Source organism: Schistocerca serialis, chromosome 1 (genome assembly GCF_023864345.2).
Source record: "Schistocerca serialis cubense isolate TAMUIC-IGC-003099 chromosome 1, iqSchSeri2.2, whole genome shotgun sequence".
NCBI classification, from domain to species: Eukaryota; Metazoa; Arthropoda; class Insecta; order Orthoptera; family Acrididae; genus Schistocerca; species Schistocerca serialis.
In genome coordinates, this window is record NC_064638.1 from 597,449,250 (window position 1) to 597,510,197 (window position 60,948).

General features: G+C 42.6%; 1 protein-coding gene across 1 annotated transcript; it reads left to right on the forward strand.

The window, feature by feature from the left end:
- Positions 1-21,776: 21,776 nt before the first annotated feature.
- LOC126417890 (odorant receptor 43a-like) lies at positions 21,777-46,305 on the forward strand. Its single transcript, XM_050085155.1, has 5 exons — positions 21,777-22,264; positions 26,742-26,841; positions 34,743-34,856; positions 37,351-37,506; positions 46,199-46,305. Exons 1-5 carry the CDS (start codon positions 21,777-21,779, stop codon positions 46,259-46,261), a joined length of 921 nt encoding a protein of 306 aa, XP_049941112.1. The 3' UTR covers positions 46,262-46,305.
- Positions 46,306-60,948: the final 14,643 nt, after the last annotated feature.

Here is a 60,948-nt window from a genome sequence, read left to right on the forward strand (position 1 = left end):
ACATATTGCACCTTCCTCACTCTACGCTCAACACACAAGACGAGTATCCGCATTTGAACTTTAACAGACTCTGGCAATAACGAGTCACACTGCCCAGTTACCATTAGTGAATGACCCTCGTAGTGTGCGACGCCTTAGGTAAATGGACCTTACAAATCTTTTAAATGCATCTTACAAAACATAATAGCTCTGTATGGTCTGGTTTATATGTATTCTCGAGATCTATTAAGCCCATCTCAGAGCGATGATAATGACTGTTTCCCATTGTATTACTTATTCGTTTTACTGTTGTACATTGTAACGGAAAGAACTACCTCGTATTATTTTGAGTGTTTAAGGAAATAATCGTGATTTGCAAATCTGTGTCTGCTACATCAATAACAATGGAAACTTTGCATTTTAACTCATCCGTCGAAACTAATAGTTTACCAAGGCGGCAGTTGTAAGTTGCCAGTAGGTATCTCCCTGCCGTAGCTAATCCTCTTGCTCTCTTGTTCATTACCCATATGTGTCGAGTTTCAACAAGTGTAATTAGATTAGAATAGATTATATTAGTACTTATTCCATAGATCATGAATACGACACTTCGTAATGATGTGAAACGTGTCAGGTTAATAAAAGGTGTCTATACAAGATATTACATTAGACAAAATATTACATGACACTCAATATTTTTTTTTTTTTTTTTTTTTTTTTTTGTGGAGGTTGGGAAATTACCCACTTACTATATCCAAAAATTCATCTAATGAGTAGAAGGAGTTGCCATTAAGAAATTCTTTTAATTTCCTTTTAAATGCTATATGGCTATCTGTCAGACTTTTGATGCTATTAGGTAAGTGACAAAGACTTTTGTGGCAGCATAATTTACCCCCTTCTGAGCCAAAGTTAGATTTAACCTTGAGTAGTGAAGATCATCCTTCCTCCTAGTGTTGTAGCTATGCATACTGCTATTACTTTTGAATTCGTTCGGATTGTTAATAACAAATTTCATAAGTGAATATATATATTGTGAGGCTACAGTGCAGATTTCTAGCTCTTTAAATAAGTGTCTGCAGGATGATCTTGGATGAGCTCCAGCAATTATTCTGATTACACGCTTTTGTGCAATGAACACTCTTTTACTCAATGATGAGTTACCCCAGAATATGATGCCATACGAAAGCAGAGAATGAAAATAGGCGTGGTAAGCTAATTTACTCAGATGTATATCGCCAAAATTTGCAATGACCCTAATAGTATAAGTAGCTGAACTCGAACGTTTCAGCCGATCCTCAGTGTGTTTTTTTCCAGTTCAACCACTCATCAATGCATACACCTAGAAATTTTGAATATTCTACCTTAGCTACCGATTTCTGACCGATTTCTATATTTATTAATAGGGTCATTCCATTTACTGTGTGGAACTGTATATACTGTGTTTTGTCAAAGTTTAATGAGAGCCCATTTGCAGAGAACCGCTTAATGATTTTTTGAAAAACATCGTTTACAATCTCGCCAGTTAATTCTTGTCTGTCGGGTGTGATAGCTCTACTTGTATCATCGGCAAAAAGTACCAGCTTTGCATCTTGGTGAATATACACTCCTGGAAATGGAAAAAAGAACACATTGACACCGCTGTGTCAGACCCACCATACTTGCTCCGGACACTGCGAGAGGGCTGTACAAGCAATGATCACACGCACGGCACAGCGGACACACCAGGAACCGCGGTGTTGGCCGTCGAATGGCGCTAGCTGCGCAGCATTTGTGCACCGCCGCCGTCAGTGTCAGCCAGTTTGCCGTGGCATACGGAGCTCCATCGCACTCTTTAACACTGGTAGCATGCCGCGACAGCGTGGACGTGAACCGTATGTGCAGTTGACGGACTTTGAGCGAGGGCGTATAGTGGGCATGCGGGAGACCGGGTGGACGTACCACCGAATTGCTCAACACGTGGGGCGTGAGGTCTCCACAGTACATCGATGTTGTCGCCAGTGGTCGGCGGAAGGTGCACTTGCCCGTCGACCTGGGACCGGACCGCAGCGACGCACGGATGCACGCCAAGACCGTAGGATCCTACGCAGTGCCGTAGGGGACCGCACCGCCACTTCCCAGCAAAATAGGGACACTGTTGCTACTGGGGTATCGGCGAGGACCATTCGCAACCGTCTCCATGAAGCTGGGCTACGGTCCCGCACACCGTTAGGCCGTCTTCCGCTCACGCCCCAACATCGTGCAGCCCGCCTCCAGTGGTGTCGCGACAGGCGTGAATGGAGGGACGAATGGAGACGTGTCGTCTTCAGCGATGAGAGTCGCTTCTGCCTTGGTGCCAATGATGGTCGTATGCGTGTTTGGCGCCGTGCAGGTGAGCGCCACAATCAGGACTGCATACGACCGAGGCACACAGGGCCAACACCCGGCATCATGGTGTGTGGAGCGATCTCCTACACTGGCCGTACACCACTGGTGATCGTCGAGGGGACACTGAATAGTGCACGGTACATCCAAACCGTCATCGAACCCATCGTTCTACCATTCCTAGACCGGCAAGGGAACTTGCTGTTCCAACAGGACAATGCACGTCCGCATGTATACCGTGCCACCCAACGTGCTCTAGAAGGTGTAAGTCAACTACCCTGGCCAGCAAGATCTCCGGATCTGTCCCCCATTGAGCATGTTTGGGACTGGATGAAGCGTCGTCTCACGCGGTCTGCACGTCCAGCACGAACGCTGGTCCAACTGAGGCGCCAGGTGGAAATGGCATGGCAAGCCGTTCCACAGGACTACATCCAGCATCTCTACGATCGTCTCCATGGGAGAATAGCAGCCTGCATTGCTGCGAAAGGTGGATATACACTGTACTAGTGCCGACATTGTGCATGCTCTGTTGCCTGTGTCTATGTGCCTGTGGTTCTGTCAGTGTGATCATGTGATGTATCTGACCCCAGGAATGTGTCAATAAAGTTTCCCCTTCCTGGGGCAATGAATTCACGGTGTTCTTATTTCAATTTCCAGGAGTGTAGAATGGCAAGCCATTAATATATATCAAGAACAGCAGAGGACCCAAGACCCAACCTTGCGGCACCCCATTCTTGATTGTTCCCCAGTTTGAGAAACCACCTGTTTTTTGCATATTATGTGAACTGTTTATTTCAACTTTCTGCACTCTTCCAGTTAGGTATGATTTAAACCATTTGAGCACTGTCCCATTCATACCACAGTACTTGAGCTTATCTAGAAGAATTTTATCGACAGTGCGGCACTGCACGCCATAAAAATCAAAGCATTCAAGGACAACACCAGCAGTTTCAGGAAACTGGTTGTTTATGTAGGGGGAACTTCGTAGATAGGTCACTGTGCGTTCATTCAATGCATAGAGTGCACTGACCAGAGTTTTGCACCTAGTCCATATAAGTCAACTCGTCATGTTTGTGTTTTAGAGAAAAAGCATTCAAATGCTAACGTCCAAAGACTGATCATACAGATGGAAGATAAAAATTTCCTAATCTTAGACATGGTGCGATTCATGCGATTCAGCAATTTTATAGAGGTGAAGAGGTTAAAAAATGGGCCAATCAGTTGCAAATCAAAGGCGTATTTAGCCCTGGACGTAGGTTCCGATATTTCTGAAAAAAAATCTTCTTACCACCATGTGATGTCACAAGGCCCACTCCTTCTAAAGGAGATGTTTTTACAAGTATCGAATTCTAGGTCAAGGACTAAATAAACCTTCAGATTGCGACTGGTTGGTTGATTTTTACTACCTCCTAAGAATTTCCTTTGTTTTAAATGACGAAACTACATTCCGTTTGAGTGACACAGAGAACAAGATAAGAATTTTGGGAACACATCAGCTAGCTACTACAGCCAGGGACAAGAGAAACTGTCCAAAGTCTCATAAGATTGGACAGTATTTTTTAGAAAAACTGGTTACAGAAGCATCACACACCTACATACACCAAAGACCAGGATATTTATACAGTTGGGATATCATACCAGAAATTACATTTTTTCAAGAGGACGCAGCATTTCTTAAAAATGTGTGTCCTCTCCAATGGTTCAGTCTGAGACATGGCAGTAGTATGGCTACCCACTGTCCAAATTCATCACACTCCTCCTCCTTAATTGACTTAATTAAAGTAATGAAAGAAAGAACTGAGTTGCTATGAACACGTTTAGCTGTAGAGAATTTTATTAGGCGAAATGTTGTGAACACCGCCATGTGATCCGAGCAGCAAATGACGAGATATTCTAATTTTAATTCAGTTGATTGATGTCATTTCGTGTGTGCCAGAAGCGAATGGGATCCGCCATTGTCGCGGACTGGGGCAGTCGTGGCCCAGAAAACACAAGTCACTGAGACGCAAGTGAAGCCAAGGCGTCGGGAAAGTCTCTGAGACTAGCAGATGGATACAAACTGTATCCTAAGCAGAAATACTGCGTAGTTTGCAGCAGTGAACATCTCATCATCCCAAATAGGTGGAACAGTCTAAAGTGGAAAGTAAGACATGATAAAGTTATGAACTGTAATAGTTAGGAGAGACGAAAAATTCTGGTAGATATCACTTTGCGAGGGTATCTCATGGAGATACCGACAGAAGGTAGTCTGATATTAAAAATAGTAGTAATTCTGGAATTTGAGGGGGTTACGTCATTATCACGGTGGTTGGTAAGCAGGGGGGAGGACGCGCCATTGTTCAGGAAAACGATCATGAATAGCTCAGTAGGTAGTTCATTGAAGAAGAATGGACATCTCTGAACAGGGCAATCACAGATGCTGAGAGAAAAACATAGGTATAAAGAACATAATTGCGAAGACACCATGAGTAAGAGAACAAATACTTCAGCTGATCGATGAAGGATGGAGCTAAAAAAATGTCCAATAAAATTCTAGAATACAGGAACATGAGTTGTTGAGCAACGAAATAAGCAGGAAGTACAGAGGAGGTAAGGCGAAATGGGTCCATGAAAAATGCGAATAAATCGAAAAACAAATGAGTGTCTGAAGGCCTGACTCAGCATATAGAAACATCAGCATATAGAAAGATCAAATGAAACGCAAGCGTAACATTAAGAGTGCAATGGGAATTTCATTGTTAATGCAGTGGAGAAAGCAGAAAGGTGGAAACAGAACACTGAAGGCCTTTGTGAGAGATAAGAAGTGGCTGGAGAAGTGATAGAAGAAGGAATATGAGACTGCATAGAAGAGGTAGCGGATCCAGTATTAGAATCAGAATTTACATAATGGTTTAGAAGACTGAATATTGAATAAGGCAGAAGGGGTAGACAACATTCCATAGGAATTTCTAAAATCATTGGGGGAAGTCGAAACAAAGCGACTTTCAGGTTGGTGAGTAGAATGTATGAGTCAGGCGATACACCATCTGACGTTCGGAAAGACGTTACCAACAATTCCGAAGACTGCAAGACCCGACAAGAGCGAGAATTACCGCACAAACAGCTTAAGTTTCTGACAAGAATAATAGATAGAAGAATGAAAAAGAAAACTGACGCTCTGTCAAACGACCATCAGTTTGGCTTTAGGTCAGGCAAGGGCACCAGAGAGGCAATCCTGACGTTCATAGAATATGTAGACCTGTAAAAAGCGTTCGACTACGTCCATGTTCTAATTTCTGAGAAAAATGAGCGTAAGCTATAGGGGAAGATGGGTCGTACGCAGCATGACCAAGAGTCAAGAGGGAACAATAGTACTGAAAACATAGAACGAAATTACTTATTCTAGGCATGCTGCCACAGGATGGTAGGTCAACAACTGTTTAGTACTGAGGAAATTCGATTATTCTTTTATTTCGTCTGATTAATAGCAAGGTATGTGGTTTGAGCCTGGGTGTATCAGCCCGAAACCGGTGACCACTACAGTTGCATTTTATATCAATGCAACGGAGACTGTTGAAATAAAAGAACTATGCTATTTCCTTGGGAAAAGGATGCCATGATTAGAAAGGGTATAATCCTGCGATGTAGTCTTTCACCGCCACAGTTCAATCTGTACGTCGAAAAAGCAATGAGGGAAATGAAGGAAAGGTGAAAGAGCGAAATTAAAATTCAAGGTGAATGGATATCAGTGATAAGATTCTCTGATGACATTGTTATCCTTGGTGAATGGGAAGAATTTCAGGATTTCCTGAATCGGATGGACAGTCTAATGAGTACAGAATATGGACTGAGAGTTAATCTAAGATAGACGAAACTGATGAGAAGCAGCAGAAATGGGAAATGTGACAAAATTAACACCAGGATTGGTGATCACAAGGTAGATGAAGTTAACGGACTCTCCTATCTATGTAGCAAAATAACCCATGAAGGAGGAGGGAGGAGGACATAAAAAGGAAACTGGCCTACACAAGTCAACTAGTATCAAACATAGGCCTTAATTTGAGGAAGGAATTGATGACAATGTACGTTGGAGCAACATATTGTATTCAGTGGAACCTGGACTCTGAGCAAACTGGAAGAAAACATAATCGAAGCATCTGAAATGTGGTGCTACAGAAGAAGGTTAAAAATTAGGTGGACTAATAAGGTAAATAAGGAGGAGGTTCGCCGGAGAATCGATGAAGAAAGGAATGTAAGGAAATCACTGACAAAAGAAGCGATAATATGGTAGAAAATCTGTTCTGACATCACGGAATATCCTGCACGGTAACAGAGGAAGTCGTAGAGGGTAAAACTATAGAGGAAGACAGAGACTGGAATACATCCAGCAAATAATTGAGGACGTAGATTGCAAGTGCTACTCCGAGACGTAGAGGTTGGCACAGGAGAGGAACTCGTGGCGGGCCACATCAAACCAGTCAGGAAACTGACGACTCAAAAAAAAAATAAATAAATAAATCCGCATTACTGGCAACAATTTGGCTGATTTTACTGTTCCTATGTTTGCTGCCGCAGTGTTGTGGCTTTAACTTCACTTATGACAGTTTGGCTTCGCCGGGGAGAGAATAACGTTATTTCGTGTTCGTTGAAAAAGTGCCAAATATTCCTCTGACGTTTCGGTAGTGTCGAGGCGGGAGTAAAAAGTTACGTTCGTGAGAGCGCCGTGAAATCTGATTGAAGCATTTGTAACTTTGTACAAGTGTTCTACACCTGTGAAATTGGAAGACACTGGACCTCGACAATTTGTTAAGCTTTTGGCAGATTTCTCTGTGATTCAATTGCGGGTGTAACCTCTTCCCCCTAGCACATTTGTTCTCAGAACTGTTATAGTGGAGTGCAATGTGCTGGTAGCTGTCCTGTAGGTAAGTTTGACAGTTGGGGAAAATGCGGTTGGAGAAGACGCAGTACCAAAAGGGTAGATCTGTTACTCATCGGATCAACCCACCCCTTCTGGATTATCGCTTTCCGATACAGGTAGTTTGCTGGAGGTATGTTGTGAGTTACTTTTTGTATCGCCGTTACTTTCTCTCGTAGCAATCCGATGTGTTTTCCCCCGTTCGGCAGAAACAAAGCAATTCGAATTTATGTAAAATACGAGAGGGATGAGGTTACAGGTTATAATGGCTCCCTGATCACCTATTAAACCATTGGGCTCCAAAGGTTACCTGATCTCGAAGTACAGGAATTTTTTAAAAATTTTCTGTTAGTTTGTGCAAGGTTTCGTCAGTATACCTCCCTCTCAAACAACGTAGACGAAACTGAGACACCGCATAGGAAGAGCAGTGAATGCAGAAACTCCAGAGATGTTTGTAATGTATGGGATGAGTTTACTATCAACTGGATTTTTGTGGTGCATCGGTAGAAGTGCTCATTGAAAAGTTCTTAAAGGTAAATAAAAGATTCGTTGCTAAATCTAAATGTAAAGGGCATTACAAGGTTGTATGCGCATGCATGCACAAGATAAACCTTTGTCAAAAGGAATGGTTCTGCTGAAAATGAAATATCTGTTGACCTAATGCATAAGTTAAAATTCACCGATTTTTATAATGTTTATTGTCTTATGAAATCATATGTATCTTTATCTAACACTGTGTGCTTGAGTTGAGTGTTGTTATATACAATACCTTACAAAATCACGAAAAAACTTGTACATACCCTGTTGTAGTAATACCCTGTTACATACAATGATGTTAATTAATTAATTTATTTATTTATTGTTCCGTGGGACTAAATTAAGGAGAAGTCTCCATGATCGTGGAACGAGTCAATACATGAAATTATAACACGATAGTAGAAACAGATAAAATGAAATATAACAAACATATTCAGGCGAAAATTCGTAAGTTTAACTAAAGAAAATCAACAATGTAACACTGGAATTTGCTTAATTTTTCAGCTCTTCCAGGAGCTCCTCGACAGAATGGAAGGAGTGAGCCATGAGGAAATTCTTCAGTTTACACTTAAAGAGTTTGGGCTACTGCTAAGATTTTTGAGTTCTTGTTGTAGCTTATTGAAAATCGATGCAGCAGAATACTGCACTCCTTTCTGCACAAGAGTCAAGGAAGTGCATTCCACATGCAGATTTGATTTCTGCCTAGTATTACCTGAGTGAAAGCTGCTAACTCTTGGGAATAAGCTAATATTGCTAACAACAAACGACATTAAAGAAAATATATACTCTGAGGGCAATGTCAGAATTCCCAGACTATTGAATAGGATTCGACAATAGGTTCTCTAACTTACACCACATGTAGCTGAAACAGCCCGTTTTTGAGCCAAAAATACCCTTTTTGAATCAGAAGAATTACCCCAAAAAATAATACCATACGACATAAGCGTATGAAAATATGCAAAGTAGACTACTTTTGAACTGTCGTGTTGAACTGTCACTTATTTCAGACACTGTTCTAATGGTAAATAAAGCAGCATTTAGTTTCTGAACAAGATCTTGAACATTGGCTTTCCCCAACAGCTTACTATCTATCCGAACGCCTAGAAACTTGAACTGTTCCGTCTCGCTTATAATATGCCCATTCTGTCTGATCAAAATATCGGTTCTTGTTGAATTGTGAGTTAGAAACTGTAAAATCTGAGTCTTACTGTGATTTAGCATCAAATTATTTTCCACAACCCACGAACTTATTTCATGAATTACATTATATGATACTGTTTCAATATTACACACAAGATCCTTCACTATCAAGCTGGTGTCATCAGCAAGCAGAAATATTTTTGAATCACTTGTAATACTAGAAAGCATGTCATTTATATAAATAAGAAACAGGAGTGGCCCCATCACCGATGTTATCGTAAGTACTTTGCTCATCCACAGGGAGTGTGCTGCATTCTCCAACGAGACACCATACACAACCTGGTCGACTTACTGGTGGACATGAGACGTCGCTACGTCGAAAGAGACAACGGCCCAGGCCGACGAGCCGCTTGTCACCTGCATGTCCTCATGGTACAACGCGTGCTGCTGGTACGTCGTACAGTAGCTCTGTTTCCGACCATAACAATGGTCTCTGACGGCAGACTCGAGTATTTCCTCCCCAGTTTACCGAGGTGCGGTGAGTCATTGAAGAGTCATACACAGGTTTAACTCCAGGGAAATTTAGATACTTCCTTCAAAGCTGAGTATATTATCTATAGTATGGGGACGCCCATACGTAATGCAGTACTGAACACTAGAGGCCATGAAAGGTGGACCCATCAGAATAAAAGAAAGCCTAGAGTTCGAGTCGTCAGTAGAGAAGCTGTAGCAGCAGAATGCGTCAGTCAGGAGAGATGACTAGTCATTGTATGTCACTAGTCACTGTATGTGACCCGAGTAACAAATCTATCAGGCATATTTCAACCCCTCTACAGCTGCCCAATTTCACTGTTGGCGATGTGATCGTATAGTGCAAACGAGAAGGCACAACCAGAGCTAAACCAGTACCAAGCAAACGACATGAACTGACGGACAGGGCCTGTCGAGCATTACTGATGGTGTGACTTTACGGATGGTGGTTGTAAAACGTAATTTCTAGTAACAAACCCACCATTCGTCTGACCATAGTGTACGTCAGACACTCTGTAACTAAATTCTCTTCAAGAAAGTTGCATATTTAAGCAGATGACAGCGATGTAGTGAAACAAACCAAACCAAATGTAAAAAGCTGGGCTAATCCCGAATACTGGTGGAACATTAAAAAAATTTGAAAACAGCTGACGATGCGCTCCAACTGGGCTGGCATACATATGGTTTTCATTGCCAAAAACAATTCATGGATGGGTTAGTACGCCATCAAATAAGGAACACACAAATCTGTTAAAAAAAACCATGATGTTGAGGGCCCTTGTCCTCCTATTAGGCTGGTGTACATTAGCAACAGTACAAACACAAGGATAAAAATTCCGTGCAACATTATTCACGTAACTTGCAGTGGAGCCCATAAATCTTAGTAATATCATTTGTCCGTAAATTCGGCTATCTAGCGACCCCAGTCTGATGTCAATAAATGATACCGCCGGCACGCGGGACTCTATATACAAAACGCCAGTATAGTTCTGTACTGTTTTGCCACCGAAACACACAATATCCTCAAAGACAATAAAACTGACACTAACAATCGGGACCAGAAAGTCATCTGCGATTACTTAACCCAATACTGAGAAAGTACACGACAAGATAACAGGCATTGTTCTACTTCCAGCATCAGTGTGAGAGATGATGTAACAGCGTGACATAAGCCTTGATCATCTGGGCTGACGACAACTAAATTTCTGAGTAAAGTCACAATCAAAAATACGATTTTAAAACACCAATTCCAGTCACTTCCTACGCGTTTGTTTATAGTTCGACTCTGCAGACATCAGAGGCCTATCAAACAGATTATTGCATCACTGAGGCGTACACAGACATCAGCTACAGATCCGTCCTCAATCGACGCCCGTTGATATCTGCGTCGAAAACGGGACACTGAAACGTGCTCATAAATTTTGGCTGCCTATGACGTCAGACTTGTCACAGTTCTCAAATTGTGATTTTCCACGTGTGTTCCTCCCCTATAAACTCACTCCGATATCTCCTTATATTAATGTTGTGGCACTTTGTCCGCTTTAGAAGTTACAAGGAGAGGTCCCCAGCGGTCTGATCGACGTTTTGAAACCATCTATACTGTGATTTAGGATAAGATCCCGGATATCACACACTGCAGACATTCACCCTGATGTGCTCCCCTTTGCTAAAAAAATTCGGAAATTAGTTTGTCACTTAATAGTGTTAAAAGAAGCCGCAGTAAATGACATATTTGTGTGGTGTACTCCATAAGCAAGTCGCCTCAGACGTAGGAGTTTGTGGGTTCGAAACTTGATAGGTGCAGTCGTGTTTTTACCTTATCTCTTTCTCTCTTTATTTCAATATTTATCTTATCTTTATCCCATGACTTTGACCATCATTTTTATCAGTTAACTGACTTAAAATAATTTTTTATTTCCATTCCTTTATCACATAATTTTAACAGTAATATCAATTAGATTTCCTCTCATTTTTCTTCCTTCATTCTTTTTCCGCTTAAATCTTTGATCGTGTATTTTTTATTAATTTTATGCATTAATTTCGTTTTAACTTCTTTTGTGTCATTACGCTCACTTTCGACCACATTATTGCGTTCATTAGTTTTATTTCTTCAGCTATTTGTCAAAAACTGACATTTTTAGCCCATGCCTGTGCACAAAATATAGCATACATCTTACATAGAAGATAACAGCTACCACACCCTTTTTACAATTCAATTTATTTATTTAAATAGCGCTGATATCTGTTTCGAACTGACAGATTCATCTTCAGACGGATACTTCACGTTTTACATTACTTTTCGCGTTTCGTTTTCCGAACTGGTGATATTTTCTTATAGTGGTGGTCCCCCTACAACCAAAACGAGATGTGATACTATGTCCTTTTAACTGTAATTGTGCCTCACAACTATTTTAAGTGATGTATTACAGGTAAGATGTTCCAGTGCAGACTGCTTATGATCTTGGAGCGGCTAAAACTGATAAGATGCACTTTTTTATGTGAATGTATGCACATAATGTAAACCACCACTCACACACTAAAAAGTTTGATCACTTGGAGGTATGTATACAAAGATGGCGATATTAAAATCGTAATAACGCTAACGACTTCGACTGTCAGAGATATTTCGTCAACATATGCAAAAGAAACTCAACGAATCTCAACATAAAATGTAACAGGAAATGTCTGTCAGTACAGTAACAACAAACTATATAAAAGTGAAGATTAATTCTAAAACCAGTACCGCCAAAATAGTTAAAGCAAAACTTGAAATCATGTGGCTCAAGACAGAGATAAAAATGCAGTGTAAAAAGAAAGAACTTCTCGACAGGCAACTGTAAAGTTTACACTTGCAACTCGGAAACTCCCTCTCCAGACTTCAGTTCTCTAATATCCTACAATACATTAAGGACATCACTGTAAAAGAACTACAGAACACACTGTGTGGGCATAAGAAAAAACTTGATGCTTAGAAAACGAAAAAAGAGAACCTCCCCCCTCCCCCCCCCCCCCACCCAAAGACTCATATGATACCCAACATCAGTTTCATGAAAGAAATATTAACTCAACTAACATCAGTTTTACAAATAATGAATTTGCACTCATAAACAAAGGTCTAAAGCGTAGCATGGAGCCCAGACTTAATGGCAATAACTTCAAGAGTCTTATTGTGTCTATTAAGTTTGCATGTGATGCTGCAAAATTAAATTAGAGGGAAACCAATGCTTTAGCCTTCATAGCCAATAAAATAATAACAAGACACCTCTAAAACGACTGTTCACACAGAAACAGTGACCTAAACGTTCTAAATTGTATGAATTCCAAACTTCCTAAGATTAAAGCTTTAATAATCAAAGCTGATAAAATTAACTGTGCAGTGATAATGTATGAAAATTATTATGTTGCCCAATCATTTAATTCATAAATAGTAATAACATAACTGAATCAAATTTTGACCCTACTTCTAAATTTAGGCCAAAATTACTAAAACACTTGTTGTTGTTGTGGTCTCCAGTCCAGAGACTGCTGCTCTCCATGCTACTCTATATTGTGCAAGGTTCTTCATCACCCAGTACCTACTGCAACCTACATCCTTCTGAATCTGTTGAGTGTATTCATCTCTTGGTCTCCCTCTACGATTTTTACCCTCCACGCTGCCCTCCAACACTAAATTAGCTCCGCGAATAGCAAAACTCGTTTACTACTTTAAGCGTCTCATTTCCTAATCTAATTCCCCCAACATCACTCGATTATATCCGACTACATTCCATTATCCTCGTTTTGCGTTTGTTGATGTTCATAGATACTGCCTACAGTAAAATTAAAGAGACCTTTGGAGAGAAGAGAACCACTTGTATGAATATCAAGAGCTCAGATGGCAACCAAGTTCTAAGCAAAGAAGGGAAGGCAGAAAGGTGGAAGGAGTATATAGAGGGTTTATACAAGGGCGATGTACTTGAGGACAATATTATGGAAATGGAAGAGGATGTAGATGAAGACGAAATGGGAGATAAGATACTGCGTGAAGAGTTTGACAGAGCACTGAAAGACCTGAGTCGAAACAAGGCCCCGGGAGTAGACAACATTCCATTAGAACTACTGATGGCCTTGGGAGAGCCAGTCATGACAAAACTCTACCATCTGGTGAGCAAGATGTATGAGACAGGCGAAATACCCTCAGACTTCAAGAAGAATATAATAATTCCAATCCCAAAGAAAGCAGGTGTTGACAGATGTGAACATTACCGAACTATCAGTTTAATAAGTCACAGTTGCAAAATACTAACGCGAATTCTTTGCAGACGGATGGAAAAACTGGTAGAAGCGGACCTCGGGGAAGATCAGTTTGGATTCCGTAGAAATGTTGGAACACGTGAGGCAATACTAACCTTACGACTTATCTTAGAAGAAAGATTAAGAAAAGGCAAACCTACGTTTCTACCATTTGTAGACTTAGAGAAAGCTTTTGACAATGTTAACTGGAATACTCTCTTTCAAATACTGAAGGTGGCAGGGGTAAAATACAGGGAGAGAAAGGCTATTTACAATTTGTACAGAAACCAGATGGCAGTTATAACAGTCGAGAGGCATGAAAGGGAAGCAGTGGTTGGGAAAGGAGTGAGACAGGGTTGTAGCCTCTCCCCGATGTTATTCAATCTGTATATTGAGCAAGCAGTAAAGGAAACAAAAGAAAAATTCAGAGTAGGTATTAAAATTCATGGAGAAGTAGTAAAAACTTTGAGGTTTGCCGATGACATTGTAATTCTATCAGAGACAGCAAAGGACTTGGAAGAACAGTTGAACGGAATGGACAGTGTCTTGAAAGGAGGATATAAGATGAACATCAACAAAGCAAAACAAGGATAATGGAATGTAGTCAAATTAAATCTGGTGATGCTGAGGGAATTAGATTAGGAAATGAGACACTTAAAGTAGTAAAGGAGTTTTGCTATTTAGGGAGTAAAATAACTGATGATGGTCGAAGTATAGAGGATTTAAAATTTAGACTGGCAATGGCAAGGAAATCGTTCCTGAAGAAGAGAAATTTGTTAACATCGAGTATAGATTTTAGTGTCAGGAAGTCGTTTCTGAAAGTATTTGTATGGAGTGTAGCCTGTATGGAAGTGAAACATGGACGAGAACTAGTTTGGACAAGAAGAGAATAGAAGCTTTCGAAATGTGGTGCTACAGAAGAATGCTGAAGATAAGGTGGGTAGATCACGTAACTAATGAAGAGGTACTGAATAGGATTGGGGGGAAGAGAAGTTTGTGGCACAACTTGACTAGAAGAAGGGAACGGTAAATTGCCTTTCGCTCCCAGTATTTTACCCCTGACACCTTCAGAATTTGAAAGAGAGTATTCGCGACAACATTGTCAAAAACTTCCTCTAAGCCTACGAATACTAGACACGTAGGTTTTGAGGCATCAAGCGATCACAAATTTAGCATTGGAGGGCAGCGTGGAGGGTAAAAATCGTGGAGGGAGACCAAGAGATGAATACACTAAGCAGATTCAGAAGGATGTAGGTTGCAGTAGGTACTGGGAGATGAAGAAGCTTGCACATGATAGAGTAGCATGGAGAGCTGCATCAAACCAGTCTCAGGACTGAAGACCACAACAACAACAACAACGATGTTCATCTTACATCTTCCTTTCAAGACACTGTCCATTCCGTTCAGCTGCTCTTCCAGGTCCTTTGCTGTCTCTGACAGAATTACAATGTCACCAGAAAACCTCAAAGTTTTTATTTCTTCTCCATGGATTTTAATTCCAGCTCCGAATTTTTCTTTTGTTTCCTTTACTGCTTGCTCAATGTGCAGATTGAATAACATGGGGGATAGGCTACAACCCTGTCTCACTCCCTTCCCAACCACTGCTTCCCTTACATGCCCCTGGACTCTTACAACTGCCATCTGCTTTCTGTACAATTTGTAAATTGCCTTTCGCTCCCATTATTTTGCCCCTGACACCTTCAGAATTTGAAAGAGAGTATTCACGACAACATTATCAAAAACTTTCTCTAAGCCTACGAATAGTAGACACGTAGGTTTGCCTTTCCTTAATCTATTTTCTAAGATAAGTCGTAGGGTCAGTACTGCCTCATGTGTTCCAACATTTCTACAGAATCCAAACTGATCTTCCCCGAGGTCGGCTTCTACCAGCTTCTTCCATTCGTCTGTAAAGAATTCGTGTGAGTATTTTGCAGCCGTGACTTATTAAACGGATAGTTCGATAATTTTCACATCTGTCAACACCTGCTTTCTTTGGGATTGGAATTATTATATTCTGCTTCAAGTTTGATGGTATTTCGCCTGTCTCATACATCTTGCTCATTAGATGGTGGAGTTTTGTTAGGCCTGGCTCTCCCAAGGCTGTCAGTAGTTCTAATGGAGTGTTGTCTACTCCTGGGGCCTTGTTTCAACTTAGGTCTTTCAGTGCTCTGTCAAACTCTTCACGCAGTTTCATATCACCTATTTCATCTTCAACTACATTCTCTTCCATTTCTATAATATTGTCCTCAAGTGCATCGCCCTTGCATAGACCCTCTATATACTCCTTCCACCTTTCTGCTTTCCCTTCTTTGCTTAGAACTGAGTTTCCATCTGAGCTCTTTATATTCATACAAGTGGTTCTCTGTTCTCCAAAGGACTCTTTAATTTTCCTGTAGGCAGTATTTATCTTACCCCTAGTGGTATGCGCCTCTACATCCTTACATCCCCTGCTTAGCCATTTTGCACTTCCCGTCGATCTCATTTTGGAGACTTTTGTATTCCTTTTAGCCTGCTTCATTTACTGCATTTTTATATTTTCTCCTTTCATCAATTAAATTCAATATCGCTTCTGTTACCCAAGGATTTCAATTAGCCCTCGTCTTTTTACCTACTTGATACTCTGCTACCTTCACTATTTCGGCTCTCAAAGCTACCCTTTCTTTTTCTACCGTATTTCTTTCCCACATTCTTGTCAGTCATTCCCTAATGGTCCCCCTGAAGCTCTCTACAACCTCTGGTTCTTTCAGTTTATCCAGGTCCCATCACCTTAAATTTCCACCTTTTTGCAGTTTCTTCAAATTTAGTCTATAGTTCATAACCAATAGATTGTGGTCAGAGTCCACATCTGACCCTGGAAATGTCTTACAATTTTAAACCTGGTTCCAGAATCTCTGTCTTACCATTATATAATCTATCTGATACTTTCTAGTATCTCCAGGCTTCTTCCATGTTTACAATCTTCTTTCATTATTCTTGAACCAAGTGTTAGCTATTATTAATTTATGCTCTGTGCAAAATTCTACCAGGCGGCTTCCTCTTTCATTTCTTAGCCCCAATCCATATTCACCTGCCACGTTTCCTTCTTTCCATTTTCCTACTATCGAATTCCAGTCACCCATAACTATTAAGTTTTCATCTCCCTTCACTATCTGAATAATTTCTTTTATCTCATCATACATTTCGTCAATCTCTTCGTCATCTGCGGAGCTAGTTGGCATCTAAACTTGTACTACTGTGGTAGACGTGTGCTTCGTATCTATCTTGGCCACAATAATGCGTTCACTATGCTGTTTGTGGTAGCTTCCCCGCATTTCTATTTTCCTATTCATTATTGAACCTACTCCTGCATTACCCCTATTTGATTTTGTATTTATAACATTGTATTCACCTGGCCAGAAGTCTTGATCGTCCTGCCACCGAACGTCACTAATTCCCTCTATATCTAACTTTAACCTATCCATTTCCCTTTTTAAATTTTCTAACCTACCTGCCCGATTAAGGGATCTCACATTCCACGCTCCGATCCGTAGAACGCCAGTTTTCTTTCTCCTGATAACAACGTTCTCTTGAGTAGTCCCCGCCCGGAGATCCGATTGGGGGACTATTTTACCTCCGGAATATTTCACCCAAGAGGATGCCATCATCATTTAACCATACAGTAAAGCTACATGCCCTCGGGAAAAATTACGGCTTTAGTTTCGCCTTGCTTTCAGCCGTTCGCAGTACCGGCACAGCAAGGTCGTTTTGGTTAGTGTTACAAGGCCAGATCAGTGAATAATCCAGGCTGTTGCCCCTGCAATTACTGAAAAGGCTGCTGCCCCCCTTCAGGAACCACACTTTTGTCTGGCATCTCAACATATACCCCTCCGTCGTGGTTGCACGTACCGTACGGCTATCTGTATCGCTGAGGCACGCAAGCCTCCCCACCAACGGCAAGGTCCATGGTTCATGGGGGGACCAAAACACTTGAGAATTGTAATTTTCTCCTAACTAATTGGGAAGTGCGTGACTGCATTTCCATGAACCCCACTGTTGGCAATGGGTAGCAGCGTAGCCGAGGTGTTGTCAGATATTTACATAAATCACTTAGAGCAGATATATCTTGAGGGTAACAACAACGTCATCAGCGAAATCGCCAAAAGAAATGTTTATTTTGCGATTCTTAACCCCACTGGCACACACAGCTAATGTACATAACCTATCAGCTGATGTATAAGTAACTGTATATTGCACCTGATGATGGCAGCATGTTGCCGAAATGCATTGTGCTAATAAAGTAAAAGTAAAGAGTAACTGAAACAGTATAAATTATTCAACATAATCTTATAATACAGTCGCAGACCTCAGATAACTTCCATACAACAAGGATAAATTTAAATGAAATTACATGTTTCATGCGCGTAACGTGTATCCACAGGACATGTGGCCTGTAATTGAAGAAGTGTCATGATGATCTCTCCATTGGCAAAAGATTCCGGAATAATCCCCCATTCGGATCTCCGGGAGGGGACTGCCAAGGGGGAGGTTACCATGAGAAAAAGATTGAATAATCAACGAAAGGATAACGTTCTACGAGTCGGGGCGTATAATGTCAGAAGCTTCAACGTGGTAGGGAAACTAGAAAATCTGAAAAGGGAAATGCAAAGGCTCAATCTAGATATAGTAGGGGTCAGTGAAGTGAAGTGGAAGGAAGACAAGGATTTCTGGTCAGATGAGTATCGGGTAATATCAACAGCAGCAGAAAATGGTATAACAAGTGTAGGATTCGTTTTGAATAGGAAGGTAGGGCAGAGGGTGTGTTACTGTGAACAGTTCAGTGACCGGGTTGTTCTAATCAGAATCGACAGCAGACCAACACCGACAACGATAGTTCAGGTATACATGCCGACGTCGCAAGCTTTAGATGAACAGATAGAGAAAGTGTATGAGGATATTGAAAGGGTAATGCAGTAGGTAAAGGGGGACGAAAATCTAATAGTCATGGATGACTGGAATGCAGTTGTAGGGGAAGGAGTAGAAGAAAAGGTTACAGTAGAATATGGGCTTGGGACAAGGAATGAAAGAGGATAAGGAGTAATTGAGTTCTGTAACAAGTTTCAGCTATTAATAGCGAATACCCTGTTCAAGAATCACAAGAGGAGGAGGTATATTGGAAAAGGCCGGGAGGTACGAGAAGATTTCAATTAGATTACATAATGGTCAGACAGAGATTCCGAAATCAGATACTGGATTGTAAGGCGTACCCAGGAGCAGATATAAACTCAGATCACAATATAGTAGTGATGAAGAGTAGGCTGATGTTCAAGACATTAGTCAGGAATAATCAATACGCAAAGAAGTGGGATACGGAAGTACTAAGGAATGACGAGATACGTTTGAAGTTCTCTAACGCTATAGATACAGCAATAAGGAATAGCGCAGTAGGCAGTACAGTTGAAGAGGAATGGACATCTCTAAATAGGGCCACCACAGAAGTTGGGAAGGAAAACATAGGTACAAAGAAGGTAGCTGCGAAGAAACCATGGGTAACAGTAGAAATACTTCAGTTGATTGATGAAAGGAGGAAGTACAAACATGTTCCGGGAAAATCAGGAATACAGAAATGCAAGTCGCTGAGGAATGAAATAAATAGGAAGTGCAGGGAAGCTAAGAAGAAATGGCTGCAGGAAAAATGTGGAGACATCGAAAAAGATATGATTGTCGGAAGGACAGACTCAGCATACAGGAAAGTCAAAACAACCTTTGGTAACATTAAGAGTGCAACGGGAATTCCACTGTTAAATGCAGAGGAGAGAGCAGATAGGTGGAAATAATACGTTGAAAGCCTCTATGAGGGTGAAGATTTGTCTGATGTGATAGAAGAAGAAACAGGACTCGATTTAGAAAGGAAAGTCAAAACAACCTTTGGTAACATTAAGAGTGCAACGGGAATTCCACTGTTAAATGCAGAGGAGAGAGCAGATAGGTCGAAATAATACGTTGAAAGCCTCTATGAGGGTGAAGATGTGTCTGATGTGATAGAAGAAGAAACAGGACTCGATTTAGAAGAGATAGGGGACGCAATATTAGAATCGGAATTTAAAAGAGCTTTGGAGGACTTACGGTCAAATAAGGCAGAAGGTATGGATAACATTCCATCAAAATGGTTCAAATGGCTCTGAGCACTATGGGACTTAACATCTATGGTCATCAGTCCCATAGAACTTAGAACTACTTAAACCTAACTAACCCAAGGACATCACACAACACCCAGCCATCACGAGGCAAAGAAAATCCCTGACCCCGCCGGGAATCGAACGCGTGAACCCAGGCGTGGGAAGCGAGAACACTACCGCACGACCACGAGATGCGGGCTAACATTACATCAGAATTCTAATAAAATCATTGGGGGAAGTGGCAACAAAACGACTGTTCACGTTGGTGTGTAGAATATATGAGTCTGGCGACATACCATCTGACTTTCGGAAAAGCATCATCCACACAATTCCGAAGACGGCAAGAGCTGACAAGTGCGAGAATTATCGCACAATCAGCATAACAGCTCATGCATCGAATCTGCTTACAAGAATAATATACAGAAGAATGGAAAAGAATATTGAGAATGTGCTAGGTGATGATCAGTTTGGCTTTAGGAAAAGTAAAGGGACGAGAGATGCAATTCTGACGTTACGGCTAATAATGGAAGCAAGGCTAAAGAAAAATAAAGACACTTTCATAGGATTTGTCGACCTGGAAAAAGCGTTCGACAATATAAAATGGTGCAAGCTGTTCGAGATTCTGAAAAAAGTAGGGGTAAGCTATAGGGAGAGGCGGGTCATATACAACATGTACAACAACCAAGAGGGATTAATAAGAGTGGACGATCAGGAACGAAGTACTCGTATTAAGAAGGGTGTAAGACATGGCTGTAGCCTTTCGCCCCTACTCTTCAATCTGTACATCGAGGATGCAATGATGGAAATAAAAGAAATGTTCAGGAATGGAATTAAAATACAAGGTGAAAGGATATCAATGATACGATTCGCTGATGACATTGCTATCCTGAGCGAAAGTGAAGAAGAATTGAATGATCTGCTGAACGGAATGAACAGTCTAATGAGTACACAGTATGGTTTGAGAATAAATCGGAGAAAGACGAAGGTAATGAGAAGAAGTAGAAATGAGAACAGCGAGAAACTTAACATCGGGATTGATGGTCACGAAGTCAATGAAGTTAAGGAATTCTGCTACCTAGGCAGTAAAATAACCAATGACGAACAGAGCCATCCTTTATTGTGACGAACAGAGCAAGTAGGACATCAAAAGCAGACTCGCTATGGCCAAAAAGGCATTTCTGGTCAAGAGAAATCTACTAATATCAAATACCGGCCTTAATTTGAGGAAGAAATTTTTGAGGATGTACGTCTGGAGTACAGCAATGTATGGTAGTGAAACATGGACTGTGGGAAAACCGGAACAGAAGAGAATCGAAGCATTTGAGATGTGGTGCTATAGACGAATGTTGAAAATTAGGTGGACTGATAAGGTAAGGAATGAGGAGGTTCTACGCAGAATCGGAGAGGAAAGGAATATGTGGAAAACACTGATAAGGAGAAGGGACAGGATGATAGGATATCTACTAAGACATGAGGGAATGACTTCCATGGTACTAGAGGGAGCGATAGAGGGCAAAAACTGTAGAGGAAGACAGAGATTGGAATACGTCAAGCAAATAATTGAGGACGTAGGTTGCAAGTGCTACTCTGAGATGAAGAGGTTAGCACAGGAAAGGAATTCGTGGCGGGCCGCATCAAACCCGTCGGTAGACTGATGACCAAAAAAAAACCGCTTTAAGTGTGACTTCCTCGTGTGACCTCTCCTTTCGCAGATCCATGAGGCTGCACCGCATGAGGCAGGTCGGTCTGTCTCCCTCCGCACGGCCCCGCACACCGTGATGGTCTGTGTGGGCGCTGGGCGTGCAACCTCCTTTCCCTGCAACTCCCTCTGGCAATCGGCCAACTTACGTCAACATTGAGTTGTATTCTTGCAGAGACTGCCGCGCGAACCGCACTCCGTGTTCCAGGTGATGGCTCTGTCGATAATCGGGGCGTGGGTAGCGGCGCCTGTGCTGCCCCACATCTCGTCACTCCGATCACACAACGCCTCTGCCGTCCCGTGGCAGACGCCGCTGCCGCTCTGGCTGCCGGTGGACATCCAGCACTCTCCGCTCTACGAGTGCCTGTACCTGATGCAGTGCGTGTGCCTCTTCATGTCCCTTGCCTCCGCTTCAGCACTGGACGCTTTCTTCTGCAACGTAACGCTGATGATTACCGCCGAGCTGCAAGTTTTGAATGACAACGTTTCCTCGCCGAGGGAGAAAGAGGCGTCTGTCGTCAAAGAAAGTCAGACGTATCTGCCGATGGTGTTTTGTGATGAGGACGAAGCTGCCGTCCTAAAGTTTAACTACGGTGCCACAGAGGCTCCTGCTACGTCAGCAACAGAGAAGGATGCTTCACGGAATCAGACATACCTCCGACTAGTTGAAAATATTCGACACCATCAAGCAATTCTGCGGTAAGTTGTGTTCAACACTGCCTGTATTCAAAAAATTCGTACTGTCTACTGTGTATCTGTCTAGGTTAATAACGACGAAATATTACAAACTCAAGCACTGTGTACTCATAAATTTCTTTCACAGTCCACAATAGTACACACTTTACGCCAAAGAGAATTAAACCGTTTACTGAGTCACTTACAAGGGAACCTCCCCATCGCACCCCCTCTGATTTAGTTATAAGTTGGCAAAGTAGATAGGCTTTGAAAAACTGAACACAGATCGATCGAGAAAACAGGAAGAAGTTGTGTGGAACTATGAAAAAATAAGCAAAATATACAAACTGAGTAGTCCATGCCCAAGACACGCAATATCAAGGATAGTGTAAGCTCAGCAGCGCCGTGGTCCCGTGGTTAGCGTGACCAGCTACGGAACGTGAGGTCCTTGGTTCAAGTCTTCCCTCGAGTGAAAACATTAACTTTTTATTTTCAGTTTATGTGACAAACTCTTATGTTTTCATCACTTTTTTGGGAGTGATTATCACATCCACAAGAAAACCTAAATCGGGCAAGGTAGAAGAATCTTTTTACCCATTTGCCAAGTGTACTAGTTAGGTGGGTCGACAACATATTCCTGTCATGTGGCGCACATGCTGTCACCAGTGTCGTATAGAATATATCAGACGTGTTTTCCTGTGGAGGAATCGGTTGACCTATGACCTGGCGATCAAGTGTTTTCGTTTCCCATTGGAGAGGCACGTCCTTTCGTTAACTAATCGCACGGTTTTGCGGTGCGGTCGCAAAACACAGACACTAAACTTATTACAGTGAATAGAGACGTCAATGAACGAACGGACAGATCATAACTTTGCGAAAATAAGGAAAGTAAACTTTTTACTCGAGGGAATATTTGAACTAAAGACCTCTCGTTCTGCAGCTGGTCACGCTAACCACGGGACCACGGCGCTCCTGAGCTCACACTCTCCTTGATATTGCCTATCTTGCGCATGGACTACTGAGTTTGTATATTTTGCTTATTTTTTCATAGTTCCACACAACTTCTTCCTGTTTTCTCAATTGATCTGTGTTCAGTTTTTCAAGGCCTATCCACTGTGCCAACTTATAACTAAATCTGAGGGGGGTGCGATGGGGAGGTTCCCTTGTTAGAGTATTAAGTGACTATCTGCAACGGTGAAACTACAAGCACGTCTCGTTAGCCATTGGCAGGTGTCCGCCTGCTTATCTGAGTGGTAACATGCTTGCCTACCATGCAGGGGGCCTGGGTTCGATTCCCCGCCGGTTTGGAGATTTTCTCAGCTCATGGACTGTGTGTTGTGTTGTCCTCATCATCATTTCATCCTCATCACCCGAACGCAAGTCGCCTAATGCGGCATCGACTAAAATAAGACTTGCACGCGGCGGTCGAACTTCGCCGAATGGGGCCTCCCGGCCAGCCATGCCACACGCTCATTTCATTTCATTGGCAGGTGTTAAAGTGGATTATTAAGATGTCTTGTAACCTGAAGGAAAGCATGTTTGCAGGTGGAGTAGGTAAATACTAGTACCTGCCAATTTGTTTTGTTTATTTTATTTTTATGTCATTCGGTTGCAGAAAAGCCAACTAAACGAGAAACTACGTCATGTCATCCACAGCTGCACGAACAGGAAATCTATGAACTACACGAACTACTGTAACTGTTCTTGAATATTTCCTATAGGTGGCGCTTCATAGCTGTTACATATTTAAAAGACGTCACGTAGAAAACGCAGGCAGCAGTTAACTCGACTCACTATATTTTACGACCAGCTGCGAGCACAGACGCTCGTTTTCGGTCACGGGAAATAGTATCTCTACATCCTAGGCGTCAGATATCAGCATTTTTCCATTAACTTAGGTCAAACTGGCCTCAGAAATGTTTATCCTTAATAATCTGGAATCCGAGAGTTGAGACTGTCACACCATTGTCATCACTGATAAAATCTAGTGTTGGACTGTAAATGTTGCTATCTGGGAAGAAACATTTTTGAAGCAGTTTTGATTTAATTGTAACTAATTCGACACAAAACTGTTGTTTTGGACGTCATTACTCTTTACGTACAAGGTCGTTAATGTGATCCTTTGATGAGTATGATTGTTCATGATCGGAACTGGTATCCGATTAAAGTGGTCTTAGCAGCGGTCGGTGTTTTCGATATTACTTACTTTGTTTTTGAATGCTCTACTACCAGCTACCGCGTGCGTAGCTAAGTGGTTAGCGTGCTTGACAGCTATGCCGAGGACCCTGTTCGATTCTCGGGTCCGCAGCTCGTGGTCGTGCGGTAGCGTTCTCGCTTTCCGCGCCCGGGTTCCCGGGTTCGATTACCGGCGGTGTCATGGATTTTCTCTGCCTCGTGATGACTGGGTGTTGTGTGATGTCCTTAGGTTAGTTAGGTGTAAGTAGTTCTAAGTTCTAGGGGACTGATGACCATAGATGTTAAGTCCCATAGTGTTCAGAGCCAATTACATCTACATCGATTCTCGGTACTATAGCGCTTTTCCTTGTTAGACGTGGTGGAACGGAGTGCATTCAGCCTCATAATACCATCTAAGGAGCTGCTTCAATCAGAAGTAGGACACGGGGTATTAGGAATTAGCTTTAATATATTATGATACGTTGAAAAATTGGCGTCGAGTCAGAGTTTTTATGATGATTTATTTTGCCTTTGCTAGTTATGGGCTGGTTTGCCCATCTTCAGACGAGGTCTAGGTTAGGTTGTCATGTGACAGTTTGGTTGTGAGTTGGGAAGCCAACGAACGTGAAAGCAGAAAACCTGGTTGTGGTGACAGACTCATCTGTAGATTGTCTTGAGATCTACGTTGGGTTGTAAGGTAGCAATCTGTCTGTGAGTTGGAGCAGCCAACGAATGTGTAAGCAAAATACCTGTCTGTGGTAGCCTTCCTAACAATAGCAGGGCGTCACGTCCAGGCCCAAACAACTAGTTGAGAAAAAAAAAGCCCTATATGGATCGTCAAATGACATCAAAGATTGTGGCTGGAAAGAATTCTAGTTTTCAAGCGCGGCCTAGGACCGCTCCTCTATTCCGAAAATTGCCACCGGGAATGCGGGTAGTCTATAAAAATGAAGCCACCATAAGTGGAAGTCACGCGCTAGACCAAAGTTAAACTGACTAACGACCCTGCGCTGCCATGTTTCAGCTTTCTTACGTGGTTGCGCCTTTGTTCCTCTCCACACAGCGCTATGCGCCCCCTTCACGGTGTCCATCGTGATTACGGCCTGCAGCGTCACTGCTCAGTTCACTTTCTGTGGCCACCCGCGTCACACAGGCGCGCTGTATCAGCATTCGGCAAGTATTCGCCTCTGTAACATAGGAATTTCGTTGTGGTTCACCATATCACGTTGAAAGTTGATTTGCACTTTTTGCAGCGCAGTGTTATTACTTAGTCAAACTTTGATCTGGGCGTGACTTCCACACAGTGTCCTCTGGTGGCTTTGTTTTAGAGACTGCATGCATTCCCGATACCAATTTTGAGACATTCTTTGCAACCGCAATTTTGGATGTTATTCGACGATGAGGTAAAGGTTTACATACTACTTGTTTGGGCAAGGACATGAAGTCCTGCTGCTGTTGCTTTAAATTATTTTTTAGTTTTTGAATGGTAATCTTCAAATTTTTTAGAATTTCTTAATTGCTGAATGGAGTAGGTTACAGCTGTTCTTTGGATTTCAGATGCAACTGACAATGGGGCTATGACCCCATTGCCATGCTAGAGTACAGCGACTTCCGTCGTGTAAGTACTTCGCCCAGTACATGGTGTTAGTTTGGCAATGAGTTGCTGAAGCCAACGAATATGAAAGCAAAATACCTGGCTGTGGAGACCGACTGATCTGTAACTTAGTCCGAGCTGTAACTTAGGTTAAATGGTGATAGTTTGCTTGTGACTTTGTAAAGTCAAAGATGGTGACAGTAAGAAACGGCCTGAAGTGTCTTCGGTTCCGCAGAAACGTAACCATTTTCCACATCAGCATAAGTGCAGTCCGTACAACTGTACACTGCGCTATACATCACATGAACAAACCAGGTCTCATGGTTCCCATCAATTCTTCACACTTCACGCAGAAGTGCTCAGTTGCTCACAGACTTGATGGCCCCCTCGCTGACAGGGGTGACCTTTCGTCACAGGAGTCACTTGAAAACACGGTATAATTTGTAGACTGTCGATGGAATGCCTCGACATGCGAATGATCATCAGTCCACAAAGATCTTTAACACGATACCGATTATTGCTGTCATAGTACATATCCCTTGGCGTGCTGCATAGTGATTTGGAATTAATACCCCATACAAAGATGTTGATTTACTCTTATTTTATTTACTGGACTATTTCCATTAGTTTCCGAGTGCTCTTCAGGCAAAACTTTGAATTATTGTGTATTTCCACCTGTTAGAGTACTCGGACATACCTCATTCACTAATCTTCTTACCGTTTTTGTTATAGATGCATCAGACTGCTGGAGACATCGATGAAATACTCGATTCCTTTCCAACTCCTCACCAGCGTCACATCTATGTGTTTCGTTCTATTCTTTTGTGCTGCGGTAAGGACTACATACATCATTGTTGTTTTTTTTTCTCTAATTCCGTGACAGCAACAAAATAAATGTACAGCCCTGTTTTAACATTACTATAGATGTGGATGTGCATACACAATAAATAACGTATATTCCTATCACTTGCAGCTAGAAATTTGTCTAATTCATGCTTATTTTTTTGTCAACTTTTGTAGTGGCATAGTCATCGTGAAGACCAGCTGAAACCATTACGCTTACAGGATGTACGTAACACCTATGGCGTGACTTTAATCACTAGCTAATGGTTTATTAAAAGACTATTGCCACATGTAATTACTTACATCATCGCTACATGAGGCATGAATTACAGTTCCTGTGATGTAGTAAGATACGCATACAATGTGCATTAGAGCTTCATGAGAGAGACGACATTCTTAGTCATGGATCATGTGTGTACTCGCTTTCGGGGGGCACGGACTTCGGGTCCTCGTTTGGGTTGGCTGATTTACGTATTTCCTGATTGCCATAAACAACTACAGGCAAAGAAACTTCCTGGCAGATTAAAACTGTGTGCCGGACCGTGACTCGAACTCGGGACCTTTGCCTTTCGCGGGCAAGATAGAGCACTTTCCCGCGAAAGGCAAAGGTCCCGAGTTCGAGTCTCGGTCCGGCACACAGTTTTAATCTGCCAGGAAGTTTCATATCAGCGCACACTCCGCTGCAGAGTGAAAATCTCATTCTGGAAACATCCCCAAGGCTGTGGCTAAGCCATGTCTCCGCAATATCCTTTCTTTCAGAAGTGCTAGTTCTGCAAGGTTCGCAGGAGAGCTTCTGTAAAGTTTGGAAGGTAGGAGACGAGGTACTGGCAGGAGTAAAGTTGTGAGGACGGGGCATGAGTCGTGCTTGGGTAGCTCAGTAGGTAGAGCACTTGCCCGCGAAAGGCAAAGGTCCCGAGTTCGAGTCTCAGTCCGGCACACAGTTTTAATCTGCCAGGAAGTTTCATATCAGCGCACACTCCGATGCAGAGTGAAAATCTCATTCTGGAACTACAGGCAAATTCCGAATAGTTTCTGAATAAGGCAACGACCGCTTCCTTCCTCCATTGAGTGCTAGTTCTCAAAAGACCTCGGAATCCACGAGTCGATAAACCTCAAACAATTTTACTCTCTATCTTTTACGTCTACATCTACACTCCCAATATTTACACTATGTAGAGGAGGAAACTTTAGTTAAACTATAATTTCCCTCAATTACCTCGTCAATTCGCGAATGCATGGAATGAACGACAGTCGTGTAAGCTTCCGTATAAGATACAATCACTCTCACACGAATATCACTGCCGTACCATTTTTCTGAACCATCAGTCACCTTACTGGTTTGATGCGGTCCACCAACAATTCCTCTCCTGTGCCAACCTCGTAATCTGAGAGTAGCACTTGCCTCAAACTAGTGCCTCAATTATTTTCTGGGTTTATTTCAATCTCTGTCTTTCTCTACTCGTCTTATGCCCTTCAGCAACCCTCTAATACCATGAAAGCTACTAGCAGATGTCCTACCATCCTGTCCCTTATTCTTGTCAGTATTTTTCATATATTCCTTTCCTCGCCGACTCTGCTCAGAACCTACTCATTTCTCATTTATCAATCCACCTAATTTTCAACATTCTTCTTCCGAAGCACCAAAATTCAAATTCTTCGATTATATTTTCTCCAGTTTTCCCACAGTTAATGTTTCAATACCATACAATACTATGCTCCAAACACACATTCAAAGAAATTTCTTCCTCAAATTAAGGTCAATGTTTGATACTAGTAGACTTCTCTTGGTTAAGGATGGCCTTGTTCCTAGTGCTAGTTTGTTTTTATGTCCTCTTTGTTCGAACCATCGAGTATTATTTTGCTGCTACTTCTCATTACTTTCGTCTTTCTTTGATTTATTCTCAATCCGTATTCGGTACTCATTAGACTATTCATTCCATTTAGGAAATCCTATAATTCTTCCTTTTCACTGAGGATAACAATGTCATCAGCGAATCTCACCGATATCCTTTCACAGTCCGCAGCTCGTGGTCGTGCGGTAGCGTTCTCGCTTCCCACGCCCGGGTTCCCGGGTTCGATTCCCGGCGGGGTCAGGGATTTTCTCTGCCTCGTGATGACTGGGTGTTGTGTGCTGTTATTAGGTTAGTTAGGTTTAAGTAGTTCTAAGTTCTAGGGGACTGATGACCATAGATGTTAAGTCCCATAGTGCTCAGAGCCATATCCTTTCACCTTGAATTTTAATTCCACTGGTGTACTTCCCTTTATTTCCGCCATTGCCTCTTCAGCGTATAGAATTAACAGTAGGGATGAAAGACTACATCACGACTTAGACCCTTTTTAATCCGAGTACTTAGTTCTTGGTCTTCTACTCTTACTGCACCCTTCTGGCTCTTGTACGTATTGTATACTACCCGCCTTTCCCTACAGCTTACGCCTAATTTTTCTTAGAATTTCAAACGTTTTGCACCATTTGACGTTGTCGAAAGCTTTTTCTAGGCCCATAGATCCTGTAATCGTGTCTTGATTTTTCTTTAGCCTTGCTTCCACTATCAACCGCAACGTCAGAACTGCCTCTCTGGTGCCTTTACCTTTCCTAAATCCAAACGGATAGTCATCTAACATATCCTCAAGTTTCTTTTTCACTCTTCTGTGTATTATTCTTCTCTGCAACTTGGATACAAGAGCTGTTAAGCTGATTGTGCCATAATTCTCGTACTTGTCGGCTCTTACAATATTCGGAATTGTGTGGATGATGTAGTTCCGAAACTCAGATGCTTTTTTGCCAGTCTCATACAGTCTACACATAAACGTGAGTAGTCTTTCTGTTGCTATTTTTGCCAAGAATTTTAGAAATTCTGATGGAATGTTATCTATCCCTTCCGCCTAATTTGATCTTATTTCTTCCAAAGGTCTTTTAAAGTCTTTTAATTACTGGAACCCCATCCACATCGTCTGTTGTCTCATCTTGTATCACGTAATCAGAAATTCTTTTGGAAATATGACCTGAGTTCCAATGCTGAGGTCATCGGTCCCTAGGCTTACACACTGCTTAATGTAACTTAAACTAACTTACGCAAAGGACAACACAAACACACCGATGCCCGAGGGAAGACTCGAACCTCCGACTGGGGGAGCCGCGCGAATCGTGGCAAGGCGCCCCTGACCGCACGGCTGCCCCTGGCGGCACATCAGACACGTATTCTCCCTCGTAGAGACCTTCAGTGCACTCTTTCTACCTCTCCGCTCTGTCCTCTGCATTTTACAGTGGAGCTCCCATTCCACTCTTAATGTTACAACCTTTCCATTTAATTTAACCGAAAATTGTTTGGACTTTTCTGTATGCCGAGTCAGCCCTTCCGGCAATAATTTCTTTTTCGATGTTTACATCTTTTTCATGCAGCCATTTCGCATTAGTTTCTCTGCATTTCCTATTTATTTCATTCTTGACGAACTTGCGGCTCTGTATTAATGAATTTCCATGAACATTTTTGTACTTCCTTCTTTCATCAATCAGCTGAAGTATTTGTCTGTTACCCACGGTTTCTTCGCAGTTACTTTATTTGCACCTACGATTTTCTTTCCAACTTCTGTGATTGCCCTCTTTAGAGATATTCATTCCTTTTCAACTGAACTGCCTTTTGAGGTGTTCCTTATCGGAATATCTACTTCCTCAAGCAACTTCAAGCGTATCTCTTCATTCCTTAGTATGTCCCTATCCCACTTCTTTGTCTATTGGTTATTCCTGACTAGTCTTTTTAAGTTCGCCGGCCGAAGTGGCCGTACGGTTAAAGGCGCTGCAGTCTGGAACCGCAAGACCGCTACGGTCGCAGGTTCGAATCCTGCCTCGGGTATGAATGTTTGTGATGTCCTTAGGTTAGTTAGGTTTAACTAGTTCTAAGTTCTAGGGGACTAATGACCTAAGCAGTTGAGTCCCATAGTGCTCAGAGCCATTTGAGCCATTCTTTTTAAGTTCAGCCTATGCTTCATCACTACTAGATTTTGATCTGAGTCTGTATCTGCTCCTGGGTAGGCCTTACAATCCAGTATCTGATTTCGGAATGCCGTCCGGAGTGGCCGAGCGGTTCTAGGCGCGTCAGTCTGGAACCGCGCGACCGCTACGGTCGCAGGTTCGAATCCTGCCTCGGGCATGGATGTGTGTGATGTCCTTAGGTTAGTTAGGTGTAAGTAGTTCTAAGTTCTAGGGGACTGATGACCTCAGCTGTTAAGTCCCATAGTGCTCAGAGCCATTTGATTTCGGAATCTCTGCCTGACGATGATGCAACTGAAATGTTCCCTTCTCTCGCTGCCTTTTCCAAGTATACCTCCTCTTCTTGTGATTCTTGAACAGAGTATTCACTATTACAATGACGAGAAAAATCTCAGAGCTCTGACGCTCTACCGATACCTAAAATTCACAAAGAAGGTGTGCCATTGAGACCTGTTATCAGTGCAATTGGTTCTTCCCCTTACAGGCTAGCCAAATATCTAACTCCGTTAGTTAGCAGTTTTAAACATAGAATTAAGAAGTTTCAGATCTTCATTGAGAAAGTCGAACTAATTAGGATAGGCCCAAACGACATTTTAGCCAGCCTGCGTGTGATCTCTCATTTTACAAAAGTACCTGTGGTGGAAACATTGAAACTCTTGGCAGAACACTTTCCTTGTGAAACTATAAAATTGTCCGGCATGATATGACGACCACCTGCTTTCAACATGGCATTAAATTTTATGAAGTGACCTATGGTATGGCTATGGGTTCTCCATTGTCTTCAGCAGTACGCAACTTCTTTAGCGAATGTTTTGAGGAACGGGCATTAAATATGGCTCTGTTTCATTTTCTTTTTATTGTTACGTTGACGACACAGCATCGTCTACCAAAACATGCGGTTCACTGTCGAGATAGAGAGAGAAGGAAAATTACAATTTTTATCTGTTTTTTTTTTTTTTTTACATCCCAGGCATTCTCGGTACAACAAGCCGACGCACACTATAATGTATTCCAGGGCGCAAGCTTTCCACTATCCAATCCAGAAGAGAGCCAATTAAATGGATTGAAATACAGAGCTACAGCTACAGGCAAGGGCAACTTGGCTTCCGAAATTAATCATCTGATGTACTTGATCCGAGAGAATGGCTACAGAGCATGTAATGAAAAGTTGGCCGAAATGTAAAAGTATTGAACAATTACGTGATGACCCACCAATTGTATTCTTTCCACTCTACTATGCTGCTTCAAGTAAAATAGGCAATGTCCTGGGAAGACGAGGAATAAAAACTTTTGCCGATCATCTAGGAAGATACAGGCGATGCTGCGCTTGGTTAAGGAGAGTCTCAGACTTGCATTCTCTGGGATACGTAATATCCCCTGAGGGCAAAAGAAACTAAACTATATTTATTAGTCCATCCCTACCGTTTCCAATTGCTGTGCGCACCATTACGGCTCATTAAATGCCAGGAAACTGGGAAATCACTGTTTCACAAATAAACAATAAATAATTTTTGATGAAACAGAAGTTTTGTTCTAGGCTTCTATATATTTTTTCTTTGTCATTTCATCCCCGTCGCCCCATATGGGCAGGAGATGGGCTTTCAGTGGTACAACATTCAGATCTTCAACCAAAAGTTTTAAAAATATAAGCATGATTAAAAAGTTAACAGTTGTAGATGACTTAAAATCTGTAAAAGTATGAATTTTGCGAGAATTCACATAAAAAATTAAAACTGTCGATATCGTTTGCTGTTTGAATTTAAAATCTAAGGACTTAAGTCCAAAATATACACTCCTGGAAATTGAAATAAGAACACCGTGAATTCATTGTCCCAGGAAGGGGAAACTTTATTGACACATTCCTGGGGTCAGATACATCACATGATCACACTGACAGAACCACAGGCACATAGACACAGGCAACAGAGCATGCACAATGTCGGCACTAGTACAGTGTATATCCACCTTTCGCAGCAATGCAGGCTGCTATTCTCCCATGGAGACGATCGTAGAGATGCTGGATGTAGTCCTGTGGAACGGCTTGCCATGCCATTTCCACCTGGCGCCTCAGTTGGACCAGCGTTCGTGCTGGACGTGCAGACCGCGTGAGACGACGCTTCATCCAGTCCCAAACATGCTCAATGGGGGACAGATCCGGAGATCTTGCTGGCCAGGGTAGTTGACTTACACCTTCTAGAGATCGTTGGGTGGCACGGGATACATGCGGACGTGCATTGTCCTGTTGGAACAGCAAGTTCCCTTGCCGGTCTAGGAATGGTAGAACGATGGGTTCGATGACGGTTTGGATGTACCGTGCACTATTCAGTGTCCCCTCGACGATCACCAGTGGTGTACGGCCAGTGTAGGAGATCGCTCCCCACACCATGATGCCGGGTGTTGGCCCTGTGTGCCTCGGTCGTATGCAGTCCTGATTGTGGCGCTCACCTGCACGGCGCCAAACACGCATACGACCATCATTGGCACCAAGGCAGAAGCGACTCTCATCGCTGAAGACGACACGTCTCCATTCGTCCCTCCATTCACGCCTGTCGCGACACCACTGGAGGTGGGCTGCACGATGTTGGGGCGTGAGCGGAAGACGGCCTAACGGTGTGCGGGACCGTAGCCCAGCTTCATGGAGACGGTTGCGAATGGTCCTCGCCGATACCCCAGGAGCAACAGTGTCCCTAATTTGCTGCGTAGGATCCTACGGTCTTGGCGTGCATCCGTGCGTCGCTGCGGTCCGGTCCCAGGTCGACGGGCACGTGCACCTTCCGCCGACCACTGGCGACAACATCGATGTAATGTGGAGACCTCACGCCCCACGAGTTGAGCAATTCGGCGGTACGTCCACCCGGCCTCCCGCATGCCCACCATACGCCCTCGCTCAAAGTCCGTTAACTGCACATACGGTTCACGTCCACGCTAACGCAGCATGCTACCAGTGTTAAAGACTGCGATGGAGCTCCGTGTGCCAGGGCAAACTGGCTGACACTGACGGCGGCGGTGCACAAATGCTGCGCAGCTAGCGCCATTCGGCGGCCAACACCGCGGTTCCTGGTGTGTCCGCTGTGCCGTGCGTGTGATCATTGCTTGTACAGCCCTCTCGCAGTGTCCGGAGCAAGTATGGTGGGTCTGACACACCGGTGTCAATGTGTTCTTTTTTCCATTTCCAGGAGTGTATATTTAAAACACACTGCAGAAATTGTGATGCTCTTTTGAAAACAACAACATTGCACTTTCACTAAAAAGCAGAAGAACTGCACTGAAAAAAAAAAGATGTGAGGAGGGAATAATGTGTCCTACAGGGTTGAACGATGTTAACAAAACATATAGGGGTCCTCTAGATAGAACGTATGGACACGGAGATAAATGTTGGGGTGGCTAGTGGAAAGTGGGGAGGAGCCTGGTGGGAGGGAAAGGATGTGGTGTCAAGAGATGTGGCAGAGAGAGGTAGAGAGGGAAGAGGGCTTCTGTGTACTAGGATTCCGTTATTACAAAGGGTGTAGAGATCAGGAACTGTGAAAACAAATTCAGCCCTCGACCCTGAAGAGAAACTGAGAAATTTGCCGAATTGTTTACGCTCATAAGGGACGGTGGTGTTACCAAAGCAGATGTTGACACAAATTACTGCAGATTGAGTAATGTTGACGTGCACCGGTCAGTAAGAAGACGTCCATGGGCTATTGACTCTTCCCGCCTCTATTTCCCTCCTTCCAGATAAAGTTTTTCGACACTAGAGTTAAAATCAGTATTTTTAATGACTTACCATATATTACATTTATTGCTCGCTTCTTGAATTTTTATGTTGTTAACTAAGCGTAATAGTTGTGCCAGTTTAAATATATGTAGTTTTTGCGTGTACATCTTACGGTTTTCGCTACACTGATTTGTTGAAGCAGTCGTTACAGAGAGGCGGCGGTCTGAGCAGTGCCTTGAAGACCATATTATGTATCCCGTACCTGATTTTCGAAACTGGAATCTACTGTATATACGTACAAGAAATCCTCGACCAGGTAAGGAAACCAATGCTTGTGTATTACATTTTAATGTCATAGAAAACTACTATAGTTGTCAACTGGTGAGTCCTAATAGGGTGCTAACCGTTTTGTCAAGAAGTGAAGCGCAGTTTGATACAGTTCATTCCGGGGAATTTGAGGTGCCTCCTGTTTCATCGTGGAATAATGGTATCATGAATATTCAAACGTCTGTTGACAAATATAAATAATTTGTCAACTTTCATTCTTTACCTCTTCCAGCTTTCGAGATAATCCTCTCAATAGTTTCCAGTAGCTTTTATAATGTAGTTGCAAAGTCTACGTCTGATAACAATCACGAAACGTCGCGATATAATTATTATAAGCCGGCCGCTGTGTCCGAGCGGTTCTAGGCGCTTCAGTCCGGAACTGTGCTGCTGCTACGGTCGCAGTGATGTGCTTAGGTTAGTTAAGTTTACGTAGTTCTAATTCAAGGGGACTGATGACCTCAGATGTTAAGTCTTAGAGACATTTTTTTGATAATTATAATACACACATCAAAAGAAGTTTTGCATCACCCCGGTTCCCAGAATTCCTGAAGATAGACGTTGACAGCGGATATTGTGTCAGAGAAACAGTCCCTTTGATTGTTCAGAAATGTCACTAAACCCGCCCGAACATGCAAACAACCACGCATGAGCAGCGCCTTTAAGACGGATGGGATACGACAGCCGATCAGTTCGAATCCTTCCACCAGGAAGGAGGTACACGGCTCGTGTTGTCTGTAGTTCAAGCATTCCTAGATGGTCAATAACGCGGTTCGATCGCATCTGCATTGTTACTTTGTGCCAGGAAGGGCTCTTAACAAGGAAAGTGTCCAGACGTCTCGGAGTGAACCAAAGCGATGTTGTTCGGCCATGGAGAAGATACAAAGAGACAGGAACTGTCGATGACATGCCTCGCTCAAGCCGCCAAAGGGCTACTACTCCAGTGTATAAACCGCTATCTACGGATTGTGGTTCGGAGGAACACTGACAGCAACGCTACCATGTTGAATAATACTTTTCGTGCAGCTACAGAACCTCGTGTTACGACTGAAACTGTGCACAATAGGCTGCATGATGCGCAACTTCACTCCAGACGTCAGTGGCGCGGTACAGATGGTACAGATGGGCCCAACATCATGCCGAATGGACCGCTCACAATTGACATCACGTTCTCTTCACCACTGATTATCGCATATGCATTCAACCAGACAATCGTCGAAGACGTGTTTGGAGGCAACTCGGTCAGGCTGAACGCCTTAGAGACACTGTCCAGCAAGTGCAGCAAGGTGGAGGTTCCCGACGTTTTGGGGTGGCATTATGTGGGGCCGACGTATGGCGCTGGTGGTCATGGAAAGCGCCATAACGGCTGTGCGATACGTGAATCCCATCCTCCGACCGATAGTGCAACCATATCGGCAGCATACTGGCGAGGCATCCGTCTTCATGGACGACAATTCGCCCCCCCCCCCCCCCGCTCCCCCCATCGTGCACATCTTGTGCACGACTTCCTTCACGATAACGACATCGCTCGACTAGAGTGGCTAGCATGTTCTCCAGACATGAACCCTATCGAACATGCCTGGGATAGACTGAAAAGGGCTATTTATGGACAACTTGACCCACTAACCACTCTAAGGGACCTACGCCGAATCCCCGTTGAGTGGGTCAATCTGGACCAACAGTGCCTTAATGACTTTGTGGATAGTATGCCACGACGAATACAGGATTTATCATTGCAAGATGACGTGCTACCGGGTATTAGAGGTACCGATGTGTTCAACAATCTGGATCACCACCTCTGAATGACTCGCTGTGTGGTAGTACAACATGCAATGTGTGGTTTTCATGAGCAATAAAAGTGCGGAAATGATGTTTATACTGATCTGTATTCCAATTTTCTGTACAGGTTCCGGGACCGAGGTGAACGAAAACTTGTTTTGATGCGTGTAGGTGAGTCGCAGTAAAATATTAGTTGTAGTTTCAAGCGTCTAGATTATTTAAGAATGACATGTAGTATAACCACTTGCAAGTTCTACATTCAGCTATTGAATCAACTTCCAAACTACGTGTCCCAAAGCCTGGTCCACATATGTACTGTGAACTGCACTGTATTGTAAGTACGAATGTGTCTGAATAATACTGCAGGATTAATGATAAAGAAACATATTTATGAGCTGTAATTAAAAGTAGATGACGACCAATCTCAGATTTTGTGTATCGCTAATTTAAGCCTCGCGGATTAGGAAAGGTTTATTAGATAACATGGCACAGTGTTGAAGCAACTGGAAATGACTTCACTAGCTGTGCGGCTTGGTCTGCTCATCTAACTACAGACCTCGCCTACTAAAAAGTTCTAAATGGTCGTTTGTTAATTTGTCTCATCACCTTTACAGTTTGCCTCGTAGTAGGAAGTGTGCTTTACTGTTATCATCGCCAGTTGTCATGTCGGCATCTCACGCAAATTCAAGTACTCCTTTTTATTTCAGAGGGAGAAACTGATCCATTCAGCTGTTAATTACGAATACATGCAAGACGGCGCCGGCTGCGGGAAGACACTGCTCATATTCATGCTGATGGACTCATCCTTTCTAGAGATCAAAGTCAGCAAGATAGTACCGCTTTCTAAGCCAACATTTTTACAGGTAATACTCGTATCGTGAAATCAATCGCAAAAGAACTGTTTTGTGAAAGACTGAAATATGAAGATAAAATTAATACATAGAAGAGCGTCTCGTGAGAGGTGAGGAACAGGTTCGAATCCTGCTTCTACTCCAAGCTACATTTAGGCAAAAATACAACATCAGATAAACAACAACATCTATCTAAACGTTCCTCCAGTAACTTTTAATAGGTTGTAGCCTCCTTAAGAACTATTTGTCACACTAACTCGGAGATCACAAAAATTGTAGAGATCTGTAATTTTTTGATAAAATTACACTCTTTTCAGATCTAGACAGTTTTATATGCAGGATGTAACGAGTATAAGCGTAGATATTTTTATATGTGGTACCTCAATACGTACACACATCAGTGTGCTGGTTGTTCTTTCTCTGCGCCAAACAGTCTTCCCTCAAACACGTCAGCAACTTTACGACCCGCCGTTTCCTGCATGATCGTAACATTATCACTAAGTCGACAGCGCCTGTCAGTATAGACAGTTTTGTGTCAACGAACCTACACTTCAACACCTGACCTGTTTGCCAGGGAAAATAAGTATTAATGGATTGTCTCTGCCATACATACTTGAAGGTACTAACGGTTGTGTTCTGCCCACTCGGCTAATACAGGGTGCATAGCTGCTTTTTCGGATCGCTAGACAACAGTTCAACCAAATCGTATTAATGGAGTTTATTACAAAACGACATGATTACGATACTTAACTGTATGAGATATAGACGTGTCCCAAGCAAGCGGCGACAGACAAACATAGGCAAACTCTTCAGTATATACAATTAGTAATACAAGTGAACCAATACAGTTTTCTAAGTCGCTGCTTTAGCGTTAGTAGGTCAGCTCGATCTCAACTCGGGCCGCGGCTAGGCGGCGAAGCGCTTGTATTCTCTTCGTGTAGAGGCCGCTCCTGTCTCGGTGTCGTCTCGTCCTACAGAGGGGTCGGTCAGCGTACTATTGGCTGACGTAGTCTCACAGCCCTCTCTGCTGCAACGTTCCTGGCCGACGTACCGGCGCTTTAAGTTACGCCCGAACACTAACCAAGCTAAAAACATGCGACTTTTAATAGCTGTAATTATTAGTCTGAAAATAACGTAAATATTGATGCAATGTTGTCCTGTCTCACGACGTGTTTCGGCAATCATTATCATGTGCCTAACTGCTACTTATACATCAATTGTTAATTACAAATTCCCCTGAGAAATCTGCAATTAACAACTATGGTAATAATTATAAGTAACAATGAATGTTGGGAACTGCACAGTGTAATACACAGTTGTATTTATTAATTATGTAGACTATCGATTTTGGTCAGTTTGAGACAAACTTCATGTCATAAATCGTTTCCAACCGTGTATCTCACAACCGCAATGACAAATCATTATGAAATGTTCTCTTTTGGTATAATAAGTGTTGTATCCGACTTTTCCTCTGTCTTGCAAGATAAGCATTAATGTTCCACAGTCTAGCGGCCAGATTTCATAAGGGTTGCAGCCCTTCGACGCCCTCCCTAGCATGGTGCCCAACACAAAAAGTTCTACGGTCACCTTTACAAAAACCACTAGTGTTCACAGTAGTGCTGACTGTACGTTTGGATGCGATCACCCACTAATACCGTCCCAACGAAGAGATAGTAGACAGATGTGAGTGGTAAGAAGCGATTTTAAGGGTATACTGGAAAAAATGTCACTGCCACGGGGAAAAAAAATTATTCGATAATCTGGGCGGATTTATGCCAGCGGCGACACCTCATGCTTAGATTTTAGGATATATTAGTTGAGAGAAGATCCAGTTGTGGCTGGTGTCGGACACTGTGTCTTGGACTAGCTGTAGCGTAGGCGTACCTGTAACATACCAAGCCGCCATCTGAGTGGTCAATTTTATTATAATTCCGGCCGCTCGTTGTATCGAGTTTTGTGAGGTTTATTTGTGTCTTTCGTGTCCGACTTCTTCCCTGCTTGTGCTAACTACTTGTCTGTATGAGTACCGAAGGTTGTGTGAGTCAGATTTGGTGTGATATAGGGATTGTTTATGTGCTTATTTTAAGCCTTTCGTAAGTCGCTAATTTTCTCTCACGAAAAGTGTTTTTTTGAGCTGTTGTGCTTCCATCTATGCTTGTGATTGTAGTTAGATGCAGAATAAAGTGGTTGGTCTAATGTCTCGAGTCCTTACACAGGGCGAATTTTTTGAATGCCTCCACTAGAGTATGGAGGTGGAATTCGTTATGTAAATCTGCGGTGCGCCTGTATCTTGCAGCATAGCTTATAAACCGTAGCGCCTTTTTCTGTATGAACTGCAGACGGTGCAGACGTGTTGGAACTGCGTAACCCCAGACTATATCTGCGTATGTCATCAGTAAGTGTCATATACCTCGACCTTGATACCCTCTTTACAGTTCAGTGTGCTTCTGTTGAGCATAGGATACAGTTGTTTGAGTCTCGTGCGTGCTTTGAGGCCTAATGCGCAATGACCACTACGGAGGAGTTGGGAGCCCTTCTTCTACATGTCAGGATGGCGTCCGGCTCTCACACCTGGGCATTGTGGGTTGGATCGTTGGCAAAGGCTACAAGAGTCCGTCTGAAGAGCAAGGTCCACAGCCCCCGTGCCACGCGCACTGGTCTGGCGCCGATATTAACGGACATGTGGGGCGTGCGTTGTAGCGAAGGTATCATTAGTTGGTGCGCTCAGCGCGGCACGAACGCGGAGCAGGTTTGCTTGGTTATAGTCAAAGCATTGTGGAAAAGTGACTGCAAAAATTGTTATCTGAAAACCAATATTATGAGAGTACAGTAAATTAAATTTTAAATAGAATTTCTTATGTATGAAACTTGATCCAGCATGGCGAAAATGGTCAAAAGAATCCATAAAGTTGTACAAAATTAGGTTTCTTTAATAAGTAAAAAACTATAGCTCAATACAAAAGTGTTAAGACAAAGTGCTGTAGGACATAAAGTGATCTGTCGATTGTATTTTTATTAGCACGGACTGATTTCTGACGTTTAGAGATACTGTACATCGAAAAAACCCTTCAGATCGGGTTCTCTATAACTTGGTAACATTCACGTTCCCGTACTTACTATTAACTGTCAGTATAGTCCGCCATAAGTCAAAGAAGTACATGTTTGAAAAATTAATATATATTAATCATTTTTAGAGAGATATCGACTTTTTGAAAAAGAAGGAGATCTCGATAATTTGCTCGACCTTTTTAGCGGATGTCCCTATAGTACCAGACTTATGCTTACTTTCTTCGCGAAGAGTTACGCTACCATGCAGTTAAATAATTTTTTACGATTTTATTAACTGTAAGGATTAAAAAAGTCTTGGAAGATTATATAAACGCGGACCATTTAGATTCAGTTTCCAGAGCGGACGTGCTCCGGTTGCCCCCACCCGCAGCCGACTCCAGCTAATGCAATCCGCGCTTGCACACTAGACTTTATTACTCAGTTACTATTACTTAAAATTAATGAAAGATATTCCAGAATTTTTTCTCGAAAATAGAAGTCTTAATTATCAGCCTCAATTATAAGCGTCACTGATAATTATTAATTGCGTTCATTATATTAAAAGAAAAAGGAAAGTTATCTCGTCTTCGGAATCTTGCAGATTTTTGTTTAAATTCGTTCACAAATGTCAGCAATTTCTTTTTTTAAAATTTCTTTTTCATAAACTAAAAGTTGAGCTACTTAAAAAGCTAACCAACGAAAGTGCAACTTTTTCCAAGTGAGTTTTTGATCCTTAAAATTAATAAAATAGTAAAAATTATTGAATAGCATGGTAGCATAACTCTTTGCAAAGGAAACAGGCCTACAGCCATTACTGCAGCGCCATCCACTCAGAAGATCTAGCCAATTATCGAGAGCACCCTTTTTCCAACAATCGATACCTGTCTAAAATAATTACTATTTCTCTGTACTTACAGGAAGCAGTAAATATAGGAACGTGAATACTGATGAGTTATACAGAACCCGACTTTTACAGTTTTTCGATATACCGGGTGATTAAAAAGTCAGTATAAATTTGAAAACTTAATAAACCACGGAATAATGTAGATAGAGAGGTAAAATTTGACACACATGCTTGGAATGACATGGGGTTTATTAGAATAAAAAAAAAACAAGTATTGCTAGACCCGTGAAAGATCTCTTGCGCGCGTCGTTCGGTGATGATCGTGTGCTCAGCCGCCACTTTCGTCATGCTTGGCCTCCGAGGTCCCGAGGTCCCGAGGTACACAAGCGGGTATTGGCTTTGGGTTACCTGAAGTCGCAAGTGTATCGTGATCAACAGCCATCTCTAGGGATGCTGAAAGACGACATCCGACGCCAATGTCTCACCATAACTCCGGACATGCTTTACAGTGCTGTTCACAACATGATTCCTCGGCTACAGCTATTGGTGAGGAATGATGGTGGACATATTAAGCATTTCCTGTAAAGAACATCATCTTTGCTTTGTCTTACTTTGTTATGCTAATTATTGCTATTCTGATCAGATGAAGCGCCATCTGTCGGACATTTTTTGAACGTTTATATTTTTTTGGTTCTAATAAAACCCCATGTCATTCAAAGCATGTGTGCCAATTTGTACCTCTCTATCTACATTATTCCGTGATTTTTTTCAGTTTTCAAATTTATACTGACTTTTTGATCACCCGGTATCTTGAAATGTAAGAAAGGAATCGACGCTTATAAAAATTCAGTCGGTAGATCATTTTATGCCCTACAAAGTGTTACTTTACCATTTTTCGATCGGAGCTATACGTTTTTACTTATTTAAGAAAGTTTGTTTTTTTTCAACTTTTTCAGATTTTTAACCATATTCACCATCTTGGATACAGTTTCATGCAAAAGAAATTCTGTTTAAAATTTAACTTCCAATGCGGTAATTATCTTTTTATTCTTTAACATTGTCAGTAGAGGGGGAGGGGGGGGGGGGGGTTGCGATCTGTTGATTTCAAACGAGTGTGGATAAAAATCGTACGTCAAGAGCGCAACTTCTCTTTACTGATTACTGGTTTCGACCTGTTACCGCGCTATCTTCAGATTACTCTAACCCGTTGTTCAGTGGGTGATACTCAGTACACATCGTCCAATTTTTTAGAGCTGAATCGCCCTAAAGTGATAATCTTTGTTGGTTATGTATACTGACAACGTTAACCACTAATCATATATTGTTACAGTGTCTATTTTGCGGCAAAAGGGGAACTGTAACAACATTTGTTTAATCACTAACGTTGCCAGTTTACATAACCAACTAACATTCCCAGTTTAGAATGTCTTATTTAACTTGGGAGACTTAGCTCTAAAACAATGCGTAGATGTGTAATGAGTGTCACACTCTGAGCCATGCGGAGTGGCCGCGTGGTTTGAGGCCCCGTATCACGGACCGTGCGGCCCCTCCCTCCGGAAATTTGAGTCCTCCCTCGGGCATGGGTGTGTGTGTTGTTCTTAGAATAAGTTAGTTTAAGCAGTGTGTAAGTCTAGGGACCTGTATCGTCTGAACTTTGGTCGTTTAGGAATTGACACACATTTGAACATCAGACACTGAATAACATTTTAGACTGATATGAAGATGGCTCAGCACGAGTCAAAACGGATAACCAGCAAAGAGAAATTGCGATCTTGTAGTACGATTTTTGTCCACACATTTTATATGAGTATTTCTTTATTTGGTTTCAGGTAACAATTATTTTTGCAAAATTAAAATTAGTCCGTTACAGAATGTTTCGATTATAAACGTTGCCGCCCGTGCTGTGCTGCGTCAGATCTAATGCGCCAGACTGACAAGGCGGATGGTCGGCGGCGTTTTGCGCTCGCAGGCGCCCCAGTAGCTCGAGGCCAGGAGGTCCTAAGTTCGACCCTCGAGCCCTCTCACAGTGCCTGGACCCCCTGGCAGACGGTCTTGTCGAGGTGACGTGGGCGAAGTGACCTCACGACAAGAGCTGACACTGACACGGACGACGATGACGAGACGGCCAGTATTTATACGCACACCAGAGCACATTTACTATGGTGGTGCTGCTAAAGACGTCACGTGCAGAAGGGACTCCGGTTTCAGTAGCAAGACAGGCACTGACGGGCATGTGTCGTGACACAGTGCTGCTGATAACCCACTTTACGTCGTCGATCCCTCTTTCCTAGGCCATTAACGTCTACACTGCAAGATGGAGCAGATGCTCATTATATTACAGTACAAGAAGTGCCTTGTAGTGATGAGTAGCATTCTGAGATTTCTGGGACAGGCTACGTTCATTGGCTGGAGTTGCTTTGTGTTAAAAAAAAGGGATACTTCATTCTACGTAAAAGCCGCTCGGCGTAACCGCGCGGCCACAGCCGCCTTGTCACGGTCCGCGCTATTACGCCCATCGGAGGTTCGACTGCACCCTCGGGCATGGGTGTGTGTGTTGTCCTTAGAGTAAGTTAGGTTAAGTTAGATTAAGTAGTGCGTAAGCTTAGGGACCGATGACCTCAGCAGTTTGGTCCCATAAGACCGTACCACAGATTTCCATTTTTTTTACGTAAATAATAGAATACCTGCCTAAGATGACTATAGTTAACACCTCTCACTATAACTCTCCTAATAACGCACTCTTTTTCACCACACTAAGTGGATTTTATTTTAAAGCCAACTCTTGAACCACGTTAATTTCCTGTGAGTAAAAATGACAAGTACTTCATCTACTGTCTCTTGCACGTGCAATGTTTATGCCGAATCGGAGAAGAAATTAAGCATATCATAATCTAATTCCTCAAAACATTCGCCATGGTAACGTAAGATCCGACTGACCGTACAACAACAAGATTCAATTTTCATACTTTCCTTTAGAAGTATTATGAAATTCTTACAAGTGCTCTTCAAATTCTCATACGTTGACTCTCTCCTGGGAGGAGGGGGGAGGGGGAGGAGGAGGGTGCTTGCTACGATCATTAGAAAGCAGATTTCATACACTAACATCGAATTTATTACGGAAGGTGTCATACCTTTGTGTACAAATCACAAGAAAAGCTAGTTATAGTAAATCACTATATAGTCTTACAATCAGTGTGGATGTCGCTTCAGTAGTGACAACTCTCTCGAAAAGAGATGAGGTAAAATGATTAGGCAGGAAAGGAAAGAACGTGTGGGAACTTCACCGTCGTGGAAAGAAAATTACGATTGTGCTTGTGAAGAACTGGGTACAACAACTATCTAGACTACAGTGATAGGAGAACCCGGTACAGAACGATGGAAAGAATAATGTGGGCTCGAGTCCGCATTTCTTCACACGATTCTCGGAGCATTGGAAGGCAACGTTATTACTACTAGCGCGAACACAGTTATTTGGAATTGAGCTCCAATGTAAAAACGTACTAGCCACTCGCCACATGGTCTCAAGATCGCTCATGAAGCAACCAGATTCTATCTTCCGAAAAATGACTTACTCGGAGCGAAATGCGCTTCTTAGCTGGAGTACCCAGTGGGTCCACGAGTGTGAAAACTGAATTACGAACAAAGCAAGAGCGCAAGATGCACAATGGCTCAAAACTAAGTGAGTTTCAGATTAAATAAGTAGAAAAATAAGCGAAGAATTTACGGGTGAGCAAAAAAGCGCTGATACTTTGAAATCTATTGACTTCCTAACTCAAACACGTCGCGAGTTGTGGCCAAGCGGTTCTAGGCGCTTCAGTCTGGAACCGCACGACCGCTATGGTCGCAGGTTCGAATCCTACCTCGGGCATGGATGTGTGTGATGTCCCTATGTTAGTTAGGTTTAAGTAGTTCTAAGTTCTAGGGGACTGATGACCTCAGAAGTTAAGTCCCATAGTACTCAGAGCCATTTGAACCATTTTTGAACGTCGCGACTTAAATTAATTTTGTGTCGACTAGGAACACACATGCTTACCGGCCAAGGGCTGGAGCTCGACTCTCCCACACAGTCAGCCTCTGTCCGTTATTCAGAGTAAAGCCGATTATTTTTGGAGGGGTAGGTGGCGTCCGCTCCGCTAGCACAAAAGCCGCTAGAGCTACTTACTGTTTTAGCACGCGACTTGAACGAGGCGGGCAGGCCCGCGATTTGCTAACGTTGATTCAGGGAGACCTGTTTGCGACACCAAAAATACATGAAAAGCGAAATACTGGGGGACTGCTTGGGAGAATAAGAGGTGGCATTTCTTGGATTTCTACAAAGCATTCAAACTACTCATCTACGCTTTCAAACTGGACGGTCAATGCGGTAAAAGGAAACCTGAGTTAGAATGCTGCGTTTAAGGATACATAAACCAAAATACTTTGTTCCCTTCCTCCCTAAAGTATTAGTGCGATTTTGATGCAGCAAATTATGTATCGCACGTTTGAAAATCAAGTAAATTATGAAAGGAGTGCGAAACAAGCGCACGTCTCTCAACATGCCATATTTAAATAGAACTCGTGCCACATTAATGTTTACGTCGCAAGACGGAGGGAGTGTTTATTATAATACATGCTGTCCTCAAACAGAACATTTCAGAATGTTTAAATAATGCTAATGTGATATACACAGTTGAACAGGTTTTGTGTATTTTATTATAGTGTTACTGAAGTAGATTTTCATCTCATTGAAAGAGCTCATATTTTACATAATCAGAGTTGTTGATTAAGCATAAATAAACGTGGGGGCTAAATCATTTTCTCTCTTTCTTACAGATCTTAAATGGATCGTACACACTTATCAATCTTCTCTACCACTTCAGTATACCCGACGAATAAATGAAGTGAAAGAAGTAGTTTACGTATCTTCAAACTCACTAGCCCCATGACACTTGCACCGAAAAATAGCGCACCAAGCTTGAATATTTGAAAAATTTCTTAAAACAGTCACTACAAATAAAATTATAATGCATTTACTTGTGTGTTGATTAACAGAACAATTTTCTTCTCATTTAACTACATCAGTGACTTGTTGCTGTAGTAAAGCAAGGTTGAATCGATCTTGTCAATTTTTTATGTTGGAGAGAAATACTGTGTGTACTGCAATAATATTTTGAGCAATAATTAAATATTCAGTTTATTCAAAACTTACGCCCTTCCCTGATTTTAGGAAATGTCCCATAATGCATACTTAATTGATTAATAACTTATCAGTTACTCGTAAATTAACTTCAGTCATATTCTCCTATTTTTTTCGTTTTTGTTGATGCTTAGCGTCTTACGCTCACAAGAAAAATAGTCCATAAAATGTGGCTCTCCCTGTCAGTTAATGGTGAATATTACTTCCGTTTAGAGGGCTTGGAAGCTTTTAAGTTTATTGGCACTTTGGGTAAAATATCCATAAGTGAAAAATTGGCATCGTTTGTAGACCAATGAAAAGTAAGAACATCGAGGAGGGATGAGGGACTTTGGCCAACATCTAGAGTAAATTTTATCATTGTGCGACAACTGCATGAAACAAAATCGAATGGAGCAAAGTTAGAAGTTAGCATCTCCTCAGCAATGAGGTCATTAGAGCCATGTAGCTCATCTGTAATATTTACCTTGCACATTGAAACATAGGAGGCAGTGGAAAACAGAAAATCATTTGTAATAATAATGGTATCCATAGTTTGTCATATGACTGTGAGACAAAGAATGTTCCACATTAACGACCAATTAAATCCTACAAATTTCTTTCTTACACACTCACAGTTAAAGACCCCTGTATTTGGGTGGAGGGCGGGGGGGGGGGGGGGGGTAACACCTATTTTCAGATACATGGCATCTGTATGGTAGGTCAATGTCCTTCTGAAACACGTTGCTATGACATAGGCTGGAACACGTAACGTGCATTAGAATACCAAGACCATTACTGTGGAGAGGTCAACACCATTTTTCATCGTTTGGTGACATGAGACAGGCAATGATATTGTTGCAGACTTCCGTTCTGGCTCAACTTTAATAATAGTGTAGCAGCGGTAGTCAATCTTTTCTACCTACCACCCAATTTTTTTATCTCTGTTAGTAGTAAAATTTTCTAACCGCCCACTGGATCCGCAGTATTTATGATTTATTAAGTAGGGAATTAACTTTATTTTATGAAAGTTATAAAGTGAATTAAAGTGTATGATGACTACTTACCAAACATTTTGTTAATATTTTACGAAAACATAACGAAAATGTTTTTGAAATTCCGATCGCCTTCCGTCCACCATAAAAGTTAGAACACCTGCTATTGGACAGTAGGGACAAGATTCACTGCTAGTGGTACAGACAGCGGAAATTAGCGCCTCTTGCGAATTATGTACGAACTAGTTACGGTTGATCTTCTTACGATGCGCTTTTATTTCGCTGCGAACAGATCTTCGAAAACGGTAAATGCCAGCAAACAAAACTAATTCTGTTTATTTTGTTTCATTTTTTTATATTCTTGCTTTTTAGGTTTACATTTGGTATTAATCAGATTTAATTTTCCCTTATTTTTAATTATTTTCAAAAATGAGTGATTTCTTTTATTAAATTGCAAATATTCTTTCTAAAGTGTTCTTATTTTTAACGAAATTATTTTTTAAATTTTCGGACTGTTATCATAGTGCAGTGTGTGGTTCGCGCGTTACTGATCACCGCTCTTGGTTGGTACATTTGTAATTCAATTCATATGAAGGTACTTTCGATAGAGGGACGTGCAGTGTTGCTCGAAATGAAGTTCAGAACGAAATGTCAAGTTAATGTGGTGAGTTTGTGATTTCAAGTGATGTTGGATGCTTTGGAATGTAATGACGAAGTTTAAATCGCCAGCAGTCGGAATATAATACAGTTTGCGGGGTGGTGCTAAAGAGTGAGTCCATCTTATGGATGCCATCAGCCTTGTGATACCAATACAGGGACTACGTCATCCATAAGTTTCATGAAAGCATACATTTACCGTTGTAGACTGTATTGAGCTTTATTAAATACGTGCTATTACCTAATTTCGGCCGTGAGTCACTATCAGACACATTACCTATGTCATTTATTTCATATCGTCCTCATCACTTTCTTTTATGTCACACACACAAAACCAGAAGTCATACTCCATCGTAACATACTCTGAGTACTGCAGCCTGACAACTTAGTTTTATGTACGTGGCATAAAGGAATGTGATGAGCACGACATGTAATACAGAACATAACAAATGTGCTTGATAATGGCTCACGGCCGAAATTAAGCAATAGCACGATTTTAATAAAGCACAATACAGCCCACAACGGAAAACGTATTCTTTCATCAAACACTTAGAGGCTGTGGATTTCATCAGCACGGAAGTAAAGTCCTCATTAGGAAGTTGTGGCTCTAAGGTCAATACAGCCAACAACGGCTGGGAGAGCGGTGTGCTGACCGCAGGCCGCTCCATATGGCATCCAGTGACGCCAGATGCCATTGGCAGAGGATGGCATGGCGGTCGGTCGATCCCGATGAGCCCATTAGGGCCTGAACACGGGGTCTCCATTATTTTTTCTCTCTTTTTTTTTAAAAAAAACTGAGATTGAATTTCGGAATTTGTTATGCTTTCCGACGAGATGTGTAGGATGGGAACTGAGAGCATTACTCATTTATACGCACATTTCATTCTGTATGCTGCTGATACTTATATTTAAAGTGTCACAAGTTACCTTCCTACATTTGTCGTGAAAGTTGATGCCAACGGAGCACAGTTCTGTCATTGGTTCCGCTGTGTTATGTAATAAGTCAACAACTCTCCTCGCCAGTTACTAACCCGTATTTGGCACATTTTTATCCAAATGTAATCTTCACTCCACGGTACGGTAAATTTTGTGACTTACGGTAGTAGATATACCTATGGCGAGCGTAGGCGTCCGTCACCTGCGGCAGGAACAGCAACCACTTGAAACTAAAACAGTCGAGCATCCGCAAGTCGCATTTAACTTCCCTTTATTCACATGTTTCACTTGACAGACGCGGGAATCTTCAAAAATTCAGTATTCAAGGACTATACTTTAAATATATCAGACTGCCACACATTGATAGTAAATGTACGTCACCTCTGCGTTACCGTATCATACTTATGTATGCAATATATGTCCGATAGAGCTTTGCCACCGTTTTTTAACATCTTGGAGCAGAAGTTGCTCTTATTGAGCCGACAGAGGGGAAAACACAAATGGTACCGAGAATGTACATACATGGGCTCCTGATAAAAAGTTTCGAAATATAAAGTAGCGAGAGCACATTTTCCTCTCGGATAAATTACAAATTTCTGATTACGGTAGTACTAACGTCGCCAGTTATGCACGTACATTACTGGCCATTAAAATTCCTACACCACGAAGATGACGAGCTACAGACGCGAAATTTAACCGACAGGAGAAGATGCTGTGATATACAAATGATTAGCTTTTCAGAACATTCACACAAGGCTGGCGCCGATGGCGACACCTACAACGTGCTGACATGAGGAAGCTTTCCAACCGATTTCTCATACACAAACAGCAGTTGCCGGCGTTGCCTGGTGAAACGTTGTTGTGATGCCTTGTGTAAGGAGGAGAAATACGTACCATCACGTTTCCGACTTTGATAAAAGTCGGATTGTAGCCTATCGCGATTGCGGTTTATCGGATCGCGACATTGCTGCTCGCGTTGGTCGAAATCCAATGACTGTTACCAGACTATGGAATCGGTGGCGTCAAGAGGATAATACGGAACGCCGTGCTGGATCCAAACGGCCTCGTATCACTAGCAGTCGAGATGACAGGCATCTTAACCACATGGCTGCAACGGATCGTGCAGCCACGTCTCGATTCCTGAATCAGCAGATGGGGACGTTTGCATGACAACAACCATCTGCACGAACAGTTCGACGACGTTCACAGCAGCATGGACTATCAGCTCAGAGACCATGGCTGCGGTTACCCATGACGCTGCATCACAGACAGGAGCGCCTGCGGTGGTGTACTCAACGACGAACCTGGAGGCACGAGGGGCAAAACGTCATTTTTTCGGATGAATCCAGGTTCTGTTTACAGCGTCATGATGGTCGCATCCGTGTTTGGTGACATCGAGGTGAACGCACATTGGAAACGTGTATTCGTCATCGCCATACTGGCGTATCACCCGGCGTGGTGGTATGGGTGCCATTGGTTACACGTCTCGGTCACCTCTTGTTCGCATTGACAGTACTTTGAACAGTGGACGTTACATTTCTGATGTGTTAAGACCCGTGGCTCTACCCTTCATTCGATCCCTGCGAAACCCTACATTTCAGCAGGATAATGCACGACCGCACATTGCAGTTCCTGTACGGGCCTTTCTGGATACAGAAAATGTTCGACTGCTGCCCTGGCCAGCACATTCTCCAGATCTCTCACCAATTGAAAACGTCTGGTCAATGGTGGCCGAGCAACTGGCTCGTCACAATACACCAGTCACTACTCTTGATGAACTGTGGTATCATGTTGAAGCGGCATGGGCAGCTGTACCTGTACATGCCATCCATGCTCTGTTTGAGTCAAAGCCCAGGCGTATCAAGGCCGTTATTACGGCCAGAGGTGGTTGTTCTGGCTACGGGTTTCTCAGGATCTATGCACCCAAATTGCGTGAAAATGTAACCACCTGTCAGTTCTAGTATAATATATTTGTCCAATGAATACCCGTTTATCATCTGCATTTCTTCTTGGTGTAGCAATTTTAATGGCCAGTAGTGTATGTACGAGTATCTGCACACATTTGTCTTCCCTAAAATATTTACGATGTTTCTCAAATACATTTGAAGAAGTGAAGGAAGGTACAACTGGAGTTAACATTCGTCACCCACGTGCCAATGTAAATAATTTCGGTATGAATCTTTATCACTTTACAGTAATCACAGAAAAATTTAATCGGTATGGTCAGGTGTGGAATTGAAACTCGCTACTCTCGAGTGTGAGTCAACTTCACCATCTTATTCAGTCAAATTAGATGTCAATAGATCACAGATGAATGCACGCACCCACACACCCACACATACACACATACACACACACACACACACACACACACACACACACACACACACACACACACACACACACACACACACACTTGTGTCATCTAATTACATTCAGTTTGAATGAGATGGCTCATATACATATATCTCTCTCCCACTCTCTCTCTCTCTCTCTCTCTCTCTCTCTCTCTGTGTCTGTGTCTGTGTCTGTGTCTGTGTGTGTGTGTGTGTGTGTGTGTGTGTGTGTGTGTGTGTGTGTGTGTGTGTGTGTGTGTCTGTGTGTGTGTGTCTGTGTCTGTGTGTGTGCAAATATTTAGTGGTTGTACTATCCATTTCCCACGTAAGGAACTGTAAGAATATATCAATCACTTTTCCTTCTGGAGCTGCGATTAACCTTATTGGTTGTAATCTAGATTTTTTAACTATGTATGTGATCACTGACTTCGTCTCGCTATTCCTTTTGCTGGAGTGCCATCGCTTGTCTTTCCTGCTGCGCACCGCTTATCACTGTGCTGGCGGTTAGCCCCTGTAGTCGAGTTAGCCTAGAGCTCGTTCCATGCTTTGACTAAACGGTTATAGTTACCACGACAGTCATGCTAGCTGACTGTATCTCAGAATGATTTGTAAGCTTGCTGGCAACATTTTTACTAAAACTAGGGACCGATAAGTCAGTGTCTTGACACAATTATTTTATACAACACCATTCTTATCAAAGTATGGTTTTATTTCAAACAATATTTGTCTCATAACAACGCAGAGTTCAACGGACACACAGAGAATCTCCATGTAATGAAAACGAAGCCGATAACTATATATTCCCTGTGAAGAAAAAGAAGGTAAAATACATGACGACCTCTACAACTATACCCTTCCACTCGTCATTAAATAATTTTCTTCGGCTTATCGAAGGAATGCGACTATCGAAGGGTTAAAATCGAACAAAACTGTTGATGAAAGAGCGAAATAACTGAAGAATTACGGAAAGGCCCGTTACGCAATTGCCAATTGCAGTAGGATTGCTTCTACAGATGGAACTTCCCACTGTTCTACATTACGACAGAGAAACACTTGATGGACTCACACGGAATTTTTGAGTCCGGCAGTGCTAACACGCAAGGGCACACAACTACTCCACTACCAGCTCATCGGCTGTCCTTGGAAAGAGGAAGATATCTTACGTACACTGGTGTAGAAAACTTAAGGGCGAAAGTAACATTCGCATTGCCAAGTAACATAGCTCAGTGAAACATGGACCATGCATAGAAAGAACTGCTACGCCGTAGAACAGAATGTTACTGGAAGAAATACACAATGAGACGAACAGAAATGACACATTCATTCATAGACAATAATTACACTGTTATATAAGAAAGTATCAGCCTCGATTGCGCTAATGAAACTAACCTTTACCTAGGTTTCAGCCCAAATAATTTAGCCTTCTTCAGAAGATGTACCTGAATCTATAATTTGTCTAAGAGGGCATGGTCTAGAAATAGAACTAAAACAGACCGATTAGGCGTAGTCACATTTTAAAAATGCGGTACATACGTACTAAGTCAACACCAAGACTTAAGCTCTGGCGTGCGCCTCGTCTCCATAGAAGCCGTGCGGTGGGCCTCGGGAGCTCACGTGAAACTAACAAGGGAACCTCCCCATCGAAACCCCCTCAGATTTAGTTATAAGTTGGCACAGTGGATAGGCCTTGAAAAACTGAACACAGATCAATCGAGAAAACAGGAAGAAGTTGTGTGGAACTATGAAAAAAATAAGCAAAATATGCAAACTGAGTAGTCCATGCGCAGGATAAGCAACATCAAAGATAATGTGAGCTCCGGAGCGTGGTCCCGTGGTTAGCGTGAGCACCTGCGGAACGAGAGGTCCTTGTTTCAAGTCTTCCCTAGAGTGAAATGTTTAATTTTTTGTTTTCAGACAATTATCAAAGTTCAGGCACTCACACATAATCAACTTCGCTCTCCAAAATTCCAGGACATGTTCAGATTTGCTTGGACATATGCAGGATTTGACGGTCTACACACGGAAAAATTTGAAAACGTTAAAAACAAATGTTTTGACAGAGGACAGGGAAAACTGTGCGACTGTGAAACTGTTGCATTCATTTGTTGCAGTTTATGTGACAAACTCTTATATGTTTTCATCACCTTTTTGGGAGTGATTGTCACATCCATAAGAAAACCTAAATCGGGAAAGGTAGAAGAATCTTTTTACCCATTCGCCAAGTGTACAAGTTAGGTGGGTCGACAACATACTCCTGCCATGTGAAGCACATGCCGTCACCAGTGTCGTATAGAATATATCAGACGTGTTTTCCTGTGGAGGAATCGGTTGACCTATGACCTTGCGATGAAATGTTTTCAGTTCCCATTGGAGAGGCACGTCCTTTCGTCTACTAATCGCACGGTTTTACGGTGCGGTCGCAAAAACACAGACACTAAACTTATTACAGTGAACAGAGACGTCAATGAACGAAGCAGACAGATCATAACTTTGCGAAAATAAGAAATTCAAATTTTCGCTCGAGGGAAGACCTCTCGTTCCGCAGGTGCTCACGCTAACCACGGGACCACGGCGCTCCTGAGCTCACATTATCCTTGATGTTGCCTACCCTGCGCATGGACTACTCAGTTTGTATATTTTGCTTATTTTTTTCATAGTTCCACACAACTTCTTCCTGGTTTCTCGATTGATCTGTGTTCAGTTTTTCAAGGCCTATCCACTGTGCCAACTTATAACTAAATCTGAGGGCGGTGCTATGGGGAGATTCTCTTGTAAGTAGGACTAAAAAAATGGTTCAAATGGCTCTGAGCACTATCGGACTTAACATCTTAGGTCATCAGTCCCCTAGAACTTAGAACTACTTAAACCTAACTAACCTAAGGACATCACACACATCCATGCCCGAGGCAGGATTCGAACCTGCGACCGTAGCAAGCCCGCGGTTCCGGACTGCAGCGCTAGAACCGCACGGCCACCGCGGCCGGCAAGTAGGACTAAATAACGCGCTGCAAATCAACATGGTGGGATCATTGCGCATGTCAAGCTGAGACCATGACTGCCAAAGATAAAAGACCAACGCAGAAAAACACCTACTCGACCATCTGTGTACAGGTTAACCGAGATTAATGCATTATGGCGTTTACATACTACAGTCTCGCTGTTTTATGTCCTATGTCATCTTTCGTTACCAACGATGGGTGCGTTATGCAGCATTGGTTGTGAAAGGGCCGATATATTATAATAGTGTAAGTCGGGTTAGTTCGTTCGAACTTATATAAATCCATGCATAGTTTGTTACATTTTAGTCATAACATGGTGCAGAGGTTTCATGTTTAAGATTCTCAACCTTTCTATAAGTTATTTGTTTTAAGATATAACTGCGTTGGTCTTTTATCTTTGGCAGTGATGGTCTCCGTTAGACATGCGCAATGTTCCCCGCCATGTTGATTTGCAGCGCGTTATCTAGTCCTACTTAGTTTCACGTGAGCTCCCGAGGCCCACCGCACGGCGACCATGGACGCGAGGCGCACGCCAGAGCGTAAGTCTTGGTGTTGACTTAGACAGTATGTGCCGCATTTTTAAAATGTGACTACGCCTAATCAGGCTGTTTTAGTATTATTTCTAGACCATGCCCTCTTAGACAAATTATAGATTCAGGTACATCTTCTGAAGAAGGCTCAATTATTTGGGCTGAAAGCTAGGTAAAGGTTGGTTTCATTACCGCTAATCGAGTCGAGGCTGATAGTTTCTTATATATTAGATTACCACGATTGCTGACTGGGCTACAGTGTTGAAAGTACTATAACTACACTTAAGTCACCGCGATTCATGATGATCCCCTGGACATTAAAGAAGGTGGGATATGGTTCGCAACAGGGTGTGTTATCACCACGGATGACTGCATGTTCTGCACGGGGCTTCTATGCCGACCACAAGGTTGGTAAGTTCGTGTAGCAGAGTGTTCTGTTCCTACCCTAGCGCTGTTGACAACTGGTGGAGCGTCGTTGATGGATTTGGAAATTCTGCAACACGTCTCCCCAACGCATCCCACACCTACTCGTTGGGATTTAACTCCGAAGACAGGGGAAGCAGAGTCCACTCTTCACGGATCCTCTCGTTTCAACAGCTCCTTCACTTGTGCCGTAAGACGCAGTCGCTCGGTGTCATCCACAAAAATGAATTCAGCGTCAAATGCACCACTGCAGAGACGTATATGGGAGGAGTACAGTGTTACTATTGCGTTGACTAGTGAGTATACCGTGTTGAACGACCTGACGGTCAGTATACCCGAGCCTTCGTACACCGCAACACGTGGACCACCAAAGCTACCACGTTCGACAATGCTGGACATACCGTCATCGGGTGAGAGGTGCGAACACATAAAGCACCCAGGAACTATTGCTTGATGCGCACGTGTTTTGCTACTGCATCGGGTCTGGTCAGATAAGCCGCAGTAAATTCCGCGTTCGGATGTGGATAAATGGGCCGACGTAGCTACTGTAGCTTGGCTTTCCTGCTGTGTTGATATTTCCACTCCAGCTGTGCACTGCGACGTAGTAACCGCCTGGCGTCGTAACGCAGTTCTTGTATCAGCAAGTAGCCTACGATGGAATAATTACTGCAAAATTTTGTCTATCCCAATTACGCAATCCATAGCACCAGACGTGGGATGTACTTTAATTTTTCCCTAGCTGTGCGAAGTACATCATTTTGCGGTGCACCGTATATAACATACAGTTTTTACGTAAATTCATCCACATATTATAGTCTCTAGATTCATGTAACAAACTACACCAAAAACTTGTTATCCTTATAGATACACCAAATCTAATAATATTTCCTCCTTTCATCCGTAATATCTATGCTACTATATGAGACAAGTAGTTGTTTTACGTTGTTCCCAAAATTCTCGAAAAGTAGGCTACTTGAGCAATTTATTTCAAGCCTTTACACGATACTCTAATGAACATTCGGATGAACATAATCTATATATTTTAATGCATATAATGAATAAATTATATGTAATATATAAAAGATAAATATTGCAACAAAAAATCTCGGGCTGATTTAGTTCAAATTTTTACATGCTGCTCTAATGAACATTCGGATGGACTTCAGCTCTATATTTTTTAATACAAGCAATATATAAATATACTTGTAATGTGTGAAGAGGCAATGTTATTACCAGAATTCTCGAAAAGTTCTGGGCCTATTCAATTCAAAACATCACACGATACACAAATGAACTTTCGGTCGGGAATAGACTACAAGTTTTTAAATATATGAAGACTACTTGGGAAGAAAGGGTTAAGATCATTTTATAGATTTTTCAGGAGACGAGTTTTAAAGTTTGAAATGTTACAGTTTCAGTGTTTATTCAAATGCGCGTTTCTAAATTGTATAGATCATTCTTTAGTACTCCGTACAAGTATTAAAAATATTTTTAAAATTTGGACCATATGTGTCCATTTGTCTGCATGTCTGTTTTTCATTTTCTTATCAGGCGCTCAACTCAAATTGTGGAAGTCAGAATGTAATGCGATGCTGAGATCATATTTCACTATATTACTTCCTCGCATCTGTGGCCCAGTCACGTGTTATGCAGTGTGCTCATGACTAACTTGGTTTTAGGAAAAATATTGTTTGTCGGTTATCTGTTTTTGTTTAAAATGAACTTCAGTAAGCTATAGTGTTTAGTAAGTCAGTGAGACACTTGAGTGTCTGTACTTTTGTATCCTCATTAAATCACCTTGCACAGTACATAATTTCCAAAATCGTTCTATCAATGGCTTCGACACATACAATAAAAATATAGGTAATGGAAGATACGTTCAGCTATTAAGCACAAAACACGGTTTTAATACACCACAGTAATCATGTTTTACCTTCTATGTATGCTAAAGGCATAATACAAAATCAGCTTGACAAAAGAATTGGAACAGAATGTTTGTAAAATATTCTTGTTCCTCTATGTCACAGAACATCTTTAGTTCCTGCAGATGATGATACTTTCCTCTACCAATGGGTAGCAGTCCTCAAACCCTGCACCTGTTAGCATGGTATCTCAATAGGTCTATTATTTTATAACAGGAACTGTTACTTCAGTTAATGGTAACATCCAAAAAATGGTTCAAATGGCTCTGAGCACTATGGGACTCAACTGCTGCGGTCATCAGTCCCCTAGAACTTAGAACTACTTAAACCTAACTAACCTAAGGACATCACACACATCCATGCCCGAGGTAGGATTCGAACCTGCGACCGTAGCAGTCGCACGGTTCCGGACTGCGCGCCTAGAACCGTGAGACCACCGCGGCCGGCGGTAACATCCAATTTACTTAAATTATCTATGACTAAATTCTTCAGTAGTTTACCTTTGCAACAGGATGATGGAAACAAAACTCTGTCCTCGAAGCCTTTCGCAGTGGCATGACTGGATAATATCTTCTCGATCTTCAAGCCGCGTCAGTTCCAATAAAATTCTCAAGTTTTCAATGGCTAGCTCCGCTTTTATTCTTTTTTTTCCTTTATTGTATTTAAATTCCCCATCTGGGGTGGGCTGGCATCAGCATAGGTGCTGCTCTTCAGCCGAGAGACAGTGAGTATGTATCGCGAAGACACTTAAAAAAACATGAAGGAGAAAATATGGTGGAACAAAAATATAAAAAGGGGCATCATTATGGAAGAGAGCGTATAAAAGGGGATGGCTTTAAAAATGGAGATAAAAATCTAAGAAAGTATTTTACACAAAAAATCACACACTGAAACGATTAAAAGAACACAAGGCGAAGTACAGCCGGAGGATAAACTCAAGCACAGGATTAAAACCACAGTACTTGACGTCACTGTAGATTACTGCTGTACACAACACTGACATAGCACACTGATGATGAAAAATAAACTGGGAGGATCTGCCAGGGGTAAGGATATGAGTGAGAAGAGAAGAAAGGGGGAAGGGGCGGTAGTAGGAGGGAGGGAGTGAAGGGGAGATGGGGTGGGGGAGCACTGAAGGGAGGCAGGGAGGGAAGAACAGGAGAGGAAAACAACTAAGGAGGGAGTTCAGGACTCCAGGGAGGGGGGGAGGGGAGGAAGAGAAAGCACTCTGGTAGTAGGAGGGGAGGGGTGAGAGTGGAGAGGAAGGAGGACACCAGGAGGTGGGAGGGCTCTAGACTGTGGACAGTGTAAAGAATGTGGATATGTTGGAGGAAAAGGAGAAGAAGGGGGAAGGGGATTAGGTCATACAGCAGGACCCATTTGTGGCACGGAAGGTGGATACGGAAGGCAAGACAGACAGTGTGGCATTCAAGGATTTGGAGGGCCATATAAAAGCATGGAGGGTGCAGGAGGAGATCCAGAAAACGCTGGCGTGACAGAGGATAGGACGGATGAGGGATTTGTAGGTGTGGAGGATGGTGGAAGGATGCAATCCCTATGTCTGGCCAGACAGGAGTTTCTGGAGGTGGAGGCAGATATGGGCTTTCTGCTGGATGGTGACGAGATGAGAGATCTATGTGAGATGGCAGTCGAGCGTAAGGCCAGGGTGTGTCAGGGTGGGGGCGAACTGGAGGGTCGACCATAAATGGTTAGGTAGAAATCATGGAGACGGAAGTAGTAGCTGGTGTGGCCTATAATGATTGGCAGGGTCTTGGAGGGGTTGATAGGAAGGAACCCCTGGTTGCACCAAGTGGTGAGCTGGTCAAGGTGGGTTTGGATGGTGCATTGAGACTGTTGAAGGGCAGGATAAAGGGCTAGGAAGGCAGTGTTATCAGCATATTGGAGGAGAAGGTAGCTCCTTCATCGTCGTCAGGAGTAAAATTCCTGACTGCAGGGAATGGCTTCCCCCAGAGGGGGCAGCCAGGCAGCAGCTTAGTACGCCGCTCTTCAGCCCACATAATATTTAAAAACATAATAAGAAGATAGTAAACAATAAAAACAGGCGATAAAAATGGTGATCTTTTCAAAATGTGGAAGCTAAAATATAAAAACAAAGGGTTGATGATGGTAATTAGGACACACAGTAAGCAGACAGGTACAATAGTAGACAGACAATTAAAAAAACATCACGACACTCTGGTTTCTGTTCGCAAGAGATAAAAAATCACACCTAGGGACTGTATGGTTTCTGCTTGCAACACTTCACACCACAGCGGAAGGCTGTTGGGGCGGGGGAGCAGGGCCCAAACCGGACAGATAAGGGAAAAAAAGGGGGGAGGAGAGGAGAAAGCAAAGGTGGGGCTGGAGGGCTGGCACTATTTCCCTCTTGTATAACTATGATTACGGACGCTGGCACCAATCAGAGAGGGCCGAAAAGACGCGTGCACGGAAAGCGAGTTGGGCAGCTCATAGCAGTTCTGACCAACCGCAGGGCCGAATGACGTCATATGGTGTGAGGGGCCGGCGCCTCGTTTGAAACTGCCGCTCCCGCCTCCCTACAAGCGTTATGCATCCGCCGTTGTTTCCTTTCCACATCCAAAGCCCGCCCCCACTCCCTACTCAGTCTGTAGCCCTGGTCTCTATGGAAATTGTTACTGTGCATTCTAATCTCAACAGCCTCTTTTATAACGGAATCCCAGGCATGAGACTTTCGTGTTCTCAAACTGTATTTTGTGTCCGTTTTCGGCGCAATACTTGTCCAGCTCCCTTTGCTTAATACATCTCTTGTACTCGGTACAATGCTCCGCAACTGTGTGAACTATCTGGCCTATATAGATGCTGCCGCACTCGTGATGGACAACATAAACACTGGGCACACGAAGAGCTATGTTGTCTTTAACAGAGCGCAACATGCCTCGTGTGTTGTGGGTGGGCTGGGACACTGTTCTCAATCCGTGTCTCTGCAGTACACATCCTACCTTGCTGTTCGTTGCCCAACAATACGGCAGGAAAGCCATCAGCTTGGCTTTTTCTGTCGACTCACGAGGAGCCATTCCCCAGTGACACTTGAAGGCGTTTGCAACCTCTTTTTTGCTGTAGCTATTCTCCCTGAACACAGAACCAAAGTTATTTCTGATGACAACCACCTACATTGTGAATTGCAGCACTCGAATGTCGAAAGGAAGCAGCATTGGATGTTTAATGTTTGTAGGGAGACGGGGGCAGAAGTTTAAAATGTGGTGCCAGCCGCTTGCGCCACCTGAAGTCATTCAGTCACGAGGCGGGCTGGAGCTGCTATGAGCTGCCCAACTCGCCTTCCGCTTTCTTCTTTCCCTCCAACTTAACTCTCATCACTCTGCTGTCTTTGTTTCCCTTGATCTCCAGAAAGCCTACGACCATGTCTGGCATCCCAGGCTTCTCTTCAAACTCCAGACCAATGCTCTATCAGTTTTGTACATCTCGTTGCGTCCTTCCTCTCCCATTGTCCCCCCTATGCCGCTATCCACAGTTTCAACTCCTGTACCTTCTATCCCTCTGATGGCATGCGCCAAGGCTCCGTACTTTCCCCTCCCCTATATTTCCTGTATACTGCTAATATGCCCAAATTTCCCC

Excerpts from the sequence above, each read along its gene's own strand:
- LOC126417890 (XM_050085155.1), top strand. The coding sequence starts at position 21,777 with ATGGCTCTGTCGATAATCGGGGCGTGGGTAGCGGCGCCTGTGCTGCCC. Across the intron at positions 22,265-26,741 it reads CACCATCAAGCAATTCTGCG|ATGCATCAGACTGCTGGAGA; the intron begins GTAAGTTGTGTT and ends TTTTTGTTATAG. Across the intron at positions 37,507-46,198 it reads CTAAGCCAACATTTTTACAG|ATCTTAAATGGATCGTACAC; the intron begins GTAATACTCGTA and ends TCTTTCTTACAG.